Source organism: Asterias rubens, chromosome 3 (genome assembly GCF_902459465.1).
Source record: "Asterias rubens chromosome 3, eAstRub1.3, whole genome shotgun sequence".
Taxonomy (NCBI): domain Eukaryota; kingdom Metazoa; phylum Echinodermata; class Asteroidea; order Forcipulatida; family Asteriidae; genus Asterias; species Asterias rubens.
This window is the reverse complement of record NC_047064.1, coordinates 8,456,566-8,528,654: the sequence shown is the minus strand read 5'-3', so window position 1 is coordinate 8,528,654 and position 72,089 is coordinate 8,456,566. Positions and strand designations below refer to the sequence as shown.

General features: G+C 38.4%; 1 protein-coding gene across 1 annotated transcript; it reads left to right on the top strand.

Moving 5' to 3' along the window:
* Window positions 1–22,236: 22,236 nt before the first annotated feature.
* Window positions 22,237–49,885, top strand: LOC117288020 (gastrin-releasing peptide receptor-like). Its single transcript, XM_033768696.1, has 2 exons — window positions 22,237–22,735; window positions 48,399–49,885. The coding sequence occupies exon 2, from the start codon at window positions 48,404–48,406 to the stop codon at window positions 49,520–49,522; it is 1,119 nt and encodes a 372-aa protein (XP_033624587.1). The 5' UTR covers window positions 22,237–22,735; window positions 48,399–48,403; the 3' UTR covers window positions 49,523–49,885.
* The last annotated feature ends 22,204 nt before the right edge of the window (window positions 49,886–72,089 follow it).

Genomic DNA, 72,089 nt, shown 5'->3' with positions numbered 1-72,089 from the left:
AATACCAAAGCTGTGAAAAATTGAGCCCAATCGGTCGTCGAAGTTGCAAAGTAATAATGAAAGAAAAAAACACCCTTGTCACACGAAGTTGTGTGCATGCTTTCAGATGCTTGATTTCGAGACCTCAAATTAATTCTAAATTTGAGGTCTCGAAATAAAATTCGTGGAAAATTACTTCTTTCACGAAAACTACATTACTTCAGAAGGAGCCGTTTCTCACAATGTTTTAAACTATCAACCTCTCCCCATTACTCGTACTCAGGGAAGGTTTTATGATAATAATTATTTTGAGTAATTACCAATAGTGTCCACTGCCTTTAACACTACCTGCTGTACGGCTACCAATAATTCTGTTGTGCCGTTATTTTTAGCCTTCGAGAAAGACTCCAGCAGGGTGTACACATCAGGCCATTTTTTGCCATTATTTTTAATAAGAGTAATTACCAAAAGTATTCTCCCTGTTAAATCTGAAATGTAACAGTTCCTTAAAATAATGTTACATTTAAACTCTTAAGATTCCCGGGTCAGAATTGACCCAGATCGGCTCGCAAAAAGGCTGGTTTATTTTGGGGTCAGGTTGACCCCGAAATTGATAAAAGGTTGAATTTTAATCAAGACTTTCCGTCAGTTTGACTCTGGGTCATTTTAACGCAGATTCCGGGTCATAGTAACCCCAAATGGATCACCATGGATTCCGGATCCGGATCCAGGTTAATTATGACCTGGATGTTCGAAGGGTTTAGACAAATCAGACATTCGGAACTCAAATACTACTGTCAATTTTTTTTTCATATCAGAATGAAGTTACATATGCATGTTTCTTTTGTCTTCATAATAAACAAAAGTTGTTCTAAATAAATCTGAAATTGAATACCCAAAATTCGCAAACCTGGAACGAAGGTCAATGAGATGCATAGCGTAGACCTAATTAAGGTTACGAAATTACTAACTTAAATTCTAACGTCCAGTTACCGTGGAATTTCAGAAAGATTAAACGGATAAAAGAAAATACCCTTTCATCAAAATGCTATTGTCCGTGCATCAACGTTACCATGGTAATAGTTTTAGCGTGGGCTCTAAGATGACATACTGCAAATGCCATCTATTGTGTTTTTCATGTCAAGAGCTTTTGCATATATATATATATAGTTTTTCAAGAACCATACAAATACAAAACGGGTTTTGTCTATTTTACCATATACCAAAGAAATTCTCACAGTATCATGCCACAAACTAATTATTAAAATTAAAGTGGGCGCTGCACTGGCAACATTTCCTTTTGGGGTGGTCTTCAAACTTCCACGGTATCACTGTTTTGTTGTCTCATACATCCTGATTGCCCGTGGCAAAATTAAAAGAGACAACACAACAGAGCGTGGAAAATTACTTCTTTCTCAAAAACTATGGCACTTCAGAGGGAGCCGTTTCTCACAATGTTTTATACCATCAACCTCTCCCCATTACTCGTCACCAAGAAAGGTTTTATGCTAATAATTATTTGAGTAATTACCAATAGTGTCCACTGCCTTTAAGGCATCTGAAAGCACACAATTAGTTCAAGGGTGTGTTTTCTCTTACTATTCTCTTGCAACTTCGATAACCAAATGAGTCAAACTTGTCACGGATTTGTTATTGTATGCATATGTTGGGATACACACCAAGTGAAAAGACTAGTCTTTGACAATTACCAAATGCGGCCAGTACCTTTAAGGGTGGACCCACGAATGAACTGCGTGGCGAAATACAAATATGGCGTACACTGACTTCCGTAACTTTATACTTTGTCGAAATATGACACATTGCTGCGCTTTGGGCTCCGTAAAAGACCCGTGAAAGATGGAGGTGGGCTGTCGGATTGTGCTGCGTCAAATTAAAATTAAGAAACGAAACAAGGTGTATGGTGGCATTGCAAACATTTATAAAAGTGTGGTACACTTTTACTGAAGGATCGGGTTTGGATTGAAGTTCAAACGTATGATCGATTTCTAGAGGAATCACGACGGAAAATTCACACCCAACATAACCAAACTGTGACAACTGTGCCAAACTTTATTGTATACTGATCAAATACAGAACACGAACGTACGACTAAAGAATGTGTTTAGGAATTAATTACTTAACCATATTCTTCGACAAAATACTCCGTGCATTCGTACTGCTGTAAACATGTTCACGTATTGTTAGGGCCTAATAAGTTATTTTAGCACAGCGCTACCAGTGACTTTATTTTGTATTTGACGATACGACGGTACGATTTCTGCGCATAACAATTTGTATACAGTGCTTTGTAAGTAGACTTCTCTGTGAAAATTTGAGCTCAATTGTCATCGAAGTTGCAAGAGAATATAATAATGAAAGAAGAAACATCAATGTTGCACAAATGTGTACCTTTTGATGCATAATAAAAGGGTTTGGGTTTGAAGTCCTTTAACATGTTTAAACTACGTTATTCAAATGGAGCTGTTTCTTACAACTTTTAATACCATCCAAAGATCCTTCGCCTTTGCTCGTTACCGAGAAAGTTGCTGAACTTAAAAACTTTTTTGAGTTATAACCAATAGCGCACAGTGCCTTTAATCAGTAGTATTACGATGATGATAAAAGTAGTTAATGACGCGACAGCTGATTTTGGCAGCGACAATATCGTCAGAAGGGTCATGCAACAAGAGACCCTTGACACCCGTGGTATCAAACGTGTTTTTCCAATCCAAAATATTCTAGATTTACAGCACTGTGATATATTTTTTCTTCTTCAAATTTATTAGGCCTGAGGTCTTTCTTTGTTCAGGCCTGGTATCATTTTTCATAAAACAAAAATATTAACTTGGGTTAATGGATAAGAGATTTTATTGCAGTGTTGTGCGCTTGGATGTAAGAGGAAATTGTTCACGATGTAGGATTGTTATAATGCAAGCGAAACATTCTGAAATTTCCTTACATAATTTATAGACCTTGTGTTTTTACCCAAGTACACCGATGTGTGTTAGCACACACTCAGTACTTTCCAGAGCGCTGTGAAAGAAAATCACAGGAATATTTCTCGGGTGGGATTCAAACGCATGACCTTTGCAATTCTAGAGATGTGTCTTACGAAATAGACAACCGAGATTGCCCGGTAGCTAGAGGCAGTCCAAATCCTATGTTTTTGCCATCATTAGGTTTATAGTCTTGTTCTCAAGAAGCACACCATCCAACTAACATCCACAATATTTTCCCGCCACAATGTTAGCATTATACAGAAGCCTACCATGTATGTTCCCTAAAATAAGGGAACGGTCCCTGCTTCGAAAACCCTACCCGCCAACACACACCGCTGTGTTTATTTGGTGATAATTTGTGGGATTCGAACCTACGACCACTTCTAGTGCAGCTTCATACCAACTACTAGATCACCGATTTTTCCCGGTAGTAGCTAAAGGCATTTCAAATCCTATGTTTTAGCAGCAGGTACCGCGACTTATGATTTTATAGTAGTGCTTTTTCATAACTTCTTAAACTTTCGTGGTGTGTGGTGTAAATTATTCGCTGGTCCACTTGTGTGGTTTATATTTTAAGAAATCTTGTTAGTCTCTTTGGTTGTTTGTGCCTCTTGTTTGGTGCTATGTAAATTTGTACAGCGCCTTGGGGTCAAGTCGTGGATGTAAGGCGCTTTATAAGCATTATTTATTATTATTTATTGCAATCATAAACACTTTATTAGATGGAAATCTATTAAATTATAGACCTATTTCAATTAATCGAGAAGGCAAACATAGCTAGCATGAAAATCAGTATAATATAACGTCATATGGAGGTATAGTATTACGACGGCAGTAAAATAAACAAATTAATTTTCAAAGGAAATTAATAAAACAAACTGAAAACCTTTTCTTAATGGGATTCAGCAAAAAGAAGCCAATTGATTTCACCAGGTCAGTGGCAAAATAAATCGTAATTATATTCTAAAAAATTAAATTTCCATACAATATAAGCTTACACATGTCAATTTGTGGTGTTACATATTTCTGGTAATGAAAATTTGCATTCCTCGTTAGTGACGCCAATACGTGTAGCTGGCTAGCCGGAGGAAACCTTCAGACTAGGGTGATTGATATGTGAATTAGAACACACATGAGTTAACTCCCACTTTGGAAGAGTCATACCCGAGTGGTTAACGGCACCAAATTAAAACTCTGGTCTTTCTAATCAGAAAGTGTGGGTTCAAGCCCCAGTCGTGACACTTGTGTTTTTAAGCAAGACACTTAACCATTGCATCGTCCTTCGGATGGGACCTGAAGCTGTTGGTTCCATGTGTTATTTAGAGCACGTAAAAATCCCAAAGTGCACTCAACGAAAATATCGTTCGGTGTTCATTTTGATTGGCAGCACATTGCACCACAGTACATTGTAAGCCATGACATGGGCCCAATTTCATAGAGCTGCTAAGCATAAAAATTTGCTTAGCATAAAATTTTGCATTGAAAAAAACCCCAGGATTTCTCAACCAAATTTTCTACGTGGTTTTCAGGATAATCAAACAACAAGCAATAGTCAATAAATGTAGACTTTTTGTGGTAATCCTGTTTTTATCAAGGAAAAGACATTTCATGCTAAGCAAATTGTCGTGCTTAGCAGCTCTATGAAATTGAGCCCTGGTGCTATGTAAAAGGAGTAGGTCTCATCATTCGAACGTAGCCCCACTGCATACCTTGCATGGAATAATAATAATAGTATTGACGTCTTCTATAGCGCCGGTATCCACAAAAAAGTGTTCATGGCGCTTGCTCTAACAAAAATATTCCCCCTTGGTTGTTCTCAGTGCAAAGAACAAGAACAAATTCCAATGTCTAGTGAATGTTACTGAAATGGCTTTGAACAAGATGGGTCTTCAGGGTTGATTTGAAAGTGTCTATTGTCTTGATGGCTCTGATGGAATGTGGTGGACCGTTCCACACCTTCCCTGCAGCTACCTTAATACTGTGCTTAACAGCGCCAAGAGTTTCACTGAGTGACGGATATGCGCTATATAGGAAGCCCTGTTCCAGGACACAGAGGGGATGATGGGAGCGGAGAAATCTTCACATCTCAGTACAGTATCACATTTACATAAGTGCAAATGCAAAAACTGGAATTGAAGACATCACATGAAAAAGTTAGCAAAGGCAAAATAGAATTGGGATGGACACAAACCTGTGCGAAGAACAGATAAGATGGGCAAAGGGATCGCTGTTTATCAACAGGCCAGCCTGGCATGGGCCAGTCTGGCACAATCATTGGTCATTATGATCATTTAGCGGTCGCAACCGAGATTCCATGCACAACGTCACACCAGAGGTGTTTATCCCTCAGCATGTTGCGACGATTTCAGCCTCCGTATCTCTACCGATCACATGGATGTAGATGAGTGGTCGAGGTACTCAACACTTAAAGACACTGGACACTCGGTAACTGTCAAAGACCAGTCTTCTCACTTGGTTCATCTCAACATTCTGCATAAAATAACAAATCTGAGAAAAATTGAGCTCAATTGGTCTTCGAAGTTGCGAGATAATAATGAAAGAAAAAACGACCTTGTCACACGAAATTGTGTGCGTTTAGATGGTTGATTTCGAGACCTCAATCTTTGGTCTCGAAATCAAACTCGTTGAAAATTACTTCTTTCTCAAAAAATATGTCAGTAAAAAAAATGGTAGGTTATTTTGTATATTTTGTATATAAAGAAGATATCATCCATTGTAGGACCATTAAACTGAGTTGAATTGAGTTGAACTCTTTACCCTTCAACGTTAGGAGTACAACCCGAAATGTGACAAAAGAGTTGACTCTTGCAACCGGAATCCCTGCAACGATAACCGGGACCAATACAATGACTTTGATATACCTACGCTCTAAATGTTGGGGGTAAGCAGGTAACACGATTCCTTCATTTATTTTCCCTTCCTTTCTAATTCGATATAGTCCCTCTTCTTTTTCAATTGTCCTCTCGTTCTCTCATTCTTTCTATTGTTCGTTTTGTTCTTTTTCCCCGTTTTCGTTTGTTTGTTTTTTTTCAAATATTGGGGGGAAACCACCCTTGCCCTCCGGTGGTGCCACCCCTGTAAAAGCAGAAAGACCAATGGAGTGGCAACTAACATATGGAAAAAGGAGAAAGGCAGGACACAGAATAATATTGAGAGATGACACTAGATCTAAAGCAGAACCACTACTGGCAATAGCAGCTATGTTGAGTGATGAATTGCGTTTTCATTATTTAGGAAAGCTATCATTCAACAGTGAATGAATTCTGTTTACAAATGCACAGCAAGGGGATTTAATGTTCGGAATGGCGAAGAGTGCATACCTTTCAATAATTTGTTTGTATTTGATCGAAGCTCTTGAAGTGCCATATGCACACATCATGGTGACTTTTTCCTCGAATAATAAGTAGATTTGTCGTAAAAATTTATATTGTATCTTTCCACGACAATTTAGTAAACTTACATTGAACTTGCTTGGTAATTTGTCATTCGAACACAACCGTGTGCACGGTATAAAAGCTCCCATGTCATAGTTTACTCGAATCCGATATGTCTAATCCATTTTGAGGTCAATATCACCAGGAGTCTGTGTCAACATGATCCTTGTCCTATATTTAACCACTTTCCAAGTCAGCCTGGCCTGAATATGGATCAACCCTCTTGTGACGATTATGACCCAGGAGTGTGAGTCAACTATCATGATAATATGGCGTGGAACTTCGTTGTGTTGATGACGACCGGTGTCACATGCAATTATGTCCTCTATGCAATACTATCCGGAGGACATTATTGCATATGGACGCTACATAATGCAATTGTGTCTGCCCGGACACATTTGCATATGCAGTTGTGTCCGCCCGTGCAAAACCGTCCTTGCAGTAATTCAAACGCCCTTGGTCGACGGATCGGAACCAAAGATTATAGAGCGCCGATGCGGAACTCGGGCTGAAATGTGAAATCCCACTGGACGCCATTTCGGCAAGTAACTCTTTTGATACAACAGTAGATCAGATCAGTGCAGACAATGCCCATTTATATCAATAGGAAACAAAACATTCACTTGCTGAAATGGCGCCCATGCGTATTTCACGTTAAACAATAGACAAAGCTTCAGTTCCGCATCTTGCGCCTTGCGGCGCTCTATAATCTTTGATCGGAACACGTTCGCTGACATGGGAAATGTTCGGCCGTTGGGTATTCGCAATCATAAAATACGTAAATGTTCATGCTGCATTTACATAAGTTCAATCAGTGCATGCACGCTCGCGTACACATACATGTACAGTCATGTACATGTCCGCTGGACGGATTTTGCATAGCCCCGGACACGATTCCATATGCAAAGTGTCCGGAGCGGACAGTATTGCATGGCGGACACAATTGCATCTGACACCGGCTACTGTAGGCTATATTCGCTTCGCGTCTACATACTGGACAGGACAAGCGGAACTCCATCCCGCAAGTTCATTAGAAAGTCTATTGCATCTTGGGTTATCGTGAATGGAATTGAACGCCAGATTTCTGGCAATTATCGAACTGTTTTCCACTTATCCTCACTTTGTTTTGTGGAAGAAAAAAAATGTACAAATCAAAATACTTTCCCGTGGTATGATTCTGGACTATATATACGATTTACTAATATTTTATGTTTGGCTTCTTTTCTTCGAAGCAAGGGTGCATTATATGTGCCAAGGGGCCTATGTTGAGATCCTGCCCAAGGAAACGGTTTACATGTACATCAAATAAACTCCCTGGTAGCATTTACACACTTGTGTCAAAATCACCCTTTTGGGGGTTAAACTGACGCTGAAACCGGAATCCGAGTCAACTCTATCCCGGTTTTTTTTTCCAGAGTGTCATGTCTTCTACTTTATAATGGGGACGTTCTGTAAATTGCGAACACGATTTAAACTCTAACATTGCGCAAAACATGCTAAGAATAGTAAAACGGCCTATGGGTATCTCTGGTTGATTTTGGATACATTCAGTCTAATTGAAGTAAACCTGCTGCATGCTCTGCCGATCTGCTTTAAAGCCAGTATGGACACTATTGGTAATTGTCAAAGACTACTCTACATATTTAGTGTATCTCAACATATGCATAAAATAACTATGCTGTGGTGAAGTTGTGAGACAATAATGCAGGTAAAAAACACCATTGTCACACGAAGTTTTGTGCTTTCAGATGCTTGATTTCGAGACCTCAAATACTAAATCTGAGGTCTCGAAATCAATTTTTTTATTTTTTTGAAAATTACTTCTTTCTCGAAAACGATACATTACTTCAGAGAGAGCCATTTCTCACAATGTTTTATACGATCATCCTCTCCCCATTACTCGTTACAAAGTAAGATTTTATGCTAATAACTATTTTGAGTAATTACCAATAGTGTCCACTGCCTTAAAATGTTAGGAGCCAAACCGTAGCTGGCAAGAAAATAGTCTGGCGCCTCTTTTAGGCGAAGAATCGTACACGGTGTAATTTTAAATGCATGCAGGGAGATTGACAAAATGGCGGCACCTATAGATTAAGGTCTGTACAGATACAGTGAAATTACAATTGTTTGTTACCAGTCGTATGGTATTGTTACTTTCCACTGCTGTCTGTCTTTGTGACCTTGTATTAAAGTAACGTAAGCCCGTTGTATTTCACGGCATTTAAATAGTCATTCATCTACGCATGTCTCATCATCTTCTGTATTATGATTTAATCGGACAAATATAAATTAATTGCCATTTGTTGTCATTGACATGGTGGATGAAACTGCAAATTAAAGGCAGTGGACACTATTGGTAATTACTCAAAATAATTATTAGCATAAAACGTTTCTTGGTAACGAGTAATGGGGAGAGGTTGATGGTATAAAACATTGTGAGAAACGGCTCCCTCTGAAGTGCCATAGTTTTCGAGAAAGAAGTAATTTTCCACGAATTTGATTTCGAGACCTCAGATTTAGAACTTGAGGTCTCGAAATTAACCATCTAAACGCACACAACTTCGTGCGACCAGGTTTTTTTCTTTCATTATTATCTCGCAACTTCGATGACCGATTGAGCTCAAATTTTCACAGGTTAGTTATTTTATGCATATGTTGAGATACACCAACTGTAAAGGCTAGTCTTTGACAATTACCAATAGTGTCCACTGCCTTTAATTGAAAATACAATGTTCTGTTCACATCGTGTATTGACAAAGGGATATTAATTTCCTTTGTTGTTGGGACGTTGAAATGTGGCCTCGCTATTCACTATAGATAATGGATATCTTCCGAAGACTTAATTTAATAATACTTCATGATTCATCGTCACACCCACTTTGTTTCAGTCATATTAATGATCTAAACTTGTTTTGATAGTGGCCACTATTGGTTATTACTCGAAATCATTATTAGCATAAAACATTACTTGGTAACGAGTAATGGGGAGAGGTTGATAGTATAAAACATTGTGAGAAACAGCTCCTTCTGAAGTACCGTAGTTTTCGAGAAAGAAGTAATTTTCCACGAATTTGATTTCGAGATCTCAAGTTTAGAATTTGAGGTCTAGATATCAAGCATCCGAAAGCACACAACTTCGTGTGACAATGGTGTTTTTTCTTTCATTATTGTCTCACAACTTCGACGACCAATTGAGCTCAACTTGAGACAAGTGAGAAGACTTGTCTTTGACAATTACCAATAGTGCCCAGTGTCTTTAAAGTGTTATAGTATTAAGTCCACAATATTTCAGTAGCCCAGTGACTTGTTTGCAATGAACTCAAAAAAGGTTTTTGCGAATAAAACAACAACAACAACAGTGGGAGAGACATGAGCTATACCAAAGATCTTTAGTTCATACACTAATTATATCTAAAAGTAGACTTCACTACTGTAGCAAAATAATAACCAGATGCTTCTGAATGTGTTATGTATGCTTAGCTACAGTTTAAAAAACATTGATTCATCATTTGTTTTAAGAATTGGAGAAATTTTACAGTGAGTGGCTGCTGCACTTTTTTTTTAGAAAGGAGAGTCATTGTACTGTTTCATTGGCAGCTGCCGTCACACAGTGCCACATGTATTTTTTAAAGCTGCGATTTTAACCTCATGTTTACCAACCACAGGTGAGGGCTGAAACATAATTATTTAAAGACACTGGACACCATTGGTAATTGTCAAAGACCAGTCTCCTCACTTGGTGTATCTCAAAATATCCATAAAATAACAAACCTGTGAAAATTTGATATCAATCGGTCATCGAAGTTGCGAGATAATAATGAAAGAAAAAAACACCCCTGTCACACGAAGTTGTGTGCTTTCAGATGCTTGATTTCGAGACCTCAAATTCTAAACTTGAGGTCTCGAAATCAAATTCGTGGAACAATACTTCTTTCTCGAAAACTACGTCACTTCAGAGGGAGGCGTTTCTCACAATGTTTTATACTATCAACCTCTCCCCATTACTCAATACCAAGTAAGGTTTTATGCTAATAATTTTTTGAGTAATTACCAATAGTGTCCACTGCCTTTAATGCAGATCTAACTGCGAACTGACGCGCAAAAAGGTTTTACCCGCACAAATCAAACCTGCCAGGGATAGTTTATAATCCCGAGGTTGCGAGGAGAATTTTTTAGTCAATAAATAAATCACTCGCCTACTTAACCGGAACAATATATCCAATAAAAAATATGTAAAAACAAAAATTTGTCTTAACTCAACCGAGCTACACAAGGTCACTTTTAGGCAAAGACTATACATGCTAATATTTGTTAATTATATTTTAAGTAGGATTTAAAACTGTGCTTGGTGGAAATATGATATAGAAGGATTTGCGGTAACACCATGTATAATGATATTCTCTAAATGAGTAGGGGTGGTTCTGAAAAGAACTGTTGGTTTCAACTCGATGAGACGCGACGCGACGTTTCGATCAGTATGCTCGTGACATGAAATAGTTGTATTTTGTCTCTATAGTTTTGGTAGCATGTAAGTGGAAAACTATAGTGATCATTTATAAATAAGTATATTGTATCGAGGCCAACCCGCTAAGAGCACCTGATTCAAGCTCGGGTGTTTCTGATCAACATAGTGTAGGGTTCAACTCCCGGTTGTTGTATTTGTTTCATTGAGCAAGATGCACTACCACAATTGCCTTGTCCTTCGGACGGGACATCGAGCATTTGGCCCCGTGTCCAAGGATGATTAGTGCACGTAAAAGAGCCCATAACTCCTGGAGGAGTAACGGTAAACCACAGTGTTCTGGTTCACATAGCAAGCACCCATGTTTACAGGATTTCTCAGGCTTGATTAAACTCGCATTCACCACGACTTTTTATACGGGAATCAATGTGTAGTGTAGAGGTTTTCAACTAGTGGTTTAAACCCAACGAGGCCTGGTTCTTGATAATTTTACCGAGAGAACCAGTTTTTATATAGCGCTTTTTTCGTACGAAGGGCGTCTCTAACCGCTTCCAGCATCATGACCCCTGGTCACTGTGCCATTTATTTCATTCCTTTAAAACCATCTCAACTCCCTGTGGATTATACACTACATCGGCGTGTGCAACAAATACTACTAAGGTTAATCAATCACAAAAAACACCTCTGCTTTCACAGGTAACCATGTATAGAGAGGAGCAGTTATAGTAACGTGTCACGACAGGGACTCGAGCCCACTCTCTGCTGAACAGAAACACCAGGGCCCAATTTCATAGAGCTGCTTAGCACAACAAATTGCTTAGCATGAAATTTCTTTCTTGATAAAAACAGGATTGCCAACCACATTGCTTGTTACTGGTATACAGCTTTTCTTTGCATATCCTGGAAATCACGTGAACATTTTGTTCGTAATCCTGTTTTTATCAAGGCAAACATTTCATGCTAAGCAAATTTTTGTGCTTAGCAGCTCTATAAAATTGGGCCCAGAGCTTGAGTCCGGTGCTCTTATATCCGCTCTGCCACGACACCCTACATCACTATGTACACGGACATCGAATTGCATGTTATGTAGGCGTATCCATTACGTTTTACCTTGCGAATCGCTTAAAACATTCCCATACATTTATTTTATAGGCCTACTGTTTGTCAATACTTTTTTTTCCAGGAAGAGAAAATTTCGCTAGCTCTTGCGTTGATTAAGTGATATTGCAGTAGGCCTATATATCCCCGAACAGCTGATGTAGAAGTGTGAAGTATACACAGGACCACGTGTCTAGCGTGCTGTAGTGACTGGTACAATGTCAGGCAGTGGAAGGCTAGACTAAATTGGAATTTCTAGAATGTCCCTGAAGGAATAGATGGAAAGAGCAACCCATGATAAATCAAATGGTGAACTGGGAATTAAAACGGAGAAAGCAATGGACTTTACTTGGACTTCATTGAACCGTTATGCAGAGGATGTAAATTTATTACCTGCGTAAAAACTACGTATAGGTAACCAGTTACTTGGAAAAGAACTAAAAACACAACCCCCTCCCCCATCATAGATATTTGGTGACAATAGACTTTGCAAGTCTGGGCCGTATTCGAACATTAGGTCCTGTTAAAGACACTGGACCCTATTGGTAATTGTCAAAGGCTAGTCTTTTCACTAAAATGCATAGAATAACAAACCTGTGAAAATATGAGCTCAATCGGTTGTCGAAGTTGCGAGATAATAATGAAAGAAAAAACCACCATTGTCATACGAAGTTGTGTGCATTCATATGCTTGATTTCGAGACTTCAAACTCTAAAAAGCTGAGGTTTCGAAATTAAATTTGTGGAAAATTACTTCTATCTCGAAAACTACATTACTTCAGAGGGAGCCGTCTATCACAATGTTTTATACTATCAACCTCTCCCCATTACTCGTAATCAAGTAAGGTTTTATGAAAGTAAATATTTTGAGTAATTACCAAAAGTGTCCAGTGCCTTTAAAGTGCTTGAGTTAGTTTCCTTCACGTGAGCCGTTAATATAGCCACAGCAAGTACTACACTTATATAGCAAAAATTAATAATATAATTAGAGACATTGATATAGCGCTCTTACACAAGGTACCGCAGCGCTTTACAAGAAACTAAACAATAAGCAAATAATAATGGCACTGATAATGGGAAAACAGTTAGAGCAATCAAAAATTGAACAGGACAGTTTTGAAACGTTTCTTGAAAACTGCAAGTGACTCCACGGAACGAATTTGATGAGGGAGACGGTTCCAAAGGCGCGGAGCATGTGCGTTAAAAGCATGATCCCCAGCAGCGGAATGCACCTTTGGAACTGCCAAGAATCAGAGCATCGGAGCTACATTTAGGGACAATTTGGGGAATACACTTGTGACCGTGCATAGGCGCGGGAAGAAGCGCACAGGTGTGGCGGTTTCAACTTTCCGCCGTGTTCAGTTTAGTTTTCCAAATGACCAAATACGGTAACATGATGTCATGCGATGCCTGCGCACAGCAAGCGAAAGTAGTAAATTTCTAGTGCCGTATTGAGTCATCCGTGTTACTCTCCGGTAGCTGTCATGGCGGTGCCACGAGTACAACGAGCGGCGAACGCGTGGATCATATATTAGAGAAGTTGTCGTGAAGACCAAGCAAGCTATCCTGCATTTAACCAGTTGCACAAGCAGTGTAACCTGCTTACAGTTGTACGCATGAATACGTGTAAAGATAGGGCAAGAGAATGTGACTAAACAGAAAAGAATCGTAATAGAAACAATTTGGTGTCACTGAGAGAACTACAGTAGTCGACAGGGTACTCGCGGCGGTATTTTTGTCTGACTACGTCACCCGGAAAACTGAACACGCCGGAAAGCTAAAACCGTTCGTACAACGTGCCGAATTGTCCGGCTACGTCACCCGGAAAACTAAACACGGCGGAAGACTGAAACCGCCACACCGGGATTGGGATGGCGAGAACGGTTGCTGGGATGCATGCATGCTGGTGGGGTTAGAAACTCCCAGGATTTTCACGGGAGTTTGTTTCCAGGGAAATTGCTCTGTAGGGTGAAGAGGGCTATAGTTAGATAGTCTGGTTGATTCAATGGTGCGAAACTTCTCACTTGTTCATGCGTTACTTTTATTGACTGTATTGTGGGTGGAAGCCAATACAAAAAACCCGTTTATTTCATACTTGAAGTTCTTTACAAAAGTTGCTGGTTCGTGGAAGTTCACAAAGCATTGAACGTTGTCTCATAAAAATACCAAAGCGTAAACAAATAAATTGTACATGTATTGTTCAATGAAATTCAAACAAATTGGCCTTCAATTTATTCCTTTTTGAAATTTTAATACCGTTTAGTTATTCAAAATCCAATTACGTCATGTTTAAAATGTCACTCTGAAAAGGTCAGCAATGAACCAAAACAGAGTCAGCACACTAGTGATCAGGCTCATTTTTCTCAGAATGTTGTCATCGGATGTTGTTGATGCAGACACACTAATTCCTACTTCCGGAAGGGTATTCGAATATACAAGTTTTTTTTAGGTACGGCGGACATGACTATGAGTGTATAACTGTTTGGTTTGGTTGTATACACACACACATTGTGTCCTCCAAATCTCAAAAAGGCTTATGACAATTTACACCACTTGATCAATTGCTCTGTTGCGAGGACGTCCTCGATTCGATTTCGTGTACAAAACCAAAGGGGACGTTTAAAAAATAAAACTATGTCCAAACAATGGGAGAACAAAGACAAGTCCTGATCGGTTGACACCAACAACATAGCCGTGTGTGTTGGCGGGTGGGGTTTTGGGGCAGGGACCGTTCCCTTTTGTAAGGGACACATAGATCGTACCTAGGTTTCTCTATTAGGAAAATATTGTGGCGGAAAACTATTGTGGAGGTTATTCTGGATGGTGTGTTTCTTGAGAACGAGAAAACCTAATGATTGCAAAGGTCGTGGGATCGAATCCCACCCGAGTAATATGCCTGTGATACTTGACTCACATGACTCGGGAAAGTACTGAGTGTGCAGTGCTAACACACACCAGTGTATGGGTAAAACCAAAATTAATACAATGAACGCATATTCAATATGGATATGTTTGCGGTAACACCATGTTAATTACTATCTCTAATTGAGTTGGGGTAGTTCTGAACAGAACCGTTGGTTTCAACTCGACGTTTCGATCAGTATGCTTTGATCGTCTTCTTCTCGTTATATAGATCCATCATAATACACTGACTGATACAATCAAGGACGGCCTGTACTTTGTGTAGATTAACCACAATCCACGGCATTGACCACAATATGAAGGCTGGCTGACCTACTATAAAATAGATTTAAGAAGCCCTGTTTCAATGACTTAAAATACCAGATTATGCGGGCTCGTCAATGGCGACCCGTTACCCATCTCTGTGACCAAAGACGGAGAGGCGGAGTAAAGCCCCTAAGAGTTTCCGGTGAAGATAGAGAGAGAGCAGTCCGAACCTCAAACTAAAGCAGATTTTGTTTCTTGTCACGGAGACCCTTGTTGTCCTGTATGGATAAAGGAACACACGTGATGTTCTGTCCGTGAGTTTTGATTGTCGACTTTTTTAACCTTGGAAAGTGATTTAAATTTAGAAAGGATATTTGGCTGAGATTATCAGATTTGTGGGTGTGTGAGAAAAGAAGTTGACGAGGGATTTCGAACGAGCTTACAAAATCTTACATGCAACTATATGGATCACAAAAGTAGCAACAAACTAAACAACCAACCCCAAACCCTTGATGCACAAATATGTGTGTTTTCAGATGCATAATAAAATGCCTCAGGTCTGAAGTCTTGTCTCAGATTCAAACATTTTTAGTGAAAAATGTCCTCTATCTAAAAAAACTTCGTTTCTTCAGAGGGAGCTGCTTCTCACAATGTTTTACACCATTAATAACAGTCTCCAATGTTCGTTACCAAGTAAGTTTTTTATGCTAATAAATGTTGTGAGTAATTAGTTACCAAAAGTGTCCAGTGGGTGTTATCTGAAAACCTGCTTCTTCTAGAATTGTTTTGCTCTGAAGATATTAGTATGGTAGTTCCCGTTAACACATTACCACGCAAAGCGTCACCTCACATTGCAAAAAAAAAATTGTGTAATTGATTGGTTTGAATATCCCGTTAGCACGCTAACCACTAATCGTTTCTGCCGATAGCAACACACTCTGGTCAACGTTGAACCCCACCGGCCAGATGAACAAACCAAACTATACACTACATCACACTCAAGCTTCCTCAGGGTCCAAACTGGCAGAGTTTGTTTAATAAAATCGTTGAACATGAACAACTACTCCCATTGAAATGTGTTGAGGATCGTTGAACACACAAGTTAATTTTTTTGAAGTGACAGCAAAAAGTACTACACTGCGTGACGCAGCTGACATTTCGTTCAAGTTCAGTGAAGGCTTTTTATACTATTTCATATCATAAATATATATTTTTTTTATGAAAGTCAAATTTGTGTGGGAACTGTGTGTGAGTTTCCAGCTGCTGCTACATCGCTAATGCAAATATTAAGAACAAACATTGTGTCAATGTTGACTGAATCAATTCTGTGGAATCAATGAGCCAAATCGTTTCTCTAAGCCTCCCACAAATTGACACCAATTTCTAAAAGTGAGCAGTTCAAACTTGTCTGACAAGTTGACTTAATAATGCTTGACTGTTGTCATGGCTAACGTGCTATGTACACTTTAATCTATCATACTCATTCTATAAGAAGATTTGATTGATCTTGCGGGTTGATCAAGTCTAAGAACGGATAGAAATGCAACTCGAAAGGCCTTTCAATTGGGGAAACAAAATCAAATAATACAAACTAACCAAATTAAAAAAATGGAACATACTGATTTACCACTTACAAATTTTAAACGACACTGGACACTATTGGTAATTGTCAAGGACAAGTCTTCTCACTTGTTGTATCTCAACATATATGCATAAAATAACCAACCTGTGAAAATTTGAGCTCAATTGTCGTCGAAGTTGCGAGATAATAATGAAAGAAAAAATCACCCTTGTCACACGAAGGTGTGGGCGTTTAGATGCTTGATTTCGAGACCTCAATTTCTAAATCTGAGGCCTCAAAATCATATTCGTGTAAAAATTACTTATTTCTCGAAAACTATGTCACTGCAGAGGGAGCCGTTTCTCGGAATGTTTTATACCATCAACCTCTCCCCATTACTCCTCACCAAGTAAGGTTTTATGCTAATAATTTTGTTGACACAATAGTGTCCACTGCCTTTAAAGGTGCAGAATCAAAGACAATACTTTTAAGGTAGCTGTTAAGAAAACAATAATAAATTAGGCCTATACATCATGTTATAAACCGCCATGGGAACTGACTGAGTAAGTTTGAATTGAATTGGGTTTGAAGAAAGACAAAACTGCTGGAGCGGGACTTAAACCAACGACATCCGAGTTTACATACCAAGAGCGCCGGTAAGTTAATCGTATTGCATGCGCGGGTAACCATAGTGCAGTGACTAGTGGTTGACAATGATCGCTGATTGACCCTGCCCCAGGCTAAATAGTCTAAATTAATTGGTATACTTGGTTAACTATTCTAACTAACCATTTTGGTCGACTTCTAAAATATCATTTTACTTGGTTTATAGTTGTAGAAATGATCGGCTATAAACCTGCACTTTTGATACAAAAATTTACTTTTTACATTACCTGCAGTCGATTTCAAAAATCTTCATAACTTACAATGAAGCTCAGGACTTAGGACGAGTTAAGTTCTGTATCTATGGACGTTGGACGCATTGAACCCATCCTAAGTTAGGACGAGTTAAGTTCTGTATCTATGGACGTTGGACGCATTGAACCCATCCTAAGTTAGGACGGGTTACTCGTCGTAACTCGAGAAAGGATTAGTTCTAGCGTTTCGTGAAATTGGTTGCAAGAAGTGTATAACCAAAATAATAACAACAGTTTTGAAGCATGGATTATGATTGTTTAAACATCACCTTTTAGTTGATGCAATGATCGGCTCTGAACCTGCACTTTCGATACAATATTAATTTGGGTTTTTACCCATACACCGATGAGTGTTAGCAATGTTTACTCAGTTAATAGTTTAGATACCTAACGGTTTACATCCCACGACTTTAAATCTGGTTGGTTGGTTGGTTATAGCTGCTCCTAGATATTGCCTGTGTAGCTGACTTATCGAATTGCTATTTCGACGGACTGTTGGTTGTTAGTTTGAATTTAAACAGATCAATTCACTTCCAATCCTCGCCTCAAAAGCTTTCTTTGGCAATCCCCTCAGCTGGCTATAATCAAAATGTGATTTTGAGCGCTGCCGCTCTCTCTGTGAATGTGACATTTTCCAGTCGAAACGGAAACTCGATTTGCAAAAAAATATTATCTTTTCCTGATTACCGTGGCACGTGCGTGACAAAGGCCAGCTGCTAGGGGAGAATGTTGCAAACATAAACGCCGTGATTGCCCCCTTCTATATTCATCGGGGAGTTAACATGGGTACCTCAGCTCGAGAGTAGAAGGGAGTGTAGTGGGGGTCGTCGAGGTACGCTCATCTTCCTTTCACCGGGAGCCAGTCGAGCGAGTCCATGGGTATATTGATCTTGGTCGCTAGGGGGGCATGCTCTATTACTGAGCCATTGATCTGGGGGACATGCCTTAAGCAGGCAGGTGTGGTGGCTTCAATCCAACACAAAGGCGCCGTCACACCAGGCCGGCTACGGCAACGGGAGGCGGAAATCACCTCCAGAATAACGGCAGCTGCTTTTTGTTCCGCGTATCATGGATGTGAATGTTTCAACAGAAAGGGCGCTAATAATTTCTAAAATAGCACAAACCCCTTGAAGAGAGGGGGAACAAAACCCGTCGAAAACAGAAAAGGGCTAAATTGAGAAACAAAAATGTAAAAGCAGAGTATCGCGTGCAAAGTGGATATAAAGCAAATGCACCATCATTGTTTCTTGTTATTTTGTGAACGACAACATTTATTTAACGCAGTTTACACTTCACATCACAGAGCGGACTTAAAATGGGAAACCGATTTCCCCTCCATTTTCAGCGAGTATTGACGTGCACCTTCGTCTACTTCAGGTCAAGATACTCCACGAGTCACTGTTTAAACGGCGAGAAAGTGTGCTGACATTTTGATGTATCATTCAACAGTCACTTGACAGACGAACTAAAAAAAAAACCTTTGATAAGGCGAGTGGCACATGTATAACTCTATCCTTTTTTAAAACCATTTGATATTAATGTTCGGTTTGAAGTGCATCTCTGAAAACACACAACTAATTATCTCGAAACTTCGAAGACCAATTCAGTTCAAATTTTCACAGTTTTGTTGTTTTATTCCTTTGTTGAGATACACCAAGTAAGACATCTGGTTTTTGACAATTATCAAAGTTGTCAAGTGTGTTTAAAATGAAATGTTCACAGGTATGTGTTATTGTATATCTACGTTTGTATGATTAAACCAATCGAACGGATTCAAAATCAAAAAGTGAACAATCCTTTCAAAACGAGTGTTGGGTTAAACAAACACAGGAAGTAACTTCTGCTTTGTCTCAAAAATGTTGACGTTTACATCTTTTTAATGTTAACGTGAATGTAATATCCGTTAAATGACGAATACCATCTCTCCAATACTCAATAGTAAAATCAATCCATTGCAACTCAATAAATCAACTGGTATGGAATGACTTAAATGTACACAATGATATAAAGCACTGGCACATAAATTATCATCGCAGTTTTCTGCATTCTTTCAATCAGTATCTTTGATCAAGGGCCATGTGTGATAGTCATGGCATCATGATTTATGCTTTACGTCTTGTCAAAGGAATACTATAGGAACTTTGTGTCGCATTCAAGCTCCGGTGCTAAGTCACCAGCGTGTGGGTTCGAATCCCGGTGTCGTGACACTTGTGTCCTTGAGCAAGATACTTTACTATAATTGCTTCTCTACACCCAGGGGTATAAATGGGTACCTGTGAGGGTAGAGGTTGATATTGTGAATGAAAAGGGCTTTGGAGTAATATAAACGGTTGCCCAGGTTGTATACTCCCAAGGGAGCTGAGAAACATTTTCTTTTTTTTAAGCTGAGAAACATTTAAAGGGATGTTATTGGGCCCTATGACCAGAGGGTGGATTTCACAAAGAGTTAAGACTAGTCTTATCTCGAGTTAGGACCAGTTACTCGTCCTAACTTAGGACTATCCATGCAATTGGTATATCTCCTAGGACTAGTCCTAAGTTAGGACTAGTCCTAACTCTTTGTGAAATCGACCACCGGGCACTAATGTAAAGCGCATTGATATGGTTATTGTGAAATGCGCCATAGATACGAATGTGTTATTTTTATTGTTATAAGTATTGTTATTTTGTGTCAATGAAAGCTTGTGCGGACGGATCCAAAAGTCAGAGTTAAAAACTTAGCAGCACTTGAGATGAAAAACAAGGTGGGAACATATTTTACGATTTCAATGGCTTCCGATTAACGAGTCTGTCAAAATCTCCGTTGTTAAACTGGGAGACTCGTTTGCATTCACTTACTGTATTGATTAAAACAAAAACAAAAACACTGTTATATAAACTGCGCCAATAAAGGATCTAATCACTTACAAATGGTCAGATATATCGGAACCTGAAACAGTATGCCCAAACATAATTATTCATTTCGAGTCACCGTTAATTTCTGCACATTTTGACACATCTTGTGTTGCGCTACGATGTTGTTTGGTGGATTTACGGGCACTTGAATTTCAAAAGTCAAATTTCAAGAGTTGCAAAAGCCCCTATTCAAGCTAAATCGTTGTATTGTGACGAGTAAGATCGGCGTTTCTTTTGCTCGCCTTTTATAAATGATGTTTTTTTGGTCGCGTTTTGGATAAATCGGTTGCGATGAACATACTCACCAATAATCTTCAGTAACCAAGCCAAGGGGTCAAAGATGGGAGGCATACAACAATGGTAAGACAGGGAAAGGTGTTTCAAGATAACAGGAAAGATGGCTCAAACGACCAAACAGGAAAGAGGACGGATCGTTGGTTTGATAGAAGCCGGTACGTCGATGCGACGGTCAGTAAATGGTGGAATCGCTACCAAGCTCAGGGAAATGTGGACGACCTGCCAAGGAGTGGCCGTCCGAGGGTGACTCTGCAGCAGAAGAAGAAAGTGAACAAGTCCATAAAGCCTGACACCACTCTCGAGGGGTTTGCGACGCATCCTGATCAGGAAATGGCAGGGGATTGACCAGGGACAGATCAGAGGTCTCATTGAGAGTATGAGAAGACGACCCTTTGCCGTTCAGGAAGAATGGAGGACAGGATAACAGCAGTTTTAGAGTTAAAGATACGGCAATTAATTTCATGGTCATGTAAACGAAACGAGTTTGTGTCTTTTGTCTTGATTTTGTCTGAGTGTGATGCTTATGTGAGTTCCCTTTTGGAATTGGGGTGAATAGGGGCTTTTGCAACTTTTGAAATTCGACCTTAAGCCACTCAAGTGTCCTTAAATCCACCAAACAACATCGTAGCGCAACACAAGATGTGTCAAAACGTGCAGAAATTAACGGTGAATAGAAACGAACAATTAAATTTTTGTATACTATTTCAGGTTCCGATAAATCTGACCATTTGTAAGTGTTTAGATACTTTATTGGCGCAGTTTATATATATATCTCAAAAAATTAATTGCAAACATAGTTTTCAAAGTACCGTTAAAAACGCTCCACGAGCCCATATATTGCAAAGATGTTGACTTTTAATAATCTCGAATGTTCATTATAGCGAGACAAAAATGTCTTCATCATCTCAAGTTTCAATGTGCAGTTTTCGAACGTATTTCTCAGAATTTTTGTTAAAGATTGTCGCAAAAAACAACAAAAAAACTCACAAACGTATCTTACAAAATTGCAATTTCCTAATCTTCCATCTCTTTCAAAGATCCTCCAAAGAAACGGAGTGAGACAGTTGCGTCCGCCAGGACCTAATCTCGCAGAAGAACAGTCGCCTAGTATTGTATCTCAGTCTTACTACCCTGGCTAAAGACGGGTTCAAACACTCGCAAGACGTGCTCCCCAGCCCCCCCCCCCCCCCTAGCGCACGCAATCGGTGACCACCGCCAAGCAACCGTTATTCGACTCCCCCCATCACCTACTAATATCATTCTGTCCCAACCGATCAACAGAATGTAATGGGCCAATCAAATTGACTCAGGCTGAGATGGCGCTGTTTTGTTGGGCATCAACCAAGCACGACCAACCTGACTACACGGTAAGCAGACTACCAATGTGCAGTCCTGCACACGGGAGGTATAATATTGCCTGTTGTATAAAAAAGATCTAGTGCAAATTTTTTTTTTCAAAGTATCGTGTGTGTTCATCCACAAAGCAGTGTATTTTACAAATTTGTGAATGTTCATCTATGGTTGACATCACCCAGAGCGAGTGACACGTTTTACAGCAAACGAACCTATTTGAGCTGCTGCTGACTTAATGTGTTTGAAGCGACCGTAACCCCACCGCAGTTGTTCTCGACTTAACTGTGCAAAGCTTGACTTTATTAGTCTTGTCTTCAAAACATGTTTATAATGAACTCCTGGGCCTCTGGATGGTAACGCTACTGGCATATATACGATTGTTTTGAAGAGACTTCTGTTTGCTCAGCACTGCTCGAAACAATTCTCTTGTGTATTTTCTCGAGAAGACCTTTTTTTGGCCGAATGGATATTTCCGTCTGATACCGCTGGGGTTCTTGGCTTCACAAAGGCGTTCTCTATTCTTGGATAGCAGCGACTGAGCTAACCACTTGGGTAAGTCATTCAACAGACACAATAAGTTATTAATACTTGATGGTATACCTGACAGATTGAATCTGCCACAACATGACAAACATGTTTTGTATATACCCTAAAAAACAATTTGCTTACATACAAACTTACTTGGAAACGAGTAATGTAGAGAAACCTCTGAGGTAAATTTCTCACTCAAATAATAAAATACTTCAGGCCCGAAGCCGTTTATTAAGCATCTGAAAGAACACAAAATTGTGCAACAAGGGTGTTTTTCTGTCATTAGTCTCTTGCAATTCGATGGTTTTCACAGATCTGTTGTTTTATGCATGTTGGCATACACCAAGTGGGAAGACTGTTATGTGACAATTATTACCAAAGTGTCCAGTGCCTTTAAGTAAAACCACAACAAAATCGTTTGAGTTTAACACAACCAGAGCATTGACTGTGAAAATTTTTGGGTAGTTTTATTTGAGAGAGAGACTTATGATCTACGTCTAGACATCAATTTAGAGAATATTTATTTTATAGACATTAATGTTCAACATTAACTTTCTCATATTATGGTTTGTTCGTAAATTTCTATCTTTGCTCTTTGAGTATGGACAATGTACATTCATTAGAGGTTTGTACTGCGAATGTGAGTTCTAATTGTAATATCCAATATCGGAAAAAAGTGGACATTCACTGTACAAACCCCTGCAAATCCGCACTGTCGAAATAGCAAAAAAAGACATTCACTGTACAAACCTATGTGAATGTTCAATGTCCAATATTGAAAAAAAGATAAGCAGAAATTCACCGTACAAACCAACGTGTATGTCCAACTAACTTTATACTGTCGTTATTTAGACCTCTTTAAAAAATACCACACGCTGTTTTTTATGCAAAAAAGAACACAAATTTGCAGGTTTAAAAAAAGAAAAAAAAAAAAAAAAAAAAAGTATTTGTATTAAAAAACACGAAACGTGCCTGTGTCTCTAACACTAATCGTGGCCCCAACTGTGTTAAAACCAATAGCAAAAAGTTGGAAACTTACTTTTGTGCTTAAATGTTCGTTTAAAAGGAACTCTATGTAAGCCTTGCTTTTGCATATCTCCTACACCAGAAGTGTCCTTTTAAAGACATGGTGCATTGTAAACGGTCACCAATATTCATTAACGTTTAAATTGAAGTTTAAGTGCGAACGTCACTCAGTTTTGCGTGTAATAGAACAAACAAGTTAAGCCCAATTCTCCCCCGGGCTAAACGTTGAGTGCTTTCACATGGCTGAAAAATTACCCAAATCAAGTAAGGACTTAGAAGTAGTTATGCCACTTATTTCAATACATTTTTTTTAATATATTTATTTAATAATGTCAGTTGGCACGAAGGAGTCTTAAAATGAATAATATTCTTTCAATTTGTCTAAGTAAAATGTTGCCATGGCGACATTTAGGCATAATTGGATCATGGTTTCTCAAGATTTCTCCTACCTCTTTTGACAGTTGTTATAGTCACTAGTGACGTTCCATTTTTTGTCCAATCTAGTGTTAAAACCTTTACCCGTGCCGCGGGAAAAAATATGGTACGATGGTAAAGTAATTTTCACAAGCAATTGGAATCTAGACATCAATTAGTATGGGGGGGGGGGGAGTTTGGCTTGTTAGTCAACATGAGTTTTGAACAACATGCATCACCCGCAACGCTATCATAATACATGGATTAAGAACGTGAAGGTATGGTTATGAAGGATGACGCACAATATTGCGGGGAAAAAATCGTTATCAGAATATTTGTTTTTGGTATGAGGTTGAATATGAAAGAAAATGTACGTCGGCGCCTACCACGCAACGAAGCCGGAGCAATTAGAATACCAACAATTGAAAATAAAATAAAATAATTCAAGCCAGATGGTTAAGTTGTGCGTTTTTTGTTATTATAATTGTTTTACTTTTTTTATTGAGCAAATATATTGACACTTTTGGTGGACTCCAAAACGGCTGCTTCAGGCATGCTTATACATTCTTTGCATCAACGTAAGGTATATTATTTGATTGTGTTAGAAAGCGTGTTTGACTAATAGTATCACAGTACTCAAGACAGGATTCAAGGGTGGGCTCTGGCAAAATTAGTTGTTTGCAGAACGCTATTAATGGGTATATTATGTGCTTTAATAATTGCATAAAGACAAAGTACAGCAAAATAGGAAGATGGGGTGGAACTGTTCCTGGTAGAATCGCGTAATTTCTTTGATTCGAGATAATCATAGGGCATAGTTGTTTTGGTGTTACCCTACTCCGAAGTGTGTTAGCAGGCATATTAGTCGGGTGGGATTCTAACCCACGACATTTGCAATGCCAGAGCAGTGTCTGACCAACAAGACCACCGAGAGTACCCGGCAACTAGTGGGAGCTCTAATCCTTTACATAAGGCATTATGGCAAATTTGTCGTGACCCTTAAGTTGGTATCCTTTTCTTTTTAAATAACGCAAATACCCAATTCCACGAGAAAAAAAAATTGAGGTAATTCCTGACCCTTTATTTCAACAGAGGATAAAACCTGATAAAACTATTTGCGAAAAATGTTTGAAAAAACTTTAAAAATTCATAACTCGGGAAAAAGTTGAAAATAGTATTAAGTTGAAGGCCCAATTCCAGCAACTTTGTCAAATTTGAGGGTTTTATTTGTTTACGAAAGTCGACAAAGATAAACACTAACGCTCAATTCTTCGAATAATGGGAGGCATCTCTTCTGATTTCCAATGGTGGTTTAAACCTGGTGTAAACATTTCTAAAAAAGAGCTTTAAAAGTACCTTTTGAAATCCATTACTTTGCATCAAATTCATCAAATATCCCTTGAAGTGTAGGCCCAGCATAGCGTTAAGCTGTCCACCGTGTGGTAATAGAAAATCCCCAGGCTGCCATATCAAAACCCGCAGAGGCTGCTATATCAAAACCCGCAGAGGCTGCCATATCAAAACCCGCAGAGGCTGCCATATCAAAACCCGCAGAGAGAATTCCTACTTGTAATTGCACGCTAAGTTTCCAGAGGTCGTTTACGTGAGTTACAGCAATTACGCCCCGTCCTGACCCGATGGTTTTCAAATTGTCTAAACTCGCTAATTATCCATTACTTTACATTAAATAAAAGTAATACTAATAATAATAAATACGAGGCGCCAAAATCCACCAAATAACGGTGATCAAGGCGCACGAGAGTGAATCCTCACACAGTAAAGAAAGAGAAAAAAACCAGACAAAGAACAATTGCAGATATAAAAGCCGTACCAAACAAGTTCCATCAGAGATGTTAAATTTGCATCGAGGATAACGAATATTAATTTTGGTTTTACCCATACACCGATGTGTGTTAGCACTGTATATACTCAGTACTTCCCCGAGTCCTGTAAAACGAGCTCTTGCAAGGGTCGTGGGTTCGAACCCCACCCGAGTAACATGCCTGTGATATTTTTTCACAGGACTTGGGAAAGTACTGAGTATACAGTGCTAACACACATCGGTGTATGGGTAAAAACCAAAATTAACAAACAGGTTATAGTTAAAGTTTCAAAATCTTCCCAAACGGCCTAGCTTGTATCTTGTACATTATTTGTTCAACATTACAAGCTAACTGATATTATATTATGCGATAGTCTCCAGTTAAAACACTGACACCTAATTTATCATAACAGTGTTCTGCAATTTTTTCATCGGTATTATTATATTTGTTCACGGGGCGTGTTACATATTGGCGAAATAACCATTCAAGTATATCTTTAATTTCCTGTAAAGCACTTAGTATTACTAATCCCGTTTTCGTGTTCACTTCTCCTTGTGCGGTGCTAACAAATAACACTGGTCCATTAGGTAAAAAAGGCTTCAAATTGTTCACTTTTATCGCACTAATTTGTTGTTTTACTGAATGAATATAGACACACTTGGCCAACATCTGTTACGTATAGGATAATGCCCGAGGTGCGCGCCATTCGTGGGTAAGAACGGCGCGTTCAACCGAGGGCATTATGCGACTTAACCCACGCCTGGGACGTCATGCTATTGTTAAAAACGCTCCATTATTTTGCACGAATGGCGCGTTATTGTTTAATTTTTGAGTCAATTGTTCGTATGTTTTACGTAAGCTCATTTTCACTCCAGTGAACACCACCAGGTGGTGCGTGAACATGGTATATGGACGAGGACCATCATTCAGGAAATACGCTCGTTCCTTCGACAGTACGTGGTATCATAGATCGGGAGCGAAAGTGGTAGATTTAGTCAAGTGATAGAAAGTGACTATGAAACGGATGATATAAAGCCGACTTGCTCAGTCTACAAAAAACCCAAAAGGTGAAGATAAAAGAAGTGACCTACCCGCGTACAAGCCTGTAGTTTAAGATGTTTTGACATAACTTTGATTTACAAATTTAAGCTAAAACTTAATACTCAATTTCAGTTAAATTCCTGTTATTTTTTTATCATATTAGTAAGAGAAGTATCTTTGCAAACTTAATTTTGAGGGAGTTTACTCACTTACCATGTTTGTGTAAGATCAAAAAGAAAAAAAAGAAAAGTTTATAGGCTGCTCTGCATATCTTCCAATGTAGTGGCATTTTAAATTGATTTGTATTAATAACTAATACAAAAAAAAAATCAAGTTAGTTTTTTTATTAAAATAAGCAAGATGAAGTAACACGCGATGTTCGCCAGGTGAAATGGACAGCTGAGAAAACATTATGGTGAAAGATTAACAGAAACATTCAGAAGCTGAAACCTTACCTGCGGGTAGTTGAATATGATATTCTTTCATAATCGCAGGTTTTTGTTATTTTGTGTATCCGTTCATATTCTCAGAAGGCCTTTAAAGAAATTATTCAAACAAATTGAGTAGGATTAAAACGTATTATAAGGACATGGAAGTACGCACACAGCTTTAGGGCTGGACCCTATACGTAGTGGATCTTTTTGTACAGCTTACAATCCATTGTCTAAAAAACACCTTGCAAAGTTGTGACATTTTCGTCCTCACTTATCGCGCCTTCGGGTTTGTCCTAATTTCAAAAATAATGTTTTGTACGTTGTATTAAATTTTACATGGAAATGTTTTGTTCTGTTATTTATCCCACCCCCAGGCTTATCTTCATTTTGACGGACAAAATTGTGATAATTAAGTATACATGTTAAATATAAATTGACTCCTGAAGACAAGCAGAGAATACCGTTCGAAACGTTGGGATAACAGGCTCTTTTCAGAGCCAGCACTCATCCAAAACATAGATTTACACTTTCAGAGTTGTACCCGAAAATTTACTTTATAGTTATCGTTACTTCTTACAATTTGACTTTGTTTCAAATCTGAATGCTCAATGTTGAAGTTCAGATCAGAACAGACAACGTATCGTTTTAAATTATGTTCAAGTCGGAGAAAAATAGCAAAAAAAACACAAACGAGATCGTGCTTTCTCGGTCGTAGCTGATATACTTTGGAACAAGCTACCCAATCACATCCAAGTGGCACTTTCATTGAACACTTTTCAATCATTACTTAAACTCAATCTGTTTTGACATTCTCGTAAGTCTGGTTATAGCGCTAAGAAACATACGTTAGGCGCTCTTTAAAGGATGTGGGTACTTTGTCCATAGATTTACATTAAACTTACATGGTTTGAAGATAATAATAGTGGAAAGCTTCCCTTCAAATACTACTTACATGAGAAATAAGTAAAACAATGTCATGAAGATACGTTTGCAAATGCTTAAAATAATTTTGGTCTCATGAGACCGAAATTATTTTCATGACATTGTTTTACTCATTTCCCCCAAACTACAGCACCTCAGCACGTAATATTTTCAGGGAAGCTTTCTACTATCATTATCTTCAAACTGTGTAAGTTGAATGTAAATCTGTGAACATTGTGTTTTTTGTCCTACAAAAAGTACATACACCCTATAAATGATGTAACTATAGTATTAGTTTTAACCCTAGAACTCGAAGCTGTCAAGTAAACTTGGTCGTTGTTTTAATTCAAACTTTAAAACCTCATTTCGATGCAGTTTTTTACCTGTTGGTTTGAGGGGTGGACTGAAATATTTAACGGAAAAAAAAGATGAAAAAAAAAAATTATCCCTAATTGGATTCAGCATTGTTATCAATCAATACATTATATATACAAAAAATCCACGAATGTGATACGAAATGATTCCATATTATATTGTAGCCTTCATGATGTGGTTTTCCGTTTGAAGCGGAGACACTGTGAGACAGCCTAGGGACTAGACAGCCTGTCAGTCCACAGTAGCACGCAATATCACAGATAAAGTTTCTACCATCAGCTGCTACTCCACAAACATTGAAAAATGTTTCCAGTTAATTTAAAAAAGGTCCCTATATAGGAGTACATTGGCCGGTTATTAAATCACATGGAATTACAGATACAGGTCCCAAAGTTTCTTTGATTATCAAACAAAGTGTAGACTTTTGATCGCTGTGTGGAACATAATTAAGACGCCTGCTCACTTTCACCCTCTTTTTTTGTGTGTGTACACATTTGCCCCGAGTTTGAATGAAATAAGATTCAAGACTTTGCGTGGTGTATGTCTGAGTTTAGAAGGGGAGATTGGCGGTCACACCGTGTACATTAGACTGATGACTTTTGAGGAGTAGCGTGGGTGCTGAGACAGCCGCTTGGATTTTCTTTGGTTTAAATAATATTAATTTATGACAAAGTTTGCAATAACGACATCAGAAAACCTTAAATTAGTTTAAGTTGTTAAAGGCAGTGGACACTATTGGTAACTGTCAAAAACTAGCCTTCAAAGACCAGTGTATCTCAACAAAATGCATAAAATAACTAACTTGTGAAAATTTGAGCTCAATCGGTCATCAAAGTTGCGAGATAATAATGAACAAAGAAGAAAATACCCTTGTCACACGAAGTTGTGTGAGTTTAGATGGTTGATTTCGAGACCTCAAGTTCTAAATCTCAGGTTTCGAATTTAAATTCGTGGAAAATTACTTCAGATCTTTCTCGAAAACTATGGCACGACTGTTTCTCACAATGTTTTATACCATCAACCTCTCCCGCTTACTCGTTACCAAGAAAGGTTTTATGCTAATGTTTTGAGTAATTACCAATAGTGTCCACTGCCTTTAACCATTTCTCTCAATTATACTTCGGCATTGACATTTGCCAGAAATATGTTTTTCATGTACACGCTTTACAGGAAAGCGGGTCAGAACTAACTCGGATTCCTGGTCAAATGGCGGTTTGATCGGATTATGTGTCAGTTTTCACTTTTTAAACTCCGTTTGGACCAGATTCCGGGTCGTACTGACCCAGAATGGGTCAGGCCTCCCTGATATAGACAACTGCCAGGAGTATGCTTTGTATGTACACTTTTAGAAAACCAGGGTCAGAGTTGGCCCGGATTCCGGGTCCATTGTGACCTGATCCATTGCTTGTTCAAGCCGACCGGAACATGTTATACAAAATGAAGTTTGAATTGGATTACGTGTCAGTTTGACACGGTTCAGGGTCAGTTTAAAATTGATTCTGAGTCAAAGTAACCCAAAATAGATCAGACCCGGAATCAAGTCAATTCTTAACTGTGAGTTTTCAGAGTGAAAACGCAAGACAAGTTACTTGCTAACGTGTGACAGGAATAGACTATAATAGATGACTGGAGCGAGTCAGCCTTTCATAAGACAAACACCAAGTATTATAGAAAAATGAAAATGAAGACAATGATGAGCTTGTTCTGCCTGAAATTTCTTAAATTTTGCAGTAAAACTGTAATCTTTCCAGATTCGGAAATTGCACTTTTTCAATGACCCTCGCGTATAGTACTGGTCTCTATAGCGTGCCACTTTATACGCTTACATTAAAGGGGATATACCACGGCTGGTAAATAACTCTTATGCGTAATCCACTAGGGTACTCTTTACCCTATATCCTTAATGTATACAAAAAAGTACAGTGCACAATTACGGCCATGTGTGACAGTCATTCTGTCCCCATCACATGGGACCATACCCTGTACTTTACTTTCTTCCTGAAACATGTTGTCATCAACGTAACATGAACTCAATATTAAACGGTATCAAACATTGTTTTCCCCTTGCAGGATCATGAACTCATTTTCTTTCCCTAACAAAACGAAAAATAGCTCACTAGCCAATCTGTCAATGTTTAATCAAATGAGGTGACCCCATTTGAAAGCAACCATCGGAAACACGAGATATGCTTCACGAATTGTGCGGATTATTATAATAATAATAATTTAAAATCATAAATTACAGTTATAACAATTATAAAGGGAAAATAGTTGCAGATCGACTCTGCCTCAAGGCGAAGGATATAAACAATTGAATTAAGCTAAATTAAAATGCATCAACAATTTATAAAGTATAAATATTACAAACATAACGTCTGAACCAGCCATCAGTGAGCTTAAAAATGCACGAGCTAAATTAGTTAAAAACAAATATTATGATTACTGAGGTCTAAATCGAACAAAAGCATTATTGGAATTGTTTTGGTCTTGAAATGCTGTTTTCTGCTCGTCGGCAAATTAATCCAGATGGCAAAATTACTCTGGATGATTGGTATATAGAGTATGAGCTTTTCTAATCAGACTGATTGCAATAAGTCGTTTTCCCTCAGATATAACTTCTACAAAACATGCACTTCGTTATTATAGGCTTGTCTTTTGACTATTCAGAAAGAAGATAAACTTGAACCCATGGGAGACTCGGCTTACTATTCGAGATAAGTTAATCATGTCTTTGTTTGGTGTTTCTTTGTCCTTTTAATTTCTATGGCAGATTCGATCTGTTGATTAAGAATCGAGTATAAATAGTTCTGACTTAAAGAGAGTGGACACTACTGGTAATTGTCAAAGACTAGCCTTCACATTTGGTGTATCTCAACATATGCATAAAATAACAAACCTGTGAAAATTTGAGCTCAATCGGTCGTCGAATTTGCGAGATAATAATGAAAGAAAAAAACACCTTGTGTCACGAAGTTGTGTGCTTTCTGATGCTTGATTTCGAGACCTCAAATTCTAAACTTGAGGTCTCGAAATCAAATTCGTGGAAAATTACTTCTTTCTCGAAAACTACGTCACTTTAGAGGGAGCTGTTTCTCAAAATGTTTTATACCATCAACCGCTCCCCATTACTCGTAATCAAGTAAGGTTTTATGATGATAATTATTTTGAGTAATTACCAATAGTGTCCAATGCCTTTAAAGGGAAATCGAGTTGGATATTTGTTCAAGTTTCAACTACGAAACGTGCACACATCAGCCTATAAATGCAACTATTTGGTTTCTCATGTACACTGACGTGCGTATAAGCACAGCATACTTGGTATACTTTCCTAAATTACATAAACATATCACGGGAATTTTTGGCTGGGATTCGAACCCACAACCTCTGCCTTGTCTAACCAACTCGAAGATAAATATAAGCTTACTAAAAGAAGGAACAAAACAAAGAATAGGCTTTTGAGAGCAAATAAATAAATAACTATACTGATAATGTTAACAAACTAAAGTTAGGGTAAAACCAGCGCCCATGAAAGAGGGGAAAATTCGGAGCGTAGACGTAGACGTCACCATAGGGACAATCAAAATTGACTGCGATTATGTGGTAAATATAAACAATAACAATCACATACAAATAGTAATATGTTGTATTAATATCAGACCAATTTTATATAGGAACCTTTTTAAATTTAGAGAGAAACAGACTTAATAGGCCATAAGTTTAGGTATTTGTTAAACTTAAAACAAAATTCCAATACACAGGACCTTTAAAGGAGTATTTTGGATGCAAATTGGTCATGCGCCTAATGTCATTAGTAATATTTTTTATCCCGAATGACAAACACAGATTGAGTAATTTAGTAAATGGTTTCTTTGTTGCTCTTACTCGTCGTTAACGAGTCCGGGAGTTTTCTTGTTATACTCTAATTTCCTACTGAGTGGATAAATGTTGTTTGTCTCTATATTCTCAGAACCGGGCTATATATCAATCCCATAGGTAGCATTAGAAAATACCAACAATAGATCTTTCAAGAGATTCGAATGATTTTTAATGGAGCGTGTAATTTTGCGAATTTGTAAGAGTTGCTTATTTCGTGTGCCTTCTCCGTGACACATCTATTGACTGCCAAAAGTACACGAACTGTCTTTGGCTACGGATGGTGGTTTTTGTAGTTTGCAGCGCATGTTAGCCTGCGTGTGGCTATTGATATGGCTTCATGAATGATGTTGAAGAATTATGAAGTGGGTGGGACCAGAGATGTGCAATGAGAAAGTTGCGACAACTTATTACCAGCCATTTTCGGTCAAATCAAAATGGCCATGTGCGCATTTAGGGTGCCAGACGCGATTACAGATTGGGTTGTTCTCACCTTCGTTCCCAGGGGTGATCGATCCCCCCTCACACTATGCCTTGCTATTCGAGAGGTATCTATAGGTATTTATAGTTCTTCAAAAGACACCCTGACGCATGTTGTACTTGTATATACTAAAATGTGAATCTGTGGTTTTAATCGTACCCACTTTGGTAACATAGCCTTTGTACCACGAATGGAATGACAAATAAATTACCATGTGATGTGCGATCAAATATCTGGATACCGGCTACATGAATGCTGAACTGTTATTTATAATGTTGGCTGGACAAAACCTGTCTGTTGAATTACTTATTCATTCGTAATTTGAAGCAAACGTAGTTGATATCGTGTGCGGTAAACAATTGACTATAACCAGCTCCTCAAAGCGTTAACATGGTTTCCTGGTATATTGATACCGGTTATTATGAACTGCTATTTACGATGTTGGGTTTACCTCTCTGTGGAATTACTCATTCAATCGTCGCTTGAAGTGAACGTCGTTGATTTAATTATTGCAGCCAATAGTATTTTTATTTATTTTTTAAACAGGGTGTGTTACGGCGGTTAGTGAGCAATGTTTGATAGTTAATGAAAACGGCCTATACAATTCAAGTATATCATGACGGAGAGCACATAACCAGCTCCTCATAACATTACCATGTTTTACTAAACCTTGATACCGGCTATTATGAATGTTGAACTGTTGTTTACAATAATGGCTGTACATAGTCTGTGGAATTACTTATTCATTCATAGGATGAAGCCAACGTCATGTTCAGTCAAAACAAAAAAGTGCAACTATACAGGCTTATTAGATTTGTTTTCTGAAATCAGGGTACGTTGTTACGATTTGACAGCACAATAGAACAACATGGGTCTACAATTAGTGATATAGGCTAATGTAGATACAGTCAAAGTTTGATGGAGAGTAGGCCTACGTTATTATCTTCTCTCAAACAACACCATGCTTTTCTGATATAATGGTGTATCCATAAGCATTGGCAATAACGAGGAAAGCACTTCTCCAGTCGACCTCAGGAATATCAACCTTTCATTTCTGAAAGTGTATGAACTAGTCACATATTATGTTTCCTGGGGTGGATTTCACAAAGGTAGTCCTAACTTAGGACTAGTCCTAGGCACTGCTAAGAGATAGGACAAGTCCTAAGTTAGGATGAGTTACTGGTCCTAACTTAGGACTGGTCCTATCTCTTAGCATTGCCTAGGACTAGTCCTAAGTTAGGGCTACCTTTGTGAAATACACCCCTGGTTTACTTTAACCTACACATACTGGTCCCCTGGTTGTGCACCCCAACACCACTTCCCGGTCGATTTAAAGCAGGATCCCCCAGACATAAAAAGGTAACATGAACTTTAATTGGTAAAATGTTGAGTTTTGACTCCATTTTGGTCTCCATTCGGATTTGGTCTCGATCACTGAGGATATTATTTCTCTGGCTTTTAAAGGAACACGTTGCCTTGGATCAGGCGAGTTAGGCTATAAAAAGGATTTGGAACTGTTTGAAATGAAATGCATAAGGTTAGAGAGATCTTTAAAAAGTAGAATATAACGATCCAAAAAAAAATCTTTCTAACCATATACATTTTATAACAAACGGTTTCAAACGTTTTTTTTTAGGGACCAACTCGACCGATTTAAGGCACTGTGTCCCTTTAAATGGAAAACAAAGGTCAACGTGACCTTTACGTTTGAAACTCTACATGTTTATTTACAAAGGGATTTGAATCTAATTTAAATGTTGATTGATGTTTCCATGGAAAGAACAAAACGGAGCATACAAATTATATTAAAGGCAGGCTACACTTTGGGTATTATCCGTTACAATTAGAGTATAAAACGACGTCCTCTGAAGTAGCAGTTTTTGACTAAGAGATAATTTCTCATTAAAATATTTCAATTGAATCTGAACAAATTGCCGGCCTGGAGCCTTTCTCGTGCATCTAAAAGCACATAAATATGTGTAACAGTATTGTTTTCCCCCAATATTTTCTTGCAACTTCGATGAACAATTGAGACCAAATGCTCACTGGTTTGTTAATGTATGCATATGTTTTGATACACCAAATGAGAATACTGTCTTTGACAACAACCAAAGGTGTACAGTGGCTTTAAGAAATACAAAACTTAGGGTTGGTGCTTTAGTCTACAACTTTTTTGAGGAACGTTTTGGATTGAAGCTTCATCTCTACTTTATTCGATGAGAATATATCAGTAGTTTACATTTACTTTAGGCTTCATCAATGCTGCTGATCAGAGTTCGAATATTCAGCAATTATACCATCAAAATCAAGATATGCATATTATTTACAAGTAATTCCACGTACAAGTGATAAAACAACCTAAGTCAAGGGAGAATTATATCATCATTTGAATTTCAAACAGAATCGCCCTAGGGTGACAGTAGAAAGTTACACAAATTAGATACAGTATAGTCTTAACGGAAACTCCCACGCACAGTCAAATACACACTTACCATATAGACTAGCTATTAGCTAATCAATATGATAATTTTGCATTGGTATTGTGATATGTTATACTGTAGGTTAACTACTGATATGATCTTCATCATTTATGGGTGCGTTCGTTTAGCTTCCCTGGGTCGACCCCGGTGTGTGGCGGTTTTTTTTCCAGGACGAACGTGGGTAATTACACACGTTCGTCCTGGAGAAAAAAAAACACACACACCGGGGTCTACCCGGGGAAGCTAATCGAACGCAAAAGGTTTCAAGGTAATCGGTATTTAAAGAGGTATAGTTCTATATTGTTATTGCTCATTGAGGTAATTTTCATTTGATTTTTTTTATACAAGCTAAAACTGCTAAATACTGCTTTAAAATAAAGTCTGCTCAGTAGAAATAAGCGGGATACCAGTCACAAAATGTACTTCTGCAAGAAAGTTTGGCTTGTAACTTAATTTTGTTTTGCTTATAGCTTTACTTGTTGTGCGTATTGACAGTGTATACTTTAATTCGCTAATTAAAACTCAACAAGTTAATGACATTAATTTTGTTTTTTACCCATACACCAATGTGTGTTGGCACTGTATTTTCTTTCGTTATTTTCGTGCCGCTTCGATTTACAATTTAAGCAGGTTCGTTATGTTATAAATAGGTTTGGACACACCAAGTGGGAATACTGGTCGTTGACGATTACCAAAATGTGTCAAGTGCTCTGTGAAAGTTGGCCCTGGAATTTCGCCGGGGTGTGAGTTTTATCCTTCGCTGTTCCCGGGTTCTCAAAAGTGCATTATGCTGTTGTGATTGGATATAAAGAGCCGTTAAACATTATGGGACAGGGCCGTAAAGTCTATTCACGCGTATAAATATTTCATTGTCCATAAAATAACTGGAAAGAACAAGACTTTATTTCAATTTGATGGAATGATGCTGGTAGTGCAGCGTTCTAAAGCCACAACATATTTTTTTTTACGAGGAAACAATTGCTTCGGTTATTGTAGTCATGCTGGTAGGTTGTTTGCAAATGATTAAACCTTGTTAATTTTGCGCAAGGCAACGAAACTAAAAGGCAGTGGACACTATTGGTAATTGTCAAAGACTAGCCTTCACAGTTGGTATATCTCAACATATGCATACAATAACAAACCTGTGAAAATTTGAGCTCAATCGGTCATCAAAGTTGCGAGATAAAAAATGAAAGAAGAAAACACCCTTGTCACACGAAGTTGTGTGCGTTTAGATGGTTGATTTCGAGACCTCAAGTTCTAAACTTGAGGTCTCGATATCAAATTCGTGGAAAATTACTTCTTTCTCGAAAACTATGGCACTTCAGAGGGAGCCCTTTCTCACAATGTTTTATACCACCAACCTCTCCCCATTACTTGTCACCAAGAAAGGTTTTATGCTAATAATTATTTTGAGTAATTACCAATAGTGTCCACTGCCTTCAACCAGATAAAACAACCCAAGGCGAATAATTTGCTAAAAGGGTAGTGCATTCATTGGTTGTTGAACAAGCAAAAAGCAAATAAATTAGTTTTCCTTTAATTTTCTATAGAAATAAAACAAACAAAAAACCCAAACCTTTAAACATGTCATGGAGTTGGTGGTCACGTAACAGTACTTTATATTGAAGGGAGAATGTACGTTTGGTAATCACTCTTCAAATTAATGGCAGTACTTTGTTCATGAGTTGTCTTTAGTCGTCACCAAAATATTGAGGGCATTACTTAGGTTGAGGGAATAACTTGTCTCGCGGTAAAAACTTACTGGGTAGATTATGTTCTTTTGAAAACTTGTCTTGCTCTACATTCTACTACCGCAGAGTACATTTTCGGAATTTGGGATAAAGCTTTTCATTGGTTTGATAAAGTTTAAATATATTTCCACCCTTTTTTCTTTCTCAAGGACGACCTTTTGTGAATTTTGCTATCGAAATAAATGTGTGGTGGTTTATGCCCGCATAGTGCGCAGTGAGATAGTGGCAGTTGTATATTGACACAAAGTGATAGTGTATAAAAATCGGTCACGCCAATTGCAGAGTTAAATTAACTCTTTTTCAAAATGTCCACAGATTTACACTTTAACTTTACAGGGTTTGAAGATAATGATAGTTAGAGGCTTCCCTTCAAATAGTATTTACTTAGGTTATGTAGTTTTTGAGAAATGAGCCAAACAAATCACAGAAGAATGTTCGTCGCACATGAGACGAACATTAATTTTAGCATGCAAAATCCCATTAAACAGTTACGGTATCATACCGTAATCATAGCGTAAGTGGTTAATACGTTCTTACACGCTAAAACTGAGACGAAAATCATTTATTTTACTCTCCAAAACTGCAGCACATTAATCCCTTTAAAGTATATTTCATTCTGGTCTGTGTCGTAGAAAAAAAATAAAAAAATAAGCTACAACTTGCAACTTACTTCAATTGTTTTTAAATAACAAACATTAACAAAAACATTGACGGTGGAAAGTACTAAAAGGAACTGAAAGCTAACAAAACAAATATTTAAAAGTGGAACATTTAAATATGAAATGATGAAATGGCATTTTAACTTTTGACAATAAAGTATAAATCGATAATCACACCAAGTAAAGATAGTTTTATCTCCCTGATGATAGAAACACTTCCGACCTCAACACCAAAATAATAAAACGAATTATAATATAACCGCATGCCTACACGAACAACAAATTAAATTATTCAACTATTTAACCGAATGGTAACCATGCATCTACAAACCGGCATTCTGCTCGCAAGAAAACCTTGAAACCTAGCTCATATGTCTATTTAAAATAATTATTAAACTATTTCACTGGTATTATAGCATAAAGATACATCTATATACGGCATGTGAGAAAACTTTGAAACCTACTCTCTAAATTCAAAAGAGTGAAAATGCACTCTTTGAAGAGCTATATGAGGGACAACTCTTTCTCGATGGAAGTTTGCATCTGTCCTGGAGTGAAACCCTTCTAAAAGAGTGAAATAACACCACTGACTCTTTTAAACAGCCATATGAGGGACAACTCGAAATATAAAGAGTGGTGTTTTTCACTCTTTTACATTTAGAGAGTAGCCCATGATCTATTCAAAAACAGCTCGGTGTTGAAAAGGGCAGTGCCCTTTTTACTGTGGCGCTATTTACCCTTTAGATTTGATTATCTCAGAATAGTGTGCAAGGGTTTTCTGGACTTGATTATATCATCAACTCCTAACCTTCGCTGTTGCTGTAAGCCTGGGCAAAGACCTTGATAGACAGTCACCATTGCCGAAACAGAGAGAGAGAGAGAGAGAGAGAGAGAGAGAGAGAGAGAGAGAGAGAGAGAGAGAGAGAGAGAGAAAGAGCGAAAGAAATTACTTATTATAAAAAGTTACACCGTGTATAATTACTACTGTCGTGTGGGACCAATTACTGTCCTAGACAGTGCTATACACGCAGCTGTTCACATGTAGTTTTTTGTGTGAAATGCTGGTAGAATTATAGCACACGGATTAAAGAGCTTCCTCGGCAATAATTAACACATTGGGTTACAATGTGCGCTATAACTGGGGCTGAGAAAATCTGATATGGCCATTGTGTTAAATAAATTATCATCCTAATTGTATGTTATTTGTTAGATACACAGCTGCACAGTTAGTAGACTGGTTGCTTATATCATAGTAGTATAAAACATTATGAGAAACGGCTCTCTATGTAATTTTTTTCACTTAAATATTAATTTCAGTTGAATTCGAGACCTCAGCTGAGGTCTCAAATTTTAGGAATCTGAGAGCAAACAACTTGCGCGACAAAGGTGCCTTTTCCTTCCATTATTCTCTCGTATCTTCGACGACCATTAGAGTCAAAATTGTACAGGTTTGTTATTTGATGCATGTTATGTTGAGATACGCTCTACCCACATGGATACCAAGCGACAAAATCTGGTCTTTTCACAATGACCATTACAGACAGGGTAATGATAAGGACAGGTGTTGTCTGTAAACATGTACGTCGAACTTAACTGCGAACCTCCATAATCATGAGAGCCATCTGAAATGGTGCGAGGTCAAAGGTGGTTATGTACCTGTTCTCAACAGCAGATCTTTGGAGTAGTACACGAGCCCCGAAGTGTGAAGACAGAAATTGAGGCTTTATACATTAGCACCAATGAAAGAATGAAGAAGAAACGAGCAGCATCGCTAAGCTTTTAGATGTCGGAGAAGAAAAACAACTTGTAGGGAAAACAACACAGAACTGCAAAACCCAGTCCACATTCACGGCCCTTGTCTGAGGTGGGATTCAAACGCGGGTCCACAGAAGTGAATTGCTGGCAAAGAAATCATCTATGAGCCAACCTCATCCAAGAAGCCATCAACATTGTGCAACTTTGATTTCCCTAACGGCGCGCACCGGGCAAGCACCAATTTTGTGAATGGAAAACATGCTTCCGAGGTTCATCTTATGAAGTGTTTTTGTTTCTGTTGAAATCATCAAGGTTAACGCCGCTTTACAGTCATTGAAATGAAAAAAAAAGAGGAAAAAAGAATAGACGATGATACACGCTCAATCCGTTGACGTTTAAAACTGGTTTGATTGAAAGGAACCTAGGCAATTATTTTGTAACTGTACAAATTAACATGACAACAACAATCATTTTGTTGACCTCCTGATATAAACTATAGGCTGTATATTTAATAGTAACAGTTCTAGAAATAATACCCGATACATTGTTTCTGCCAATTTAAACTTTAAGTATAAGAGATTGTGATAGTCGCACGTAATTCTCAAAACCGAGCTATGTCTTTCTGCACCAGCGTGCCGACAAAAAACCTTCGCTGTGGACATCAATTTAACTACAGACTGTTTGATATGTCTTAGTTTTACTAGACGACGGCCGTGTGATAGTGCATCGGTTTGCCATGCGCTAGTCCGAAGACTATCACACGGCGTGCAGTACCCAGACGTCCGTTGCGTGAACCAGGAAGATAAATTAATAGTCTGTAACCATTTCGGATTACATGACACTACATGCAGCACAGTAAAAGTTTTCGCAATCTGTATTCGCGTCGTCCTTGGATTGTAGCATTCAGGTCTGTAACTTAATAGTAACAATATTTAGAAATGTTTGGGGTGATATAAAACAAATGACTGCTTTTACTCGTGCAATGGTTAAAACTATGACTGCCTCGGTGATCCCCGGAGCTATCTATTTCCCCTCGGCTTCGCCTCGGGAAAATAGTACACTCCGGGGATCACCTCGAGAGTCGTAGTTTTAACCATAGCACTCGAAGCAGTCAATATTTGTATAATATGACCATTTTGCCAATATGAACCAGACTATTTTTTGTCTTCCCGCCTCGGTAAGGTAACATTGATATCAATGGGAGAAATTCAAGATGGCTGCACCATGATAACGGTCTATATAGTGTCAACAGTACGGCAGGTTATTTGAGGCGATGGAAGGTAATAATTGGCACTCTGGAAATTGACTTAACATCTATGGATTCAAGTGCTCAATCCTGCTGACTTTTTGTCTCCCGCAATGTTCCACAATGTTATTACTTTCTTCGTGTGGGAGGGATGGAGGAAGAGGGGGTATATGATATTACCTCAAGTTGATTCGGGGAAATATTGACACTCTACGGTCGCGGGGTAAAACCAGGAGTTCAGTCAACTTCAACACACCACAGGGCAGTAATATCATAGTCGAACTCTTAATAACATTATTTTAGTTGACACCAGAGTACAAACACTTGGTGCTTTTGAGTTGGCATCCACGCGTGCGCGAATGTGCTACTCTCCTTATAGTCTAAAACAACACAACGTACTTGAAGACAACATCAGCCGCTGGTTTTGTTGACAGAAGCATACTACGTGTACTTACACGATCAGTTCGAATCAAGATCAACATTTTACGGCCCATCTGAGAATGTCTCACTTTAGTTTATTAGAAACAGCCTGAAATGATTTGCCTGATGTTATTCAAGGCGTTAAATATTATCATCTTTTAACACGTCTTGGCCCTACTGCTGCTTTGTCTCCACAGCACAACACAAAGTCTGCTCTTCATCAGACTGGTTATTTCCAAAGGAAGAGACGGCAACTTAATCTAAAGGAGAATGTATCTTAGTGTTGAGTTGTCTTCCCCCATCCCCTCAGTTGCGAAAGATGCACTTTCAAATCAACGCTAAAAACTGTCATTTGTTTGGCCATTGAATGATGTTGACTAATAAACGGTTTGCTGAAATGTTGATACCGGACACTTCGGCAACTGGCAAACCCGGCACCCTGCAAACTCGTCACCCTGCAAACTCGACACCTTGTAAACTCGGAACCATGATTGTCGGCATCATACAAACTCGGCCTATTTTTGACTAACAAACTCAGCACAAGCAAGCAACGCTTATTCAAGAGTGAAGTTGCCCAATAAAGCGCACGTATTCGTGCACAATAAAAACCGGTTTGAACCTTTTTGGTAGCTTTGTAAACGCTGTTACTGGCAACAATCACTGTTAGTTCTTTAAAACTATTAATTTGTTTAAGCATTGAGCAGTTTCGGGTCTACCAAGCTCCATGAGATCACGATCAAGAATGTTTTAATCTCGCCAATTAAACTAAACTGACACTCAAAAGTTGACATGCCGGCATAAAATTAAAAATTCAGGACAAGTTACTTAAACTACGAAGGCGAACACATTTTGTCGTTATGTTTCGTGCACTGAGCCAAAATCATTTCGTGCTCGTTACATCAAATTTGCGGTACACCATAAAAATGTTTATTATCTACTGTGTATATCCTTTTTGGGGAACTTGTCTTGCTATTAAATGTACAGCCGTGGACAAGGTTTCGGAATTCGGGAGACTATTATGATAGGAATAGTGGGTAAAGTAACCAGAGCGTCAAGGGTCTATGGCGAGTGACTGATTGCCAAAACGTAGCCGTATTATGCCGATGAGATCCATGTAACAGAACCCAGGCCCACGTTAAAGGTACAGGACACTATTGGTAATTATTCGGAATAACTATTACCATAAAACTTTAATAACTATTACCATAAAACTTTACTTGGGAACGAGTAATGGGGAGAGGTTGACAGTAAACAAAACATTGTGAGAAGCGGCTCCCTCTGAAGTAACGTAGTTTTCGGGAAAGAAGACATTTTCCACGAATTTGATTTCAAAACCTGAGATTAATTAGAATTTAAGGTCTCGAAATCAAGCACTTGAATGCACATAACTTCGGTTGACAAGGGTGTTTTCTTCTTTCATTATTATCTCGCAACTTCGACGACCGATTGAGCTCAAACTTTCACAAGTTTGTTATTTTATGCATGCGTTGAGATACACCAAGTGAGAAGACTGCTCTTTGACAGTTACCAATAGTGTCCAGTGCCTTTAAAGCCATTGGACACTTTCGGTAAAAAAGTATTGTCCAAGGCCAACACTTCGTGTATCACAACTTCTATATAAAATAACAAACCTTTGAAAATTTAGGCTCAATCGGTCACGGAGTCGGGAGGAAATAACGGGAAAACCCACCTTTGTTTCCGCACGTTTCGCCGTGTCATGACACGTGTTTAAAAATAAATCCGTATGTTTCGATATTTGGAGAATTTATATTGTTTTAATGTTTTCTCAAAAAGTAAAGCATTTCATGGAACAATATTTCAAGAGAACTCTTTCACCATTACCTTCTGTAAACTCTGTACCGAAAGTGTCCAACGGGACACTATTTGGTAATTACTCATAATAAGTGTTAGCAAAAAGCTTACTCACTACGAGCAAAGAAGAGCTGTTGATAGTAAGTATAACACATTGTGAGAAACGGTTCCCTTTGAAGTAACCCCGTTGTTGAAAGACAGGTAATTTCTGGCCTGAAACATTTTATTAGGCATCTGAAAGCACACATATAATTGTGCAACAAGGGTGTTTTTTCTTTAATCATTATTTTCGCGCAACTTCGATGACCAATTGAGTCAAAATTTCACAAATTTGTTATGTTATGCAAAATGTAGGGTTACACCAAATGAGTATAAACTGGTCTTTGAAAATAACCAAAGTTGGTCCAGTGCCTTTAAAGATTGGTCCAGTGAAGTCATTTATTTCAATTCACGTATAGTAGACGAAGCTATAATCCAGTCAAAATGTTGCCCGGAGTTTCCCCCCTTGGAGGCGTGAGAGGGTTTGCTACAACGTCAACGGTATAATTAATGCGTTACGCACCACGTAACGCAACAAAGTGGCGTGACGGCGGGTTTACATTCTAGCATTGAGTTGTTGACCTCGATCTACACAAGTATATTTGTGCACGTCATGTTGTGTACATCAACCTTCAAAACACGACCTAGTTCAGGAGGAGCGCAGTATTTTGTCTGGAAAACTGTCGGTTAAACCAAAACCCAGTTATAAAAACAAGTAAACGCTGTTCTCTTCGATATACTATCACATTCAAAAATTGCATCTCTCAATTGAATCTCTCTGATTTAAACTGTCTACGTATGACTTTTTGCAAACATTGTATCAAACTCTTGAATAGATCCAAAGTTACTAAACAAAGACAAGACTGGTACCTATGACTGGAACCTATAGGGCCTATATAGAGAGGACTTGGACAGGTGCCCATCGGACTGGAGCCTATTGGGCTTAGGGATGACTGGTGCAAATGGTCGGAACATATTATATCATAGAGAAGACTGGTGCCGATAGGGCCGTTACCTAAAGGACATTTATAGGGGACGGATGCCTAGGGCCGGATCCCCAAGCAAGATACTACACCATTGCTACGTCCTTCGGATGGGACGTAAAGCCGTTGGTCCCATGTGTTGTGTATCGCATGTAAATTAACCCAGTGCACTTTTAGTGAAAAGAGAAGGGGTTCGCCCCTGTGTTCCTGGCTGTGACTGCTGTATGCGCCCTAGAACCCTGTAAACCCATTATACGGTGCTACATAATTGGGTCTCAGAATTCATCACTGCAATAACCTATCTTTCTGAAAGGTTGTGTATCTCAGCGCCTTCGCCTTGTTTGGTAGATACGTGCGCTATATAAGACTTCAATGTTTATTTATATTATTATAGGGCCCAGAGAAGACTGTTGACTAGGGGTGGATACTATTGGCCATAGATAAGACTGGCCTAAAGAGGTCTGGTGCTTGGGCCGGAACCTATGGGATATAGAGAAAATGGCACACACATAACAAGTTCCAAGTGCCTACTGGAAACCCTAGGGCCTATACAGCAAACAACATAATCTAAAGTTTGAATATAGATTTTCTTGGTTTATAAATATTAAATAGAATTTGATAACTAAGACTAGTTCCTTGATACTCTTATATACTATATGCATGCCTTTTCTGCAATTCATGCCGTCATAATCAACACTATGAACTGAGGATTTCCCTCGCCATCAGTGTATCGCATATTGGCTTTAGTCGTATAACTCTGTCGGCCAAAAGCTTTTACTATCACTCTGTGACAAGTGCTCTCTGAAAACAAACTCAAGTGTTTTTGTTAAAGCTTTTCGAGAACCCCGCCAGTCATATAGGCGTTAATGCACCCTCCCTTTAAGCGATTGCAATATTATATTGAAAGGGATAACCGGGTAGAGTACATCCGAAGTATGAAACCGAGAAAGGGAAAAAACAATCACGACAAAACACAGACATGAAATTTATTTTTGACGTTTTTTAACTGAGACGTTGAGTCAGACTCAGAGCCACATATTTGCTTTTACAAATGAGTCGCAGTCCCATTGATCCCTTCCGGACTTAAAAATCTTTGCTATCCCGAAATTAGAACCGTCTCTGTATGCATAATCTATTCCTTACATTATGTTGTTCTCAATAAAACAAAAAGATAGCAAAAGAACACCCAACCGAGTAGTTGGTCTCAAGGGGAGTTTGATATATACATTCGTACTTATTGCCATTATCTGAACTTTTCTTCGACACTTGGATTCCTCTGGCCCGACTATTCGGTTGACTTGAAAGTAAACGCCAACAGTTAAGTCAGCAAAACATACAACTCAGAGTAGATTTTTCGATTATCTTTTAAACAATGCTGATGTTGCAGACGTAGCAACTCATGTAGATTTATTCAGAGACTTTTGTACACCGTACTACTGTAATGTTTTAGTTTGGCATATTTGACACCGTTTTTGTGTTGCCTTTGTAAGCGTAGGCCACTGTTTACGTTTTGGTACCTGTCAAAGACCAGTATTAACACATACATAAAATAAAATAAAAACTGTGAAAAACTGGGCTAAATTGGTCATCGGGGTTGCAAGTTAGTAAGCATTAGAAGAAAAACACCCTTTCACAACCTTGTTTGCTTTCAGAAGCTTAGAAAGGCTGCAAGTTTGAAGTCCTTTTCAGATTCAAATATTTTCGTAAGAAATTACCTATTTCTATACTTCTATTAAGTTACTTCAGATGGAGCTGTTTCTCACAATGTGTATACCATCAACAGCTCTCCGTTGATCGCTACCACTTGTGGTTTTTACAGTTTGAGCAAATACGAACCTGCCCAAAGCAGGGGTCGATTTCACAAAGAGTTAGAGACTATAGTATAATCTCGAGTTAGGACGAGTTACTCGTCCTAACTTATAGGACAAACGGCAGCCTTAAGTTTGAAATATCTCCTAGGACTTGTCCTAAGTTAGGACTAGTCCTTACACCACAGCTCCACTTGTATTTGTGTCCGCTTCCCCTCTGCACGTATAGCCTTTCCACAAAGTAGTGATCAACTCAACAGTAACTCAACAGTTAATTTATAAAATTGCATCAACATTACTCATAATGTTGCTATGTGTTTGTGGCTAAACATTTCCGACAGCAGCAAATCACTCGCTGTTTCCATCTATACCAGACGATACTGTGCGTTTAAGCACTTAAAAATCATCAAGGCGAAACGTTTAATTGGAATAACTGTTTTTAATTGCTACCTCTCAGCCTGGCGATAACCAAAGGCAATTGCACCTTTTGGTACAGAGTATCCATCTGCCGTCGATTTAAAGTGGAAATACTGTCTTTAAAGCGACAAGCTCCTTTTTTTCTCTTTTTTTTATTTTATAATTATTAAAAACCAACAATGGATGCATTGACGTTGTTATGTTCTATACAGATGTCTTTATCCTTCTTTTAATTTTTTTTATTTTAAGTTTTTACACCTTTTGTATATCAAGTTTTAGACATCACATAACTCCCTACTCACTGTGAATGAAATTGTAGAATTTCCTGTAGAAGTTACAGTTTCATTAGTCGTCAAGTTTTTGAGAAAAAAAAAAACAAGTGGAAATCACAGAGCAATGTTTTTAGAAAATTTGTTGGTCTCAAATACCGACGTAGTTCCCTTGTTTAAATAACCACCGCTGGAATTTATTCAGACTTGAACTCGTACTATCTGTTACGAACTGTTTAATCTGCCAGAAAAAGGGGGGGGGCGTTGTTTTATTATTATTTTATTAAGACAAGCATTTTGTTCTCGTTAACTCCCCCATCCTTCTGTATTTCCCGTTCTTGTTCAATTCCAGTAAAAATACTACTTAATGTACACTATTACATGAAATTATGTGATGTTTATTTATGAGTTCATTCAATTATTAATGCTCTTGCTCCCATGGGTTTCTCAAAATCCACTCTGCCAATCTTAAGACTTGTGTAAATGCAAACATTTGGCACCTTATACTGCCTAAGTACTCTTCATTCCCGTTGGTTAATGAATTTAGTTTTGCGCATTGCGTGAAAAATCGCCAGAGGCCTAGTCATGCATAAAGCAAGACTACACCTACATGGGAACACGTAAATTATTATTATGAAAGTCTATACAATATAAGTGGATTGGGTTAACCCATATACCTCGTGGTTATAGTTTCCTGTGATGACATTGAAATCCAACATTTGTTTACTTATTATGGTTGATGTATACCTTTTTTTTTAACCGTTCGAATGGTCTAACATTCATACATACATACAACTAAATATTTATAAAGCGCCTTTTACATAAAAATCAAAGCGCTAAAAAGAGCAAAACCAAGGGAACTATAAATACAACAAATTACATCTGATACAAGTGAGTTTTAAGAGATTCTTTTAACAAAGGCAAAGAGTTACAATTCCTGATGCGTACTGGGAGGTTGTTCCATATTCGCGGAGCAATAAAGGAGAAAGTCCGGTTGTGGGCAGATGAGAGTGTTCTGATGGTCGGGTGTTCGGTTAGGCGTGTGTTGTCAGAAGCTGATCGCAAGCTTGAGCGTGGCGGTTGGTAGCGAGAGCGATACAAGATGATAAGTAGCCCGGTGCTATTCCTATAGGAGACATTTAAACACAGTAACTAAAACTTTGACCGGATGTAACTGCTGAAGGCAGGGTGTCTAATCATTTAAATGCAGTAATTTTGTTTGTTTACACATACACCGATGTGTGTAAGCACTGCATACTCAGTGCTTGTTGAGTCCTGTGAACAGGCATATTACTCGGGTGGGATTCCAACCCACCACACTTGTTATCCTAGAGCAGTGTCTTACCAAGACTACCGAGGTTGCCCGGTAGCTAGAGGCAGTTCGAATCCTATGTTTTGGCAGCGGGTATCGCAACGATATAAGAGATGTAAAATTTGCATTGGGGATAGAGAATAACTTTGGTTTTTACCCATACACCGATGTGTGTAAGCACTATATACTCAGTACTTCCCCTGTCTTACTAACTAGACTACCGAACTAGACTACATTTAAATGTAGTTGTGTTCAACTAAGTTAACCTGTGGAAATTTCATTTCAATGTGCAGAAGTGTTTGCTTTGTTATTAAATTATTTTGTTTTCTTCACCTCTTGCAGGCAATATGGAGGAAAACGTAAACCAAACGACAGATATATGGGAGGAGGAGCAAGAGTGTTCGTCTGAAAACTTCATGGCATCTTTAAACGCATCATTAGTGGAGTTCGTCTGCAGTCAGAACACTTACGATAATCTGTATTCTCCCATGAACATCTTCGTGTACATCGTAGTTCTAATAGGCGTGGTAGGCAACGTGGCGCTACTGGGAGTCATCCTGAAAAACCGCCCCCTCAGAACGACCCCCAACATTTTGGTGATCAACGTCACCGTGGGGGATTTGATGTATCTTCTTGTGGCGGTTCCAAGTCATCTCGAAGGAGAAGTCAACGTGTGTTTCACTCAAGGCGAGGCTGCCTGCAAGCTGATCAACGCCTGGAACATAGTTGCACAGGGTGTGTGTATTTACTCAATCGTAGCGGTGAGCGCGGAGCGCTACGGGGCGATCACGCAGCACCTCGGCCGGAGCCTGTTCCGAGGTTCTGCAAAGAAAACCCTGTTTATCGTATGTATCATATGGCTGTTATCCTTACTCCTGGCAAGTCCTGTGTATTTCACAGCAAAAGTACACCACGGTTACCTGTGTACCTATTTGTCACACGCCTCCCAGGTTTCTAAGGCCTACGTCATGATGCAACTATGGTGTCATTACATTATACCCTTATTGATCATCACTGTTCTGTACTCGAGAATGGCCCACACGCTTATTCGAAGCGCAGACAGTTTCCGTGGCGAGAATCAGCCTGGTGCCAAGCAGTTTAGAGCCCGTAGGCGCCTGGCTATCATAGTCCTCTTCATAGCTGTATTCTTCGGAGTCTTCTGGTTGCCATACTATGCGTACAATGTGTATTACCACTATGTGTTCAGTGTGTGCTCTGAAGATATACCGGATATTGGCACCTGGAGGACCTTTCACTATTTCATGTCTCTCATTAACTCGTGTTTTAACCCCTGGATTGTGTTCATCATGAGTACCACACATCAAAGGTTGCTTCGCCATTGCATCTTATGCAAGAAGCCTTCCTTGGGACATGGGAAACCCAACAAAACCACGAACACAATGCGTTCAAACAGCTTCATGAACAGTTCCAAGGGGAACTACACTGAAATCACATCTACCATGTAATATCAGTACCCGACTAAAACAGAACTGGCACTTTGGGAACGCAAGGCGCCCAGCCAAGCAAACATAACTATTATCGTGTGATTACGCTCATGTTGTTATGAGGTAAAACTGCTACCACTTACTGTCCCCGAATGTCTCATATTGACCCAGGTCACCTGACGTCATCAACCAAGACTAGATCCTTGCATACCGTCGCTAAGGTCAAACGATGGAAACATGCTCGAGCGTTAAACGCGCCATGCACAACCTTCCAACCAATGGCAGGTCAATCCTTAGGCTGAACTACTGACGTCAAACTTCGAGAAACGTCAATAGGAGACTTTCCAACGCTAGGCAGCAGCAGACATACCGGGTAAATTTCCATTGTTTACGTAGTTCTGAACATGCGCATAATTCTGAGAACAATGGATTTACCCGGTAAGTCTGCTGCCCTCTATCGTCCCAGAAAGTCTCCCATTACGCCAGAGATTAGTCTTGTACCTTATCCCTAATCACCTTTGACCTCGCATCCATTTACATGGCCTTCGTGGTCCTGTAGATTCGCAGTCAAATTTGTGTGTACTAGTTAAACCAAAACCTATCTTGCGGATAAAAACAGGGGACCAGTCTAATAAACTCTTCGACCCGAGTGAGGGCGCATTTGAGCTTGTGACGTCATTATGTAAAGGCAGACCCCTGGGGCACATATAATCTAATTAGATGACGTTAGTAAAAATGGGGTATTTGAATAACATTTGTGTGTTAGGTCATTGATTTATTTAAGCAGGTAAAATAACACTGTTTTACGTATTTTTGTTCACGTGCTCTAGTAATATTCTCGTCAGCAAAGTGCAACGGTCGTTATAGTACAATGAACCGTTTGTATAAAAGTTATTAACTTCATTTTGTTTAGTGTTTTTTTATTCGACGAAACCCCCGTTGTAAAAAATTATTATTAGTGTCTGAGGAAAGAATGATCAAAACCCAACCTATAGTATTGATTAGGAACAATTAGATTTGTGTGGCTTCAAAACAACGCAGATTAACTTCGTGTAAAGTCATGTGTCAATGTTACATCTTTGAAGACACAACTCAATAGTTCCTTAAGGCGCTGGACACGTCTGGCTTTATATCGGCAAACAAACTCGCTTAGTAACAAAACAAGCAACATAGAGCTGTTGGTAGTATGAAACATTGTGATGTCGGTTTGTTTGTACACCATCGCTAACAATCACAATATGATTCTTGGAATCAATATTTAACGTGAAATATGAACATTATAATGATATCAGTCACACTTACTAATTATTTAACAATTTGTTGAGGCTGATTTCGTGTGTCTGCTAAGCAAGTTCTGTAGTTCTGTGCTAAGCAATCGTTTGTACTGACCAGCTTCATGAAATATTGAGCCATGGACGCCATTTTAGATTAATTTCTAGTGGAGATGCATGTATAACGTGTATTACTGAAATGTACTGCGACATAGATTATGGGAATTCCCCCTTGAGCAGTCTGGGTCTGGTACACGACTCTGCTAATCTGGCACACGCTATATAATGTGTCTGAATTTTAAACAACACGAGGCTTGACACCTTAAGCCTCAGAAACCACGCCCCAACTTCAATTTCATCTCTCGCGAGGAGGCAATTCTTTCTCGCGAGGCTTGCAACCGTGAAGCTAAGGGCCTAGTCACACGAGGCAACTTTATTAGGCAACTTAGAGGTAAACAACTGCAGTGCATGCTGCAGGACCACTCTGGCAGCACAAGAAAAATTATTCACACAATGTCTTATGATCCCTTAGGAAAAATATGTGGGCATTTAAATGTGAATGCCTTTTCATCTTGGGGATTGTCTGGAACTGGTTGCCTGCAAATTACCTGGTGAGGCCTGGGCATAGTTAACTGATTTGACCGTACAGACACAGTGCTTAAAACTGAGAACCAGTGTCCGTGAAAATATGGCAATGATGGGCTGCTTTCATCGGCAATGTATTGTGTTATCAGGTTATGACCCCAATAGGCGCACTAAGTGCTTTACTGGTATCGTTTAACTTGATATGTGCACCGGGAAATAATGCTCTCTGAAGCCAAACCATAAACAAAAAATGCTCCTGAAAAAAAAAAATCAAAATACAATAAGGCAGGTTTGTTTCCAAATCACATACAATGAAAACGCTACACAACTTTTCCTTGCCATTTTCGGTTTGTACAAAGATCTGGGACCCAATTCATTAAGCTTGTGAGTGAATTTGTTTAGTTAGCACAAATAACACAATGCTTAGCTGGAAACGATTACCAGCCGGTGTCCCAGTAAAAACAATAAAATAAGCGAATTTGTTTAATGATTTTCGGTCCGTTTTTCATAGAACTGCTTACCGGAATAAGGTGACCAGCAACACTACCATCACGTGTGCAATTAGTGACCGGTATCATGTTCATTATACTAAGCAAATCTTTGTCATGCATTTGTTTTATGTTCAATCAGCTCTATAATATGAAACTGGGTTCTGAATAATTGAAATGATCCTTCAAGCCTCTCATTGTAAGCGAGAAAAGACTATGACTATGAAGCTTTGCTTACCAGTATAAGGTTACCAATCAAACTAACATGCCACCTTTACAATTGTTGACTGGTGTCCTGCTCATTTCTGCAGAGCAGAAACCTGTTATAGATTTTTTTTTCTTCTGATTGAGCAACTCTGTAAAACTGGGTTCTGATTAAGATCCGTCAAAACCTTGGAGGCGATACATCTTTTCAACTGATAAGCACCAATGTGAACAGTCACGTAGAGGTGGCATTGATGCCTGTGGTGTTTCACAATGTATAACTGTGACCAGAACCTTTCACAAAAATAATGGCTTCTGTTTTTGACTGAAACTTCGGCTGTGGCTCATGTCCGAGTTGCTAATAAAGGGCTTTGATACCTTTTGTATATCAAGTTTTGTGCCCACGACATGTGAATGAAGATGTAGTCTTACCTGCAGAAGTTTCAGCCTCATTAGTCGTCACGTTTTTGAGAAAAAGGGAACATCACAGAGCAATGTTTCAAGAGAGCCGCGTCCGTTGTACACGCTAAAGTAGTTTTTATCTCACTGAGACGATTTTTTTTTTGAAATTGTAAACCTATTTCTCTAAAACTGCAACACCTCACTCAGAAAGTAATATAAAAAAAAAAAAAGGTTTTTGCTATCGTGATTTTAAACCATGTAAGTTAAATGAAAATCTGTGATGTGTGTGTTTGTCTCGTACCCAAAACCACACGAAATTTGGGACGGAAATAACATGGCTTTACAGGTAATATGTTCGCTCTAGATGCAATCTAAAAATGAGACAAAATGATAATGGTTAATACCCTTCATATGTGGTGTGCATTACTTATGTTGAGAGTTCCATATTTTGATACAGCTCGAGCCGTTGTCACAGATTTGCAAAATCATTTCTCAGATCATGTTTCATTGTGGACAAAAGTGGCAGCTGAGAGCCAATGTGTTTCAAATAGTACTCCACTCTCCGCCGTAAATATTTGCGATCGTCCCGGTATTCTGAAACAGCGTGTCTCATGTTACAAACTAAACGGGACTCATTATTTCAAGTTAAGAAGAACTCTCATGACTGGTTGTCGGAATACCTGAAGAATACATTATTTTGATCGCCTTGATACAAGGAACAGCGTGTCTCATTTTACAAAATTAATGGGAACAGAACAATTAAAATAAGAACGACGATAACCGATAGGGAACCCCTAAAGAAGCGATTGTGGTCGCCCTGGTATTTAAAACAGCATGTCTCGTGTTACAAAATAAAGGGTGACCATATAGAGTAAGAAACTCTCATGACTGGTTTTCGGACCACCCGAATGACTCGATCGAAAGTCACTCATTGACTATGCGATGACATGTCAATTCGTCAACTACGACTAGAGGCGATAAGGGAATAGTATTGGATTGCTTCGGGGTTATAGTCCGGCACTCAGCGCCCCGAACACCGCGGACGTCCCAGGCCCGCAGGGGCCCAAAGTCTCACATCATTCTTCACGAGTGGAAATGCTACCCTAGATACACAACGAAACCTGCTTTCATTGGCAGCTCATGTCCGGCTACTTCTCTTCCTTTTTCGTTGGGTTTTGTTGTGACAGATTCTGGAAAGAGGAGTATATCGTTCAGAGTGAGAAGGAACCGTTTTAGTAATCGACAAAATCCATCGGGTGTCTTTTGGGTGAGAAATGGGGAGGAAAACCTGTATCACTTCGTGGTGTTGCTTTCACATGGACTTTCATGACTTTGGCCAAGACGGGTTGTTATGGGTGGTGAAATAAACTACTTGCTGTGCGTGAAGTCATTGAAAGAAGACTAGTCCAATTGTGGCAAAAAGAGTGAACATTTTATGGGTTTTTTTTATACATGAGATGAGACGGATAACCAATCATATATCACAATATGTGGTAGCGTTTTTTTAGTGCTTTTTATGTCCACGCAGGAAGATTATTCCGTATTTGGCATTCACAATTCTTACAAAAGTATCTAACAGTAACGTTTCTCATATTCAATTGTTTGGGGGGGGGGGTCGAATATAATCTTTAACCAAAACCACATTTTTTCAAAGTGAGTGATTCTAAAGATGTACTTTACTTATATCAAAAGTTGCTGGACCTCCAACCAAGTAATATTATATTGCCATTCATTTCAAACGTATAATGTTCCCTTAAACAATACGACAACACTGTGGAGTTATACCGATTGTCGCGCCAAAATCCAAAAACAACAATACAAAACATACTTAACCGCAACTTCTGCATATCAAAACATATTTATTAACCGCGGGCAAGTACATAGCCCTAATTAGTTTTAGTTAACAGAAGAAATTTGTTGGGAGAAAAGATTGCTACTAAGATTGCCATTAAGGTAGCAATTTAATGTGTAGGCTCATTCGAAGTCGTATTAAAAAGTCAACAAGTAGAGTTAAAACAAATGTTCATAACCAACCTTTTTTTCTCATATCGATCTTATTTTCTTTATTCATAAGAAAACAATCCACATATTTCTAGAGACTCTATAATAGTCAACAAATCTATACTTACGCAAAACGCAAGTGTTATCTCAGATTATGTATCTTTGGCTTTTATTTAATGCCTGAGGAGTGTGCGGTGTTGTAACAATACTGATAAAAACATGTTTTATTCCTTTATAAAAACAGTGGTTTAAACAAGCGTCGTCATGGTTGTTTTCATTACATGTTCATTTCCTTAAGTTGTCACATCAGCTATATTCCCGGACGGACTTTTAATTTGACAAAAGCAGTCGTCAAAATATTTACGTCAACCAATACTATTTTATGGCCGATTCAGAAAGGAGGAACGAGTTTGGGAATTTTGTCTTATACCTCAGGATTGATGTTATGAGGAAAATAGGGTAACCATTGCCGCCAGAATTGCTGGTAAAAGTCGGTTGGAACACTTGTCTCCTTACGCTTGAGCGCCGTATATTTCTGGCACTTACACACACCCAAAGTGAAGTCCCTTCTTGTTGAATTTGACGGGAGCATCGAAAGCTTCCTGCGCAAGCCGCAAGCTGCGAACGTTTTCAAGATTGTCTTTTGACGCTGCAGGGGTACTTTAAAGAGGATAACAATGTCTCAAAAAGTGTGTCAATAATGTTAAACCCAGATATCTATAGTATAGTAGTAGGCTACTGCTTTAAATAACTATACAGCAATTATTTATATTAAGAGTGTCTGTGCATACTGGCAGACACTTCTACCTTAAGTTGTATTAGTTGAAAAAAAAGAAGAAAAAAAAACAACAACACAGGAATCTCCCGAAATCCGAATAAACATATACTCCTCGCTTGTTAAATGGATAGTAAGACAGTTCTTAAAAGAACTAAAGCTACGTTGCAATTAAAAACAAACACGGTTACCGCAAACCAATTATTACCGCAACATGCAAAATCCCATAAAAAGGCAACACATATAATCCCCTGTTAGTTCTTGAGTTTCTCCTCAAGTTGGGGGTCCTAACTGCTCCTTCTATACTCTTTCCTGTTTTGACATTATTTCCGCTACACCATTTAAACATCCAGGTGTTTTTTAGCGGGTATTCGGTAAAAAGTGTCAACTTTCATCTTTTACCAGATGCGCTATTTTTATCGAGGGAAATGAGACATAATCGCAAGGAAAAAAACACGCCGTTATAAAATCGTTATTTGGTGTGGTGTGAAGTACTTGACGGTTCGGTTAAAGGCCAGTTGTATTCTTTATTTTAAATTATTTTTGGAACGCAAGGTTTGTATTACAAGGGAACATTATGTTACTCTTTCCCCTGAATATATATTTATTTGCAGGAAATCAAAATCAAGAGAGTGGTGCAATCTATGGACAAGTCTGTATGGCCCACATTAATAATTTTGTAAAATTTGCGATCTGGTTTTGATAATACTGCACTCTTATTGCATGCAACTGGTAGATTGCATGCAACCTTAGTGACTGGATACCATGTATTTCAACATGAGTGTGCGTTCTATTAATTATCAGGGGGATTTGCAGCTTATTTTCAAATGTTTGTTTTGAAATATATTTGGTATGTAATGGTAGTATTTGTTTTTATGAATGACAGTCAACGTACAATACATTGATGTATTTTTGCACAGTCTAAAAGCTCCCGGGTCAGGTTTGACCCGAATTCTGACTCCAAGGGGACTTCACTCAAATCTGGGAAAGATTAATTCGGAAACTGGTTAAAAAGGGAAGGCATTGACTAGGAATTTGCATCAGTTTAACAAAAATTCGGGGTCACATTAACCCAAAGTGGGTCAGGCCTCACAATTATACAAGTTGGGATCTGCGAGGTAAATTGTCGTCGTTACAATCGTGCAGTGTGTTTAACTATACTGTGAAAATGTCGAGTGGTGTGTTAGAGTGTGGTTCTGTGCCTTACCGTGGAGTACTGTGGCGTAAACGTGTTGATGGAGCGTGAGATCAATCGGTGCGTGAATTATTGTGTACAAAGTGGTGATACTGTGGCGTGGTGTGGTAAGAAGCAGTTAAGGGTTTGTATGAGTTGGAAACTTGATCTAACTTCCCAGGAAACAAATTCCCATCGAGTCCCATTGATATTTTGAATGGGATTCAATGGGATCCCATTGTTTCAATGGGGTTCAATGGGATCCCCTGTCAAACCCATTGGATCCCGTTGAATATGTCCCAAATTCCACCCCAATCCAATTGAATCCCATTAATCCCATTCAAATTTTCAATGGGATCCCATTAAATCCCATTGATTTTTTTCAATGGGAATTTTTTCCTGGGTTGTTGTTGGGTTGTGTTCATGGTTTGGTGTGAAGGGTTAGATAATGAATGGATACATTTTTTTCATCGCAAGATAAATTGACAGTATTACCAAGGTGATTTTGTATTGTGATATCACATTTTACTAAGCAAATACGATTGATTCGCCGTTACACCAAATACGTATCCAAATTTAAGATACAAATACTTGTACCACAAAGAAAACACAGTAAAATCACTCCTAAACTTTGCAAATACTTGTACCACAAAGCAAACACAGTAGTATCACTCCTAAACTTTGCAAATACATGCTACTTTCAATTTGTATTCAAATACATTCTCGTCGTATCAATATTCCTACGAGAATTTGTCCCCAAAACTTCAATATTCACGGGCAACAAAAACATGAGATAGACCAAAACTGTCAACTAAACACAACAGGGATTAAGGGAATAACAACAAACATTAAGTGAACAAACAAACGAGCAAACACGACGGAAATTGAGATAGAAATTCAACTACACGTAATCTAAAGTGAAATTCGAATAATATAGGTATCCGTTGGGTTTCGTTATTTACATCCGATTCAGGAAGGAAGTCAAGATTACTGTTCCAAGAAAAATATTATCTTTATTTGCTCAAGTCTGCTGGTTTTCGTCATTCTGATATGATACGATGCCTATACACAATTATGGTGACACGTTTATTGTGGAAGCAAACACGATACTGGCATGATGTTAGACAGGTCGGTGTAAAAAATGTGTGAGACATTTTGTGAGAATGATTTATGAATGAGTTGGAAGTACGCGGAGGGAATGTTCAAGGCAATGGGCGCCAGTATTCTCACTTGCATTAAATAGCAAATCTGTAAAACGTTTGACTCAATTGGTCATCGAAGTTGCAAGAAAATAATGATGACAGAAAAACACCCACGTTGCACAAATCTGTGTGCTTTTATATGCCAAATAGAAGGCATCGGGTCTGAAGTATTTTAATATTCGAGTGAGAAATTACTTCTTTGCACTAGGTTTACTTCAGAGGGAACCGTCTCCCACAATGTTTAATACTATTAACAGCTCATCATTGCTCAGTGACAAGTAAGTTTTTATACTAACAATTATTTTGAGTAATTACCAATAGTGTCCAGTGCCTTTAAAGGGTTGACAGAATGAAATGGATGACGAAATAGTGTTAGTGGAACAGCGATAGAGAAACAGAGAGATGGGGAGAGAGGAGATTAAGCACGGCAGAAGCATCGGGGAGAGATTGAGTGAAAATCGGTTGGAATGCTTCATCAACTCCCAGGTGTAAATTGATGCGGATTTTAAGGTGACAGTCTAAAGCCTGCAACTCCGTTTCTCGTTCAGTTCGACTCAAAATCTAGAAAAACTTGAATCGATGTGAACCTCGGATGTAGTTGAAGTTAAGTCAATATCAACAATTCAAACCCGACTCGGTTTAAAGGCTCTGGACACGTTTGGTTATAGCATAAATACTTCATTGGAAATACGCAACGGAGAGGTCACCCTGTTTCAGTGTGATAAAATGACTTTCTCTGAAGTAACGAAGAAAGAGTTAATTCTTCACAAAATTATTTGAATCTGAGACAGACTTCTGCATCTGAAAAGCACACAAATTCGATGACCAAATGAATCTTTCCACAGATTTGTTATTTTTATGCATACGTTTGGGGTACACAAAGTGAGAGTATTAGCCTTTGACAATAGTTATTACCAAACGTGTCCAGTGCCTTTAAAAGACTTTACTTTTGACACTGCTTTTGAGAACCAGTATATTTAGAGGGGTGTGTCCAAAATAGTTCTGCATATTATTCGTCTTGCGTTTAAAATGGAGTTTTTCTGACAAATGGAGTTTATCAGAAAAACAGAAAATGATTTTCTTATCTATGATTTCCGAGGTGTATGCCAAAGTTGTTGGAGTGGTTGGAATTCTTTCATGCCGTCTTTTTTTAATGACAGTTGTCCATGGTTTGTGAAAGTGACACTTGTTATCGGGCGGTCTTTTTGGACACTTTGTGTTTTCTAAATATTTAAAACCCCAATAGGTCTCATATAGTTAGTCTGTCTAATAGGGTACAAAGCCAAGACTTCACCCAGTCCTAAGTTTTGCCATTTTTATAACTGTCACTGTTAGAACCAGGAAACATCAATTATGTCTTGTATCATACTGTTAGGGCAATAACGAAATAAACATTAATTGATTTGAATTGAATTGAATATAGCGTCAAGATTGGGATGATTGTGTTTAATGTAACATTTGCACCTGAAAACTTGTAAACTATTGTAAATATGTTGTGCAAATTATAATATTTTAGAGATTTATGTAGGGGAGTGCATGTTGACGGGCTGTGTGGCAAAATATATAATAATAATAATAATTTAAGATAATATTTATCTTATGTAAAAAATAATCCAGTAGTGGTGAAAATGAATATAATATTGTACATTTGTTTAACTGTCCATTAAAAATATTTAAATTGATGTTATGAACATTCGGTGTGATATGCAATTATAGAAAAATAATTTAATTTTATTGACTCGTTGAAAATATTTACTCAATAGTTTCTTTAAAGACTTATTATATCAAGATATACAATTATTTTTTAAATAAGTTGTATATTATTTAAGATGATTGATCCTACCCCGTGTGACTTGTTTAATACCCGAGAATCTTGATTTCGTAATGGTGTACCGTGTTAGTTCACACAGATAAGGAAAACCAACTTTTCGATAGCTAGTTGTTTATTATAGTTGTGTTTTATAGCCCAAAAGCTCCCAATCCAAAGGCATTGTGTCCCTTTGAATGAAGCTTTCCATTTTGCAATACTGGGGCCGATTACATAAAGTCGACCAGTACAAAATATCGCGAAAATTTGTTTTGCTTAGCAAACTAAAGGAGACCAGCTATTGTTTCATTTTGTCAGGTAACCCTTTGTGGAGGGTCAAGCTTTGTATCTATGATAAGCAAATGTTTGTGTCCCCTATAGGCGCTGTAGAATGGGAGACTCTTGAACACTAGGTGGCAGCAGACTTACCAGGTATACTTCCATTGTTTACGTAGTTCTGAGCGTGCGCACATGAACGAGAACAATGGATTTTATTTACCTGGTAGGCTCAAGTCTGCTGCCACCAAGCGTCCCAAAAGTCTCCCATTGGTCCCAAGTTTACTTGGAACTCTCAAGAAAAAGATACTGTATGTGTGAAAGCATTTTATTTGTATGTTTACTCTACCGGGGAGAATTGTGTGTAACAAAATAGTTTAATTTCTAGTGATTTAATTAAACACCGGATGTTTAATTTTTGATATTCCGTTTATCATAATTTTCACATAATGTTAATAAATTAACCACACTGTAGTCGACGGAGTTGATGTTGTACATTTTGTTCTTCTTGATGTATTGTGACTAAATGATTTATTAATTATAAAAATCATTTTCACATACAGTAAGCTGAGTTACATAATTTCTACAAGTTCACGAATCATTAAAATGCATTTTAAAACACCGTTTGACAATTTAAGTAGACTAAACATCTCCAAAGGCAAAAACACATAAATTCACATTGATTCTTCTAATAAAGGCCAACACCTATACTTGTTTGTTAAACAGACGGGAAATTTTATATGAAAACTGCAGCTAATATTGTAAAAATCACGTCCACCTAATTGCGATTTTTTTTTTTTCAAAAACTGTTTTTAACACGTTTGGGTCTGCGAAAGGTGTTATCTTCCCTTGCCTTCCACGTCTAGGACCCCGGTTCGAATCACGCCGAGGGCACTATTTGGATTGGGTTTTCAGTCCCTACCTGACTGCGTGGGATTTCATGGAAAAACTTTCTCTGAGCCGGGGTTTTAGATCCACATGTATAGACTGATACTTCCTGGGCCCAATTTCATAGAGCTGCTAAGCACAACAATTTTCTTAGCATGAAACTTCTTCTTTGATAAAAACAGGAGTACCAACCGAATTTTCATTTGTTGCATATTGCTTGTTACTGGTATTCAGCTGTTGTTTGATTTAAACCTAAAAATCACGTGGAAATTTGGTTGGTTATCCTGTTTTTATCAAGGAAGAAATTTTCTGCTTAGCGAGTTTTTGTGCTTAGCAGCTCTATGAAATTGGGCCCAGGTCATCTCTCCACTCGCCTTCTATATACATGGTAGACACTATAGGAGTGCACTGTTTGGTTTGGGTGAAACCAGACAAGCTTATTCAAACCTGACAGTGCCATAGTATTGTGTCTACAACACGTAAAAATAGCTTCTTGGGGTTTTGGCTAGTTCAGTGATCAAGTTTTTTTTTTCTCTCTTTTTTTCTGAGAAAAACCAGAATAAATAAAAAGAAAATAAACAAATTAAATGAAACACAGATACATCATAATTATTTCTGTTCCGGACGACAGGGATTCTGGAAAGAATATCCAGGGATCGTGCCAAACATTGATTTGAAAATTCGTTTCCCTTAAAGTGGATGTTCACACTTGATTCATCCGTTCTCTCGTGTGTCCAATCTGAAAGTGTATTGCGTGAGATCGAATGAGCAACAAGCCCGACAGCATTTATCGTACAGTACTTATGTCGCACTATTATTCCTCTACAAGCCCGTGGTGCAATTTAGGAGTGGCGAGGTTCAGCACCCTGTATAATTGGTGAGTGGTACCCCCTGGAGGGGCGTATCGGTAAACACGAAACAATTTGGAAGACACGTTCTTCTGTGTGCTTTTCACCATGTTTTAAACGCTCATTATTTGATCGCGGAACTTACCTAAATTGCGTTAAAAATGCATTTCCACACGAAGTGGGTGGGATCGAGTTGAAAGCGCTAATGGGCCTTGTACTTTCAATGTTATCCTGAACCTTCTATGACGTCATCATTACGTCAGAGTGGACACCTTATCAGATTACTTTGCGCTTTGGGAGAGAAAGGTGTGGGTGGTTATTATTTTGTGTGGGTGTTTTTTCCTTTAGTTCTTTTCAAATCTTCCTGTTAGTGACTGTATTGTGTTCAATTCGATTTATACATCAATTTCAATTCGAAATTTGGTAGCTGTTTTGTGATATTGCCGAAAATCCGGAGCGGTTATGTCCACGCAAGAAGAATGATCCCATATTTGGAATACACAACCTGAGAAACGTTCCTGACGCTTCTCAGATTGTCTTCGTAAAAAAACTGATATCTTTTTGACTATACGTCAACGTGGTTTACACTATCGAAATCTGCTGTACGTTTAACCAAGTTTTTATTGGCATTGTTTTTTGAAGTGAAAACATTCCTTAAAAAAAACCAAAAAACAACAACACCAATATGTGGATTCAAAAGTAATGAGAGCCCCAGCGTATTTTGTGAACACCACATGATAATACTGGTATTATAAATTCATTAGTCGCAAAAAAACCCAGAGGAAAGCAAAAACCCGACACATTATCTAGTTACAAAACGTCGTCATTCGGTTAATATTTCGGTTAAAGGCAGTGGACACTTTTGGTAACTGTCAAAGACTAGCCTTCACCGTTGGGGTATCTCAACATAATTATGCATAAAATAACAAACGATTGAAAATTTGAGCTCAATCAATTTTTTTTTCTTTTTCCTTTTTAAGATCCTTAGTTGCATGGTTAACCTTTAGAACACTTACTTTTAGGCAATAAAGCTATGAATACAACAGTTTTGTGATCATACTTATGTCTCACTTGCATCCTTTTGCACACAATGGTATAGTTTTAATTACCATTTTACTTATAATTCGTTTTTCAAAAACAAATTGTGTAGTGGCTAATTTCAAACGGGAGTAACTCAGCAACGCGATATACCCCAAAGTTTAGACACATACCAAATTACTGCTGCTGATGTGTTCTTTCCAGCCATGCATATAACTCAATTCCTGAAATTGCTTACATCTGACTCATTTTCAATGAGCGGGTCACAAATATAAAAAAAAAAACAGGGTGTGTTAGTATGTATAAATGGTGAATTCATAAACATAATTAAGAGACATCAACCTTCAGAAAATACACACGCGTGCAAAGTCCAAAGTTTGACAAATTAATTGTCTTCATCAACCTCCGGATTTATAAATAAAAATAACCACCTATGGCCGCAGGGATTTTATGCTAGCTAAGAATTGTGTCCAAATAAAGATAGTTGGTTTGAGATCACACACTGATAATTCGTTTTAATTGTCATTATTCTAACACGCTGTGCGCGCCTTTTTTATTTTTTATTTTTATACTTCCCTCCACTTTCTTGACTGGGAAGACCTGGTGAGTTTCCTGAGCAATTTTGGTCTTGAAAACTCCGGGCGAGGTTGGTAAACATATTTATCTGGAGAGAATTAAATTATAGGGGATACAAGTGTAACCTAGCAACGTCAGGAAGCAAAAACCTCGGTATGCACGTAATCACAGACGGTGGGAGAGAGGGGAAGGGAAACCAACTGGATAGCTCATTTTCACAATGATAAAAGAAACTCTAGGACTTAATCATTAAAAAGAGAAATAGAGAGGTGGACATATTCCAATTCGGCACCCGCATGGAATGGCAGCGATATTGCAACTGAATCCTAACGCGGAATAAATTGGGGCTTAATTTACAGAGGAAGTTTCATACAGCCCCTTTTAACGAACAATACTGTCTATTGAAATGAAATGACTTTGTATTATGCACACTAAAAAGAATAAGACAACTCCGGAAAAAGTCACAGTTAATTTAAATCTAATTGGATAGACTTACTGGCTGACATTTCGGTATTATTTCTGAGTACGATTTGTCAGTGTCTAGCAAATAGGTCTATGTGCTCAAGCACAACATTGCTCCTTGCAAACTCTCATTTTGTGTATGATTCAATAACTGATCCTATTTCTTTCATTATTTCTTAGGCATTATCTGTATAATTAGCCAAATTCTGGACATTTTTGCATTCTCTCCCGTCCGTTGTTCATCTTTTTGTTACTTTTCCATTTATTTTACTAGCTTTATTTGTTTTTCGTCTAGGGTTGTTCCCCACAAGCGCTGGCTTATTTGAACAGCGGCCTTGTTCACAACTTATATTATTACATTTTTGTCTTAAGTATGGATAATAAATGTTGGTGTTCTCCCATCCAGTGACGTTGTGTCTGTTGACTTGTCGTAAATTGAAACATGTATTGTATTAATACCATTCCAATTATTGTAACTGTGCTGTACTATTTCCACCGTTGTTATTATAAACATGGTGTTGATGGCAAATAGTTTAACCAAGAAGCGAGTATGGAAATAAATATTACATTGAATAGAATTGAAACATACGATTAAAGATTGGTATAGGGATTAAGAAAATAAATGATAAATTAATGGTGAGTAAATCATGAGCTTCCTATTTTAAATATGATACCAGGACGACTTGACTAAATGTTCGGAGAAAAACATATTATATCATATGCGAAAATAATCGTGCCTATAAGTATGCGGTAGTTATAATTCGATTGGCGGGTTCAAAGCACACAAGTACGTGTTAATGAACTTGCGTCTGCGTGCACGAATAAGCAACCAAAATGGTTAACAGATTAACGGTGTCTTTCTAAACAAACGTTAACACCCGCAGTGACGGAGTTTACACAGTTGCTTGCACGCTATACTTACACGCTATATATACTATACTTACTTAGTTGCTTACACGCGTTTTATTTAAAGATGGTAATATAGGGCCATGTTTATTTTTTACCGCGTTAGTTGATTTAAAGTATAAAGCATGCACCCGATTTCACGAATCGCTGAATTAATATACTATCTCGATTTAGGACGAGTAACCCGTCCTAAAACTTAGGACGGGTTCAATGCGTACAACGTCTTCTGGCGTGTCATGGCCGAGCGGTTAAGAGCACCGGATTCAAGCTCTGCTGTTTGATCAGCAGAGTGTGGATTCGAATCCTGTTCGTGACACTTGCAACATAAAATTGGGGAGGTAGGGCTTTCTGCTCTACCGGCCAGGTTTCGGACTGATGATACCAAAGCCTACATCCGTATGGACTGTAAAAGGGGTAACCCTGTTTCAGCCCTAGGAGTAGGTGGCAACGGCCTCTGGACAAAAATAATTGTAGCCCACACCCTGAAGTGGCCTTCAGGCCTTGTGTGTCCGGCGACTTGCATTAAAAAAAAAAAAAAATACGGAATCTGAACTCGTCAAGATAGATCCTAGGAAGAGTTTGGTGAAATCGACGGCTGGCCAACTCTCCGCGAATATTCGCATACACATTTTTACATTGTTGTTCACTAGATATTGAGGGGCATTTGTATGTTTAATAGGAGCTGTACCTATTTTGTGTTTTGACATTGAGGGGGGTACATTCCACAATGGTTCTACCTTGACAGATTAAAGAAAATCAATCAAAGACAACACTTTGGGAAAGCCTAGCCCTGGCAGCCTTACACTTTCGTATCATACTACATAGCACAGAGGAAGAGTCCTATAAAGCGCACGGGGAAAACCCACAATGTCGTATACAAACAAAGTTTGGCTTGTATGTGTTTGTGATCAAATTTCAAAGAAAGATACAATTATGTCATCATCAATTTCAGTGTCTGCTTGTTGAAAACAAATTAAAACAAAAAACAAAAACGAAAAAGTACACTGTATCTTTATCAAGAACATTGCATATATCAACGTTTTTATTAGAGGTGAGCTTACTATCTCTTGCCATGTTGAGAGCAGCATTCAAACCGTCACCACGGAAACAGCCAAAGATCAACTGTAGGAGATTTAAATTTCTCAACAAAATGATAATTGTAATCAATGAGTGCGCTCCCGACGCAATAACTTTACGAGCTGGCTTTCGAATAAAAAAAGACATAAATTATTTTTGGGGTCATTACGAAAGCATGGCCCTTCAGTTATTTTCGCTGTATACAAAGGAAAAATGTATTAACCCGTCACAAGTTCGAGTTAATAAGACAACGTTGCCATTGTTTGAACATTGTTGATGGCCATGCATTTCAAGTAGTGGGCACTATTGGTTATTACTAAAAATAGTTATCGACATAAAACCTCACTTGGTAATTGAGTAATAGGGAGAAGTTGATAGTATAAAACATTGTGAGAAACGGCTCCCTCTGAAGTGACATAGTTTTCGAGAAAGAAGTAATTTTCCACGAAGTTGATTTCGAGACCTCAGATTTAGAATTTGAGATATCGAAATAAACCATCTAAAAGCACTCAACTTTGTGTGACAAGGGTGTTTTTTCTTTCATTATTATCTCGCAACTTCGACGACCAATTGAGATCAAGTTTTCAAAGGTTTGTTATTAATGCATGTTGAGATACACCAAGTCTGAAGACTGGTCTTTGACACCTACCAATGGTGTCCAGTGCCTTTAAAGACATTTCAAACATAGAGAGATCGCCAACAAAGGGCTAGATAGATTAGTTATTCGCCAGCACGTTAATTCTGAGGTCATTGGTTAAAATCCCGCTTCAGTCAATGTTTCCCATTCAACACCAAACCGTTCAAAATTTACCCAGTCAGTTAACATTTCCCTTGTGGTGAATAATTTGATAATTTTAAAGAAAGTTTAGTAAAATAGAAATAAGCAAAGAGAATTTGTTTACCTTCTCTGACAGTTTGCAAAAAGTCTAAAGAGTGTATCATAATACTCGTTTAAATTCCACGCACCTAAAAAAAAAAAAAACTCAAACCACACCTCGGATTATCCTCTCGCAGCATCGATTCCAAGGATGGACACCGAGATCGTCTACAAAGCAAACTCTCGCCCCCGTGCCGCTGAATAAATTAACGGCCGACGCACGGGAGATCGAACGTAATAGCAAGGGGCGTGAAGCGACTGAACAAAATTAACCTGTGTGCGAAGAGGTGTGTAAATACAGATGGAGGCCTCATCAGACAAACCAACCATACGATCACTTTTCCACAATCACCGCATATTTTGAGGTGGGTTTTTGAAAATATTTTCACCATGCTACCAACTATAGAAAAGATTGCATTGCTATACAACATTCGTGCCAGAAAGACAAACACAACCAGAAACGAACAAACCGCTGTGCAAACAAGGGGCGGAATTTTGAAGCAGACAAACAAACAAACAAACGACCGGGTGTTATCGAACGGGGAAAGATCAATGGAAAGTTTGGACAAAATACGCATACAAATTACCGTTTCTTTGGGTGCTGATATCGGTGCCTGTGGGAGGGCAAATCAAGGTGAACCAGTATTTACAGGGCAGAGTAAAAGGGACTTTTCGTTTTCGACGACGGATGGTTCTGCGACAGTTGTTCAGCTAAACGTTGTCGTTTTCAGCACAACGAAGATTCATCCCAAGTACTGTCGTAGAAATTGAGGGACGACCGTCCTCAAAGCCGACGCATGCGCAGATGACGCCAAATGTCATCTTTACCGTCGCAGAACCATCCGTCGTCGAAAACGAAAAGTCCCTAATATCAGAGCTCGAACGACCCGGTACTTCTACGCTAAATTCATTTGGAAAGTCGTAAAGTTAGCCTAAACAATTGTTTTTAATATAAATACCAAAAATGGAAATGTGGCTGTTCGTGAAAACTGCTGTGAGTTTAATTATGGTTGTTAACCCATACACCGATGTGTGTTAGCACTGTATACTCAGTACTTTCCCGAGTCCTGAGAAAAAAACATTACAGGCATGCTACTCGGGTGGGATTCGAACCCACGACCCTTGCAACTCTAGAGCAGTGTCTTACCAACTAGACTACCGAGGGTGCCCGGCAGCTAGAGGCAGTTCGACTGTAAGTTTGTTTATTGTAAGTTTGGTGAAATTGTTCTTGTGCTTGAAGGCAGTGGACACTATTGGTAATTACTCAAAATTATTATTAGCATAAAACCTTTTTTTGGTAACGAGTAATGGGGAGCTGTTAATAGTATAATACACTGTGAGAAATTGCTCTCTTTGAAGTTAAGTAGTTTTCGAGAAAGAAGTATTTTTCCACGAATTTGATTTCGAGAACTCAGATTTAGAATTTGAGGTCTTGAAATCAAGCATCTAAAAGCACATAACTTTGTGTGACAAGGGTCTGTTTTTTTCGTTCATTATTATCTAGCAACTTCGTGAGCTCAAATTTGCACAGGTTGGTTATTTTATGCATATGTTGAGGTACACCAAGTGGGAAGAGTAGTCTTTGACAATTTACCAATAATGTCCAGTGTCTTAACAATGTAATTGCAAAACTTGGGGACAATGTTGATATCATGATTGTGTAAAAACACTGATGTGCCAAAATGTACGACATTCTCCCGCATACACACTTATTTACTTGTTCAACAAATTTATAATCATTGCAGTGCTGTATAAAAACATTTGGATTATGCCTTTAGGGAATATACACCGATCAAACATTTATTATATCTTTCATCAAGGTCACTCCCCTTTCGTCCAAAATACCTCCATCATAAAATGAAAATAATACATAAAATATTAGATCCTTTTTTCGAGCACTAATGGACAACATCATTTTATCGCTTCTGCGATGATCCTATACTTGTTTTTATCTGACACTTAAAAGAGAGCGATGAGGGGTTTTCTAAATTCTGCAAGGGAGCCCGAATGTTTCACAGAGTAATTCGCGAATTATGTACACGCTATTCAGGTGTACGTTGCATGGTTACGCATTAAGGAGGAGGCTTGTAGTTAAAGGCAGGGACGCTATTGGTAAACACTCAAAATAATAATTAGCCCCAAAACTTGTTGGGAAATACTTGTCATCAACGAGCAACGGAGAGCTGTTGATAGTATAAAACATTGTGAGAGACGGCTCCCTGTGAAGTATCGTAGTTTTTGGGGAAAGGGGAAACTTCTCACTTCGACAACCATTTTACGCCCCAATTTCCAACGATGATGTATTTTATGCATACTGGATAAAAATAAAGTGAGAATGCTGGTCTTTGACAATTACCAAAGGTGTCCAGTGCCTTTAAGTAAAGGCAATAAATGCACAAACTCCCACCATGCACCTGCTCTCATCCTTAATGGGGTGCTTTCACTTTTATGAAATATTAAATTGTTATGTTTTAATTGGGGGGGGGGCTCCTTACTTTTCAAATGAGGCGAAATAAAAGTGTGTGTGTTTAAACGCTTTCGCACTTGACTGAAAGCCTTGATCATTAATGAATAGGCCAATCATCATTAGGTGATCGATGAGGCTCGGTGTAGCTATGTATTTGATAGGTAACCATTGACATTAGTGGGAATACACTGATGAGCTAAAGGCATTGGGCAGTGGACTCCTTTGGTAATTGTCTATGACCAGTATTCTCACTTGATGTATCCCAACATATGCATAAAATAACAAACCGGTGGAAACTTTTACTACATTGGTCAAAAAAGTTGCAAGAGAATAATGAAAGAAAAAAAACAACATTGTTGCACATAATTTGTGTGCTTTAAGATGCCTATAGGAAGGCTTCAGCGCTGAAGTCTTTTAATAATTGAGTGACAAATTTGCTTTTTCTTCCTCAAAAACTGTTTTTAGTTTCAAACGTTTTTCACAATGATTTAACTAGCAACAGCTCTATATTGCTCGCTACCAAGTAAGTTTTGTTGCTAACAATTATTTTGAAGTAGCACCAATAGTGTCCAGTGCCTTTAATGCTCCTTGTTCGTGTCCCAAGCTATAGGCCACCGAAACCAGCAATGGCCGTCAAACAAAGGTAACATGCATCAGGATCACCAGACATTTTAATGGGTGCGTTCGTTTAGCTTCCCTGGGTCGACCCCGATGTGTGGCATTTTTTTTTCCAGGACGACTGTGGGTAATTATCTGCACACGTTCGTCCTGGGAACAGAAAACGCCACACACCGGGGTCGACCCGGGGAAGCTAAACGAACGCACCCAATCTAAGGGACAAGAGGGGGCAAGTTTAAATTTAAGGAGAGCAAACACTACTCTTCAATGTAACTTTTGTACTGCTGAATAAGCGCTGGCTTCACCATAATGTCGGCTTTCATATACCTGCGTTATTCTTGAGCTGGATTGCAATATTGGTTCGGGATCGAATTCAATTTCGGCCATCGGGAAAAATAAGGCGGGTAGGGGGCAAAGGCAAAGTAAGTAACTGGACCCCCCCCCTCCCACCCCCTACACTGAAAGCAGCAGGTGTGGACCATTTATATAAAGGACAAACGTAGGAGAGTAATTTATCAGGGGCGAGTTTAAATACAAAATTACAAGTAAACTTCCATAGCACAGAGAATTGTTTCTAAGTGCCATCAATTTCGGAAAACCCACCCAAACAATTATCCATCTGCATATCTTCGTGTTGATGACATATATTTCCAGGGAGTCAGTACAAAACACTTGCATTTCGATCATTTCAAAATTATTTCATACATGATTTCAGTATTTTAGATTGTGACTAATACGAGATGGGGGTAAATTGATCGTGAGTCAAGAAATGAATTGACGATGCAGGAATGAATGGAAGTTGCATTGCCATGGTCCACAGACAAGAATAACAGTACTGTAGATGAAAGGAACTCCTCGCGGAAGAACCTTTTTATTGAAAAAATTCCAGTCTGTAATATTTCTCTCGGTATAAAAGACAATAAAATTATTGATTATTGATATGATGCTTAGCACAATATTTTGTAGAGTGTCCAGTATGAGTACGAGTACAAACCTTAATTCTTCCAACAAAATTGTGATAATTGAAAAACCATGTTATCTTGAATGGGAGACCTTTGGGACGCTTGGTCGCAGAAGCCTTACCAGGTAAAATCCATTGTTATCGGTCATGTGCGCACGCTCAGAACTACGTAAACACTGTAAATTTACATGGTTAGTCTGCTGCCACCTAGCGTCCCAAAGTATCCCGTTGTTTTAACTATTTTATGAGAGATCGCTGAAATCACAAAACCAGACGGCCACTTCAATGCGAATTGACCGATTTGGGCTATCGACCCAAAACAACTGACACGAAGGACACGTTGCCGTGCACCTACTCCTTGGGCTGAAACAGGGTTGCTCCCTTTACAGTCCGTATAAGGATGTAGACATGTGTAGCAGCTGGGAGCCTGGTTGGTAGTGCAGAATGCAAAACAATTCAAACTGTAGTCGAAATATACTATTCAATAAGAAGTATATTAGTTTCTTAGCTTGGCTTGAGTATAGTTAGTTATAATTGTTGCAACTGGATGCTTTTGAACTAAGATATTGCAAAGTTTCTGTTGAGAAACGTATTTCTTTTAATAGTTGACTGCATTATAGGGTGTTGCCTATATTTCCACGATAGAGTCTGCGATATATTCTCGTGACAATGTTCAGACAAAATCCTTAGATATTCATTAATGAGCTTATGATCGATAAGTCATTGAATCTTGATTTCTGTTTCCACTGACTGACCCACTTTTTATTGAAATCACTCAACTAAAAACCCAAATTACAGGTTTCCGTTGCAAGAGCTGAGTTCGCTCGAGGGGTTTAGGGGGGAAGATTGTCCTTATAATGGTGTGTTCCAAATAAGATAATTAGAGGGTACCACGAGTGGCTAGGCGTCTGGTCGCGAAGCCTCCGGGTGTTGTGGGCCTATTCCACGGGGAACTATTTAAAACTGCCGCGCTACTGCTAAAGACTCTCGGACTCTCGTATGGATTGGTGCTTTGGGAAATAAACGGGTTCTAATTGCTTGGGGTCGCCTATTTAATAATTAGCATAATCACTGCTCTAGATGGTCTGAAGAGATGATCGAATTTATTGGTTTTTCATTTCATCTTTGAACATTAAACATTCAGGAGGAAATGTTTTAAAACAACGACGGTGGTTTAAGTGGTACTTGCTGGCTTCTTTATACCGGTTTACCTTCGCTGTCTTCCGGATGATTTATGAAAAATTATGCAAAGTACTTTTTATAGGATTTCTAATCAAAATAATGCGTAGACGTCTTGGGACCCAGCTCTTTCATTGCGCCCTGATTTTTTTAAAGAACCGAGACGCCTACAAGTCTACAAATTTCACGGTGACCAAATTTCAGACGAAAAGCTATGCCCGTAAGTCAAAAGTTCCTGAACGAATTCGAACTTTCCCGAATATTTTCATATTTGACTTACTACGTAAAACCCTGCAAGCGATTGTCGTTAAAGGCAGTGGACACTATTGGTAATTACTCAAAATAATTATTAGCATAAAACCTTACTTGGTAACGAGTAATGGGGAGATGTTGGTAGTATAAAACATTGTGAGAAACGGCTCCCTCTGAAGTGGAGTAGTTTTCGAGAAAGAAGTAATTTTCCACGAATTTGATTTCGAGACCTCAAGTTTAGAACTTGAGGTCCT

Excerpts from the sequence above, each read along its gene's own strand:
- LOC117288020 (XM_033768696.1), top strand. The coding sequence starts at position 48,404 with ATGGAGGAAAACGTAAACCAAACGACAGATATATGGGAGGAGGAGCAA.